Source organism: Tenrec ecaudatus, chromosome 3, assembly GCF_050624435.1.
Source record: "Tenrec ecaudatus isolate mTenEca1 chromosome 3, mTenEca1.hap1, whole genome shotgun sequence".
NCBI lineage: Eukaryota > Metazoa > Chordata > Mammalia > Afrosoricida > Tenrecidae > Tenrec > Tenrec ecaudatus.
Window position 1 is genome coordinate 87,527,682 of NC_134532.1, and position 72,089 is coordinate 87,599,770.

Genomic DNA, 72,089 nt, shown 5'->3' on the forward strand with positions numbered 1-72,089 from the left:
TCAAGAGATAAAAGGCAGTAATGAACTAGATAAAGCTACAGCACAAGATCTCTCTAAGATTACTGAAAAGCAAGGGTGTTACTGTGAGGACTAAGGTGTGCCTTACCCACATCATGGTATTTTCATTAGCCTCCTATGCATGTAAAAGTTGGACATTTATAAAGAACAAAGAAGAAACAATACATTGGAATTCTGATGATGCTTCTGTACCATGGATTGCTGAAAAGACAAACCTGTGTGTACTGGAAGAAGTAAGATAGAGTGCTCCTTAGGGGACAGGGTGGCAAGACTTTATCTTATGTTCTTTGGACATATTGTCAGAAAAGATCAGTCCCTGGAAAGGGACAGCATGAATGGTAAAGTGGAGGGGCAACAAAAAGAGGAGGGCTCTCAATGAGATGGATTGATACAATAGCTACGTCAATGGGCTCAGGCATAAGAACAATTGTGAGGATGGGGCAGGACTCTGATGTGCATCGGGCTGCAGTGGGTTGGCGCTAACTTGATGGCACCTAACACCTCCTCCTCCTCTTCCTCCTACTCCTACCTCTACTGACTCACAAAAACAAGCAAATGGATCTTGCATGAAGCAGATCTTGCATTAACAGCCAAGCTGTTCCTTAGAAGCCAGAATGACATGGCTTCTCTCAAGTACTTTAGACGTTACCAGGAGAGACCAGTCCCTAGAAAAGAACGTTTATAATGCAGAGGGCACTTTAAGATTAAATTTTAAGTTTCTACTTATAAAACTTCTGAAGTCATATTTAGAAAAAAATTAGAAAAAATGTAAACTTTAGTAAAACTTTCTCCATTGCCATTTTTTGTTAATTGCAAAGAGTGAAAAAGTATGAGATCCCAATGATACATGTTCTTTGATTTAACATTTACATTTTACTTACATTGATCATCTTTTAATTTTATACTTCACTTATATTAACTACTTTTACTTACTCCTTACAAATAAATGTCATTTACCATTCCAGTTAAAATCTATTTTGAGGGAAGATTTCATGTATATCTAGTACAGGCTTCACCAATTGCTTTTTACTGAAAGCCCTTTGATACAACTGTATGGCTTTCCTTCTGCAAGGTAACCATCAACTGATTACCTCAATATTGAAGAAATTATTCCAATTCAAAGCAAAACCCCTGAGTCACAGAGCATGAATTCCCCACTCACAGCAAAACCCCTGAGTTACAGAACATGAATTACCCACTCTAGAATTTTAAATGCCAGACAACACGCAGAAAATATACCCTGCTTTTCAAACATATGGTAAGAAACTATGCTTTCAGTACAAGACTAAACAAAGGAACGACAGAAATTTTCCACTCCCTATTCTATTCCAGATGGTCGTACAGGGACACACAGGTAAACCCAGTGTTTCAGGAAAGCTGAAGGAAAAATAAACATATTTGTGTTTCTCCTAAGTAATAAGAAACAAAGCAATCAATTTTGAGACATGATTGGAGTTATGACAATTTGTAGTTTCTATAAATAATTTATAAAAACATGATGCTTTGTATAAATAATCCTAAAGAATTCAAGTTTACATAAACAATACTGCAGCATAGTGAGATTATATTAAAGAGATCTGTTGTACTGGAAATGCAACTTGATAGAAAATTATACTAAGCTACAAGTCAAAAGATCTGGATTACTATATCAATAAATTACTCTGAACAAACAGGATATCCTTGAATATTATCTATTTTAAAAAGTTAAATTCCTTTCGGATGACTTCTAGTATGTTTTTGTCACATAAAATATATGATTGCGTAATGAGGCTTTTACACATGCATCTACAAAGCAGAGTACCATTATCAGTACCACTCTTGGTGATTGGGGGGAAAATGTAGGAGTATTCTCTAGAAGCTCAAAGTAAGGTATAAAAATCTTTACCAACTTTCGATTATCATAATGGGATGAATTTTTAAATATTTATTCTAAGACAGTCTATGGTGATAATATTTCTATTTGATGTATGTTCTGAGGAATCATGGGTAATCATGAATCAGGAAGATGGTATAAGACACACACTTGTATTTGAATATTTTATAATTTACATATGCTTTAATATTTAATATGAAACTAAAAGGGATACTAAACATTCGTTATGCTGATGTTTTTAACTTACACTTTTTAGAATTTAAGAGACACTTAATAGTCATTAAACCAATGTGTGTCTGTGCCTTTGAATGGCTGTTAGTAATAGCTGTTCCTTGATGATCATAATTCTGTTTACAAGACGTGTGTGCATCTGAGTTTTAAAATATTTGGACAAATTGACCATTAAATGTGCAGTTGATGAAATGTAATTATATGATACAATAAAGTCAAGATTAAAAGAATATGTCAGAGGTGACTCTATCTAGATATATTATAAATGTAGTGAACTTTAAAAAATAAGAGAAAAATAAGAAATTCCATAAAGGCAAATTATTTCACTATTTTAATCTTTCATGTTTATAGAACTAAGAATGATATCACCGTTGAACTTTTCAAAGCTATTACAAAGATTTAATTTATATTCTGAAAAATGCTGCCTTTCTGAACGTTCAATCCAAGTGTTATTTACTATATTAGACCATTCAAAATCAGCCAAGTACTGAACTTTCCTAAGAACTGAATGACATTTCATTTAACCTTCTTAACTAAAATAGCATATAGAGTTCATTTCTGTGAATCGATCACACCATGTGAAGCTAATCTTTACTTGATTCAACAACCCAGAGATAATAACATGACATATCATATCATTTATGAAAGAAAATATTGACATACTCCCATGAAAATATGAAGCTATCATACTCCTTCATGCGTAATAGCTCACATTTGATTAAAATTGTTAAAACCACATAACATGAATTTATTTCAATTTTAATTAACTATGAAAAGGAAAATATATAAAAATAGAAACCACTCAAGACTTTGGGTTTATTATAAAAAAGGAAATAAAATAACACTCAAATAGAATTCCTTAAATTATCAAGCTCAACTATAGGTCACTATTTAAAAAAAATATTTTAGACTTATTTTGTTGATTTTGACCAAATAACTTTCTGAAGACAAAATCACACCAGGTATTTTAATAGTGAACACTTTTTAATACTAGATAACTAATAATTCAAAATTATCAGTTTAGAGATATCAGATAACTAAGCTACCACTTCTTTGTCAGTCTATCAAATTGTGGTGGCTTGTATGTTGCTGAGATGCTGAAAGGTCGGCCATGGCCTTTTCCACACCATCAGGGTCACTGAAAGTGAACAGGTTTCGGTGGAGCTTCAGGACTAAGAACAAACTACAAAGGAGACATTGGCTACTGACTTCTATGGAAAGAGAAGCTGAAACCCTGAGGCAGACTGTCCGACTCTGAGAGCCAAATAAAGAAACAGAACCTTGTCAGAGTTTGTGCAAGAGGATGAGCCGCTCTGATCAGAAGGCACACAAATTATGACTATGGAAGAGCTGTCTTCTCAAAGTACAGTTGATCAGAATGGCATGATTGTAGGAAAGCCTATTGTATTAAAGGGCTCAGAGCTTTCACTTACAGATGGAGCACAACTCAAAATGAGAAGAAACAGGTGCAAAATCTATTAACAATCGGAACTTGGAACCTGCAAAGCATGAACCCAGGAAATTGGAAGTTGTCACAAAAAAAAAAAGAAAAGAAAAGAAAGAAAGAAAACAAATGGGACACATAAAGAATATTTTCCTACGCGTCATTGAGGTAACGTGCACTGGTATTGGGCATGTTCAGAAATGAAACAATATGGTTTTATCATGCTGGAAATGACACAATCAAGATCTCCCTGCATTCTTCACCCTAAACTACATTTCAAGACCTATCCTCAAGTACAATGCTGTCTTTGATCAGATCAGCTATCTGCATCTAGGAAAATCCAATTATTATAAATATTATTCAAATTTATACGCCAAACCCTAAATTCAGTGATGAAGAAATTGAAAATTTCTAGTAATGTCTTCAGCTATAAATGTATCAAATTGCAATCAAGATGCATTGATAATTATTGAACATTGGAATACAAAAGTTGGAAACAAATAGGGATGAACAATAATTGGAAAATATGGTCTTGTAGATAGAAATGAAGCAGGAGAACTCAAAATAGAATTTTGTAAGACCAATGACTCCTTCATAGCAAATACCCTTTTCCAATGATACAAATGGTAAATATACATGTGGTCTAAGGCAGATGGGATACATGGAAATCAAATTGACATCTGTGGGAAGAGGTGACAGAGAAATGTAGTCTTGATAGCTAAAATGAAGCTAAGTATTGACTGTGAAAAAGACCATCAATTTCACATATGTGAGTTCACAATGAAGCTGAAGAAAATTAACACAAATCCACTGGAGCTGAAATAACACTTTGAGTCTATTCTTCATGGATTTAAAAACATATCAAGAACAGATTTGGTGTATTGAACACTAATGTCAGAAGACTTGATAATCTATGTGTGGACATCAGGAACATTCATCAAGAAAAAAGGTCAACTATAGATAGAAAACAATATCAAGTGAATGTCAGAAAGACTCTGGAACATGCTCTTATCAGAGAGTCCCTGAGACAAATGGAAGAAATGATAAAGTCAAAGAACTGCCATAAAATTTCATAGAGAAGCCCAAGAAGACAAAGAAAAATAACTGCAAACATCTCGAGTGAGGAAAGCAAATGGAAGAATATACTCAGCATATCTCTATTTTATGATAGCATATCCCATTGTACTATAAAAAGAATTAGACTTTAGGTTCACAAAATATTCCAGAACTTGTGGGAATAGCATCTTGCTATGACAGCATCTTTGATGTGAACCTGACACTCTGGGTTTCTACTTCCCTTTTGGAACAGTTGACAATTTCTAAGTAGTAGTAAGTAAACAAAAAGCAACAGAAAATTGCTTAAAAAGAGAGTGAACATTTATTGTCCCACAATACGGGTCAGGAGCCATACTGAAGAATATACCCATATACTCCAAGTTTTTTAATGGGGCACTATAAAGATAAACCATAATCAGACCAAGTATCGCAAAGATTAAATTCAAATTGGCTCAATTCAATGTCTATTTAGATTAATGAGATACAGAAATTATCTGTTGTCCTGAAGTTAATCCTGATATTTCCCCTAATTGATCTGTTTACCAAAAGTTTCTTTTCTTTCTTTCTTTTAAATTTAAAGTCTTCTGACCTATGATGGATTGCTCTTGCAAAACCAATAGCCAACACCTCACTCAATGGATAAATCCTTAGAGCAGTTTCCCTTTGAGAACCAAACGGATGAAACTATTCCTATTTAATAACATGCTGGAAGTCTTACCCAGAGTTATAATACAGCTAAAATATATTAGACACATCCAAATTGTCAAAGAAGAAGCAACATGACCTTAAATATAGAAAACTTCAAAAACTCAATTAAAATTTGCTCAAAATAATTTTAAAATTTGGCAAAATGGCAGGATATATAATCAGCATAAAAGTCTATTGGATTCTTGTATACTAAAAGAGAGGACTGTGAAACTGAAATTGACAGAACAATACCACTTCAGAAGCCATCCTAAAAATAAATACCTAGGAAAAAAATAACCAGGTAACAAAAACACTTAACATTTCTACAAGAAACATTTTTTTGGAAAGGGAAAAAAACTAAAATAAAGACAAAATACTAAACTACAAAATAAAGCAGGAGGCCTCTCATGCTCTGATTTCAAACCTACTCTATAGTTATGGTAATCAGAATCATTTGCTATCAGAACAATAGATATGCAGACAATAGATCAGAACTCAGAACCCAGAAATATAATCAGCCATATACACACACTTTAATTTTGATAAAAGACTAAAACAAATTACATGTGAAAGACAGACTTTCCAACAAATGGTCCTTGAAATATTGTATCTCTACCTGCAAAAGAATAAAACAGGATCTTATACCTCACACCTCATACAAAAACAAATTCAAGATGAATTTATGATCTAAATATAAACCATAGAACTATAAATTTAAAGATCCCAATTTAAGACATAAATACCCTTCCACACATAATAAAAACACGTCAATGACAGAAACCAAAATAGAACCTCCTAAAATATGACATTTATGTACATTAAAAGATCTTATCAAAAGAATAAGAAAAGAACACAGGATTTTTGCCAAAGATTTTTGATAAAGGGCCAATCTCAAAAATCTATAGGAAACTGCAACACTTTTATAATAAAATCATAAACAATCCATTAAAATGGGCAGAAGATATGAATAAACTATTCATTAAAATTACACCCAAGTAGTCAACAATCATATGAAGAAATATTTGCTATCATTAACTACAAGAAAAATACAAATCAAAACAATGATATCATCTCACACCAACACTGATAGCAAAAACAAACACACACACACACACAAATAACAAATGCTAGAGAGGATGTGAGACATTGGAACACTGACATACGGCTAGAGGGGCTGTGGAATTGTACAGCCGCTATGGAAAATAGTGTGTAGCAACCTGAAAGAAAGGTGAATGGACTCTAAGACCCTGTAATGTAGCTTCTCAGTTTATACCCCAAAGTAATAAAGAACAAAATACAAACAGATATATGCACACTCATTTGATCACAGTACTTTGTATAGTAGCAAAAATTATGGAAATATCCAAAAATCCCATGTGTGGAGGAATGAATAAGTCATCGATACATACAATGGAATAGTATTCATCTCTTATAGAAACAATAATGAAATAAATAACTCAGGACATGAGAAAATTTCAAAGATATTATGGTCAGCAGTTAGTCAATCATTTTTAAGTCATTTTATTGAGTCTTCTTACAGCTCATCCATTGTGTCATTTGTACATGTTGCCATCATCATTTTCAAAACATTTTCTTTATATTTGACTGCTTTGTATCCACTCACTTCCCCCTCACCCATCCTCCCTCCCTCAAGAACCATTGGAAATTTATACATTTTTTCTCATGTCTTTCACCCACTGCTGTCTCTCCACCAACTTTTCTGTTATCTGATTCCTTGGCAGGGGGTTATATGTCTATAATTTCTCCCCCTACCTTCCTCTTCCCCTCCAGGTATCCCTACTCATTATTTCTTCTGAGGGGTCTATCAGTCCTGAATTCCCTGTGTTTCAAGCTCTTATCTGTACCCATGCACAGGTCTGGTCTAGCTGGATTTGTAAGGTAGAATTGGGGTCATTAGAGTGGGAGATTGTGGGCGGGGGTGGGCATTAAAGAACTAGAGGGAAGTTGTATGTTTCATCAGTGAGATACTGCACCCTGAGTGGCACCTCTCTTCCTTATGACCCTTTTATAAGGGGATGTCCAATTGTCTACAGATGGTTTTGGGTCTCCACTCCATTCCCCACCCCCCGCCATTCACATTGATATTATTTGTGTTCTTGGTCTTTGATATCTGAAACCTGATCCCATGGACACCTTATGATCACACAGGATGGTGTGTTTCTTCCATAAGTGTTGTGTTGCTTTCAGCTAGATGGCTACTTCTTTAGCTTCAAGTCTTTAATACCCCTGATACTTTTGATGGCCGGGCACCATCAGCTTTTGTCACCACATTTGCTTATGCACCATTTTGTCTTCAGTGATCCTGTCAGGAAGGTGAGCACCACAGAATGCCAGGTTATTAGAACAAAGTGTTCTTGTGCTGAGGGAGTACTTGAGTAGACACCCAATGTCCATGCAGTAGTCAATCTTATGAAAATAAATCTTTCAAGACAGTTTTATTAATTTTTAAAAAATGAGCTAAGAAAAATAGTCTTCACACCCAAAGAAGCAGACCATTAAGACTGGTCAGGCCATGAGGGTTATGTGAGGGGCAGAGGAAAAGGACAGGGGGAAGGACTGAGTTTGGGAGGCAGACAGAGATGAAAGGGTTACTTATACAGGCGAGGGGTTATTTACTGGGATTCTGTCACTGTCCTGATGTGATGGACCATGCAATTCTTTTCTATGTTTTCTTCTTTGTAGTGACTGTGCTCCACAAACAATGGGAGAGTGTTGGGAGAGAAGGAAAAAGAGCAGTCTTGAAAACACTCCAGCTTCCTTACCTGTTAAGTCTACACACTGGTCTGAATGGTCAGAAAAGGAAGGAGAGTGAACCCGGCCCCCATGCTTTTGTGGCACATGGGCTAATTTCAAACACACAATACAGAAGATGAATTGTTCTCATAGGACGATTCTTGTCATGATCTTCTAAAAACCCATCAAATGATTGGGTAGGACTATGCAGAACAGGTGCGTGTAGAACACAATAAAGATGAATAGCTTAACTTAGTGCAATTAAGGTGCATAGCACTTTAGGTGGGAGGAAGGTGGAGGAGTCAGTCAGACCACACAAATAAGTTTTATAAAATGCCCCAACATGAACTGATCAGTTTTGTCACTGCACTAAGCTTAAAATTAGAAATCCCCAAAGTGGAAGTGGGCAACTTGCTAATACCAAGAAGAAGAAATGGGAAGAGCGCCTACTATGTACTCATGATCCCATACGAGGAACATCATCTAAAACTGGAAGACTGAGCTGTGTCGCCAGCGACAATGTACGACAGTTCCAAACAATGCAGCAGAGCCTGGAGACCGGCGTGAAAGGGCAATGAGGTCCCACATCACAAGGTGGTTCTCTGCTTTGGCAGACTCAGGGAGTGAAAGCAGAACATCATTGCCAGGAAGCATGCTGGCTCTGTGGAGTACTTTCAAGCACTTGGAGAAGTGGGATTGCTGAGCCACTGAACATCAGCTTAAAGGCACAGTTGTGGGGCAACTGCCTTATAAATGGAATTCTGACTTGTACCTGTTAAATCTCTGATAAATCCCCAAAGTGTATATGGTCTATGGCTTCCATGTAGCCATTATAACAAATAAACAAAGGAGCTGAGGATGCTGAGATGGACAACTACTCTCGAAACTGTTAACATAGTTGGAGATAAAGGGCATGGCTGCTTCCCACTTGCTAAGAATTCATCTGATGGTGAGTCTCTCTCCCCCTTGTGGAAAGACAATGTCACTGAAAACCTTTGCAATGTTTACCCCACATTGTCCAGGAATTGTTATTTTATTGTCTGGTTTTCATTCCATTTTAAGTAAGATATAGGGTAATGCGTGGCTTATTCTGTGTTTCCCAAAGGAACAAAATCAGTAAAGTTGTTATTACAGGGGCCATTCAATTGCTTCTGACTCACAGTGCTTACACGTGTACAAAAGAATTCAACATTGCCTAGTCTTAGGCTAGGATCACAATTTTTATGCATTGTCCATTGCTACAGTCACTGTGTAAATCCACCTCATTGAGTATCTGCCTCTCTGTCACATAATCTTTAACATGGTTATTTTTCAGGACTCTGAGGGAAATATAGCTAAAGTATGTGCGATGAAGCCTTGCCATCTGCCTTTCTGAATAGCATTCTGTCTTCTTGTAAGACAGAATTGTTTGTTCTTCTGCAAGTCTGTGATACTTTAACATTCTTGGTCAACACCATTACTCAAATGCATCCATCCGTACGCTATGTTCCTTCTTCATTTTCCATCTTTCACAAGCTTATCTGGCAATCGACAGACCATGGCTTAGGTAAGGTACACTTTAATCCTCAAAGTGACGGTCTTGTTCTTTAACACTTCAAATAGGTCATGTATAGAAGATGAGTTACTCAGGGTTCAGTGTAGCAACAATGAAACTCAAAACCTTCCTCTAGTTCCTGAACGCCTCCTCCCCTCCCAATTATCATGACCCCAATTCTACCTTGCGGACCTGGTTAGACCAGAGGATGTACAGCGGTGCAGTAGGGATCTGGAAACACAGGGAATCTAGGACAGACGAACCCCTCAACACCAGCGGTGGGAGTGGCGACACCAGGAGAGAAGGGGGTGTAGAAAGGGAGAACCGATCTCAGAGATCTATGTGTAACCTCCTCTCTGGGAGATGGGCAATGGGGAGGCGGGTGAGGGGAGATGCCGGGGAGTGTAAGATAAGATATAATAATTATTTATAAACTATCAAGGGACCATGGGGGGAAGGGAGGGGGAGGGGGAAAAAGGGAAACCGAGCTGATTCCAGGAACCCAAGTGGAAGGTGAATTATGAGAATGACGAGTGCAACGAATGTATAAGGGTGCTTTGCTCAATTGATGTATGTACGGATTGTGATAAGAGCTTTATGAGCCCCAATAAAAAGATTTATTAATTAAAAAAAAGATTTGCCTATATTTCCTGACTACTGCTTCCATGAACCTTGATCATGTATCCAAACAACATGAAATCCTTGCCAATGTCAAACTTTTCTACATTTATCAAAATGATATTTATTATTTTGGGGGATTTTGACTTTCTTTATATCAAGTTTTAATCTATACTGTAAGCTGTTTTCTTTTAGCTTCATCAGCAAGTGCTTGAGAGTCTTCTTCACTTTCAAAAAGATTGTGCCATGTACAAGCTAACTGTTGTTAAAGAATCTTCCTCCAATCTTGATATTGGGACCTTTTTAAATTTTAGTCCAGCTTTTCAGAAGTGTATGAAAATTTATTTTAAAAATTAAAATAAATGTTTAATTATTTTATAGATTGAATTAATATAATAAAAGGCCTTTTGCTTTCTCATGACCACAATGAAAGTTTTTGGAATTCATATTTTTCACAAAATTAGTCATAGTTTATATGATCCATAGAGCCAAATAACTTCTGTAATGAATAAAAGACAAGTAAACAGTTTTCTGATGTTCCTTTTTGCCAAAAGCCATCTTACATCCATTGCACATCCTTTGTGCCAAGTAGTCTTCGGAATCCAGCTGGAATTTCTGGCAGCTCTCCGTGGTACTGCTGTGGCCATTTAAAATTTATCTTCAACACAATGTTACTTCAATGCGAGGTTGATGATATTATTTGATCATCTCTGTAGTCTCTTGAGTCCCACTTCCTGGGAATGGGAACAAATGTGGATCTCTTCTGGGTACTTGGCCAGGCACTGTCTTCTAATTTTCTTGGCATAGATGAGGATATGCTGTCAGTGCTGTATCAGTTTGCTGACATGTTCCAGCTAGTATCCCTTCAATTTTTGGAGGCTTGTTTTTGATAATGACTTCAGTGCAGCTTGGCTTTCTTTCTTTGTTACTGCGAGTTCTTGATTGTATGATACCTCTTGAAATACTTGAATATATACCAATTCACTATATTAATTCTTTTTGGTATAGTGACACTGTGTATTCCTTCCATCTTCTTTTGATGATTTCTACTGTTTTGCCTTGTGGAATCTTTCATTGTTAGAGATTACTTTTTGCTTTATTTCTATTACCTTGAGATAGTCTGATTTAAAAACTTCTCTTTTGATTTTACAACTCCAAGTCTTCACAAATTTCATTATAATTTGTTTGTTATTGCTAACTTCATTGTGTTATCTATTATACCATCATTACTTTTACCATTGCCTTAGCTACTTTACATTTGAGAGCAAGTTTGAGTTTCTTCTCACATACAATTTGTTCATTTTAATTTTTCTCTAATTTTAAAATATTTTGTTTTTATTTTTCCCACAGTTTTATTGGCATCTAATTACATCCATATAATCCAATAGTTCAATCACATCAAGAAGAGTGGTACAATTATCACCACAATCAATTTTAGAATTATTTATTTATTCTTGTACTAATTTTTATTAGCTCCCCATTTTCTCTTCAAACTTCCCTGCTATACCAATAAGTTACCGTTAATGTAATTACTGCTTCTACAGATTTACATTATTCTGGATTTCCTACACACACAAAAAAATTTTAAAAACAAAAGGAAGAAACAAAAATAATAAAGCAAAACAGATACAAACCTCAATTCAAAAGAAATCAGAAAATATTAAAACCTAGAAAAATTAAATGTATCATAAGGAGATCAAATGACAGGGCACTAAATTTTGACTTAACTTCATGTGCAATAATCCACTTTCCAGTACATTCTGTGTGATAGCCAGGCTACTGACACCTCTGGTCCATGGTCAGAGGAGATTCACCAGAAGCTCAATCCATGTGCGTCTCTCCTTTTCTATTCTTTAATAAGGGAAACATTTAAAATAGGTCTAAAGGGAGTTCAAGTGATAAAATATTACATTTTGACCTAATACATCTGCCATAATCAACTTTACAATGCTCCCTGATACAGGGCAGTTCACATCCCTCAACTATGATCAGAAGAGATTCATTCACCAGCGGCTTACTCCATGTGCAGATCCTACAAATGGATGTTGGGCTTCCACTGCCATCCATAAACTTCTGCCAACCAGGTGTTTACAATTTAAACTCGTGCCACTTGGCATGAGTTTAGATTTACATTATAGTGCTTGCAAACCTTGGATCACACAGGATGGTGGGCCATTCCATGTGGAGTTAGTTAATGGCTCACTTTGATGGCTGTTGGTTTGAAACAAGCCTTTAAGAACACACTTTTCTATAGCACCCATAGCTTCAGTGTTCTCTTCATGAGCCTGAGCATCAAGTAAGGCCATGTAATAACAAATAATTTTTCTTAAATTGAAACCTGAAATAAGTGAAAGCCCAAGATCTATTTATACATGTATGATTTATATATGTCTCTATCTAGTTAATCTGAGAGATATCATTGTCATTTTGTATTAGAGAATGAGATAATTAGTTTATTGTGACAGCCTGGCCAATAAACACAAGTGGGATTAATTGAAGGGCAGAGAGATAAATGACTCGATGAGCCTCGCCTTTCTTGTCTCTCACCCTTTGATCATTGGACCAGTTTGCGGAGGCCTTGCTTGTTCTGTGCCTCAATTTACAGGCTACACTACCTGTGGGACCCCTAGCCTGTTGACTGTGTCACTGTAAGTTGAGGTCCCTTTAAGACCACATGATTGAAATTTATATCTCTTGAGCTGGGGACTGACTGTTGGTGACCTGGCTGACAGTTGGTGACCTGCCTGCTGTTTTGCTGCCTGTGCTGGGATAGCCTAGCTCTCTCTACAGAGGACAACCTGGTGGCTCTCAAGACTTGAAGGACTGCCAGTGTCTCACAACTCTCATGGGAGTGCGTCGTACTGAGCCATTTGTACTGCTTTTTAATTTAGCTGTTCATTTCTTGTGTTATATATCTATCTTCATATATCTATATCTATCTCTCGATCTATATATATATATATATATAATTATCAGTAATCTGGTTTTATCTGTTTAGAGAATCCTGTCTGACACAGAGAGCATTATCAATCATCCACCTAAAGCCTTACTTCCTCCATCTTCAAGTCACAGCTGACTCATACTGACCCTAAAGGACAGGGTGAATCTGTCTCTGTGGATCTCTGAGCCTGAAAATCGATCTTCTTAGGAGATAAAATCCTCTTAGTTCCCTTTTGGAGCTGGCTGGTGGTTTTGAACTGGTAACCTTGCTGTTGGCAGCCCAATGTGTAACCATTACACATTGATGTTGTCATTAGTTTAGCCAATGATAGAGAATTTAAAACATTGTTGTGAAAAGGAAATTATGTGACTATAAGTCAGCCATGAACCACAATACATGAATGGTTTGCTTATACAGATTAAACCCTTAACTAACTGGACACTATTTACAAAAACAATGGGGGCTTGTGAAAATAATCTTCCAATAATATTCATTCCACCAGCAGAGTCACACCTACCAGATCAATATATGTCATAATGAAACTAGCAGGGCATTAAAATAGTAACTACATGATACCATTTGGGCTACTATTCTTTGGGCACCCTTAAGTCAAGAGATTCAATATGAAGTGCAATGTCTGCCAATGTCTGTGGGTCATCTACTTCTCATTAGGGAGTTTCAGCCTTAAGTCCAATGGCTACAGTTGAGTTTGAGGTATAGCCAAGTTCACTTAGTGAGGTTTCCATATCTAGTCCTTCTGGTGTGACCTATGAAAGATATTGCGGACCTTGAAAGAATACAATTTGAGGTTCCAATAATCTATCATGAATGGACAAAATGTTAACAAGTGCTCCATAGAATCTAAGTCAAAAGTGTCCAATTAGGAACCTAGTAATAGATATATTCTCCCCTTGAGTTCTCTGTAAGTATTGTTACACGCCTTTCCTGTTGGGGAAGTTGCTTCTCTTCCTTTTCCTACCAACAGGAATGGAATTGCTTTCTCTGAGACATACTGTGCACCCCCCACCCTCAATCTTGACTTGAATTTCTAGTGAGCTTTCCTTGTCATTCAGGTGAGAGTGTGTCTTTGAGTGGGGTGACCTTAACATGATGTTGTATGGCACCAACTGTATAAGATTCTCTCTCTCTCAGCACCTTGAAAACCTGATACCAGCTAAGGTGAGTTCTTCTCTGTTGAAATGGTTTTAAAATGTACATTTATAGGCTGCTAGGAAGGCTCTCTTTTATCCTGTTTAATGGTCTGTGACATTTTTTTCTGAACAGTTAAATATAAAGTTTGATTAACAGTCTGACCTGGTGGAATGAACTCCAAATGCACTATCCCCCTCACAACACTCCCCTTCCCCTCAAAAAAAGAGCCTTGCCTGGATCTTTGATTTCACTTGATGAGCTTTTTTTTTTGGAGAGGGGGGCGGGGGCTGAAGTGAAGATGGTATCTTCCACTGGCTTGATTGATGTTTGCTTTCAGGGTCATAAGAATAGCACTAGTGTCATCGCCAGTAATGGCCTTGGAGAAAATGGCTCAGTTGCTTCAGAGCTGTTCTTTCAAAGCACGGCATATGTCAACATGAAGCTCTTTTGCCTGTTTGGTCAGATTCAGAAGCACAAATTTAGCAGTGGCTCTCCTCATTTCCATATTTTCCATTAAAATTTGCTGAACTGTACTCCAAGATAGTCCAGATAACTTCCCCATCTCTTCAATGTCCCGTCTTCGGTCTTTGAGCACAGTGCATACACGTTTTCAACATTTTCATCCATTCGGGAAGTTGATAGACATCCAGATTAAGGTTTGTCATCAATAGACATTTCACCTTTTTTGAAATGAGAAAACCACTGGTACCACTTGAGTTTTTCCCACAACGTTATCCTTGTAAGCTTTATTCAGCATCACAACAGTTTCTGCACCATATTTGTGGAACAGGAAATAAAGTTTAACAGCTTCACACTGTTCTGTTAAATAGACCATAATCACCCCCGCACACACCCCCAAAAAGAAAGAAAAGTAAAAGACGTTCAGATGAAACTGCTTTTACAAAAACATTCACTGTGACCAGAGAACCTTCCCAGGCTACGCCACTGGGTGCGCTAACTCAGGGAGAGTTGCTTGATGATTGCCTAGTAGGGGGAAATGTGTACTATGAAAGCTCCGTCCATTTGAGCTCTGTTCCATGTTTTGGTTTATTATCACAGACAACACTACTTTAAGACAGGTCTTGAAATGCCCGTTTTGACAATGAATATAGCACTGTTTGTCTTGAATTTTTTATTCCTGCCATAGTAAACCATATTATATAGCCAATTTTAGTTCTTTTCATGGCACTAATGCTTAGAATACCATTCTTTATGAATTCCATTTCATTTTAACAACTTACAGTTTTCCTAGAGTCTCATTTCTTGCATTTTACCTTCTGATTGTAATTAAAGCTTACAAGTGTTTCTTCTTATTTTGAGTTCTGTTCTTTCAGTTAGCAAAAGTCCCTAATAAAGCAAAGGTTTGCTTTATTCATGTCATTAAGATAAAACATTGTAGTTCGATGAAGCAGTTCTTTCTCAGACATATTTTGAGTGACTTTCAACCTGAGGGACTTGTCTTCTTGTACAGCCTCAGACAATGGTCTGTTGCTTCCAAAGCCAGATTATTCCTGAAACAGCACAGGGCCTGGCAGTATTTTGTTCTGTTGCACACAGGGTAACTGTGAGTTGTAAACCACTAGATGGGATCCAACAAATAGCATTGTTGAAATGTCAGTATATTTGTTCTTTGAAAAAATAAAAACTTGACACCTATAGTGTTGACCAGGATTTATAACACATGGAATTTTCATACGCTATTTTTTGGGTGTGTATTGAGTTAACCAGTTGGCAAAATGTTTGTCATTTATGTGTATTATAACATCCATCAATTTCATGCATAAGTTCATAACCAGCAGAAATAAATGTACCCATGGAAAGAAGACATTTACAAAATAATTTACAATAGGCTTATTCATAGTAACCTGAAAGTATAAACAATCAACACATCCATCAATAAAATAATAGATAAATGAATTACAGTAATTTTGTATAATGGAGTAGTGTGTAGCATTATATCACCTGCCTATCAAGGACTTGTACTGTGGTTACTGACATGTTTCTCTAATGCTGGAAATTTTGCTCATGGTACTTCAAATCCCAGCAGGGTCACCCATGGTGGATAAGTTTATGAAGAATTTCTATATTCAGACAGACAATGAAGGAAGGCCTACAAATCTATTTCTACAAATTAGTAAATGAAATGTTATGGATCACAGCATACCATTGTTTGACTACCTTGCTTTGTAACAAGTCACCAGGGGAAATGACAGTATAGGCAGAGAGACCCAAGAGAGATGGAGTGGCCTAATAGTTACAACAGTGGATTTAAACTTGCAAGAAATTATAAGGTTAACAGAGAATGATGCTAAATTTCATTTTATTATGCATAAGTTTTCCATGGGTCAGAGTTGACTCAATGTAGCCATCTATCTATCAATATATATACTTTTTAAATAAATGACTGAACTAAGGTTATACACATTAATATAAATAGATCTAATTCATGTGTTGTTGTACTAAAGAAGCTTTCCATAAAATCATCTTGATAATATTATTTTATTTATATCAATTTTAAAGACAAGTTAAACTAAAGTAATAGCAGTCATAATAATAGTGATTTTGGAGATAGGTAATATTAATTAACAGAGGACATGAAAGAAATGTTAAGTTTAGGCAATGTTCCATATCTGCATGTTAATGGTAACTGGTTGGGATATTAATTGTGAACTATCTATAAAAACATAAAATAAAGTGAAAATCCTTAAAAGGAATCATCTGCTACCTGTATGACTATCACTTACCATAGGCTTTTTATTCACTGTGTTCCATTCACACTGGCTTTCTTGCTGGGTTGAAGCACAAATATTTTCCTACTTGACAAAGTTCAAACTGTCTCCACTATATCCAGAAAATTTCCCAAACAGTCACGTGATTAAATATTTCTTGCAATATATGCTCAAATGGCATCTTGTTTGCTAATCTTATATAAAATAGCATGAACACACACACATACACTCCTTCTGTCTTGCTGTCTTTGTTCAGTGCTGTGGAGTCAGGTACAATTCATAATGCCCACATGTACTATAAAAGGAAATGCTGTCCAGTCTGGCACCATCTTTGCATGCTATGTTTTAGCTAATTGCTGCTGCAACTGTGGGAACCCATCTCATTGATCACCTTCTGTGTATGATGTATTTCTTCAGGGAATGGTGTCTTCTGATAACATGTCTAAAGTGTTGAAGTGAAATCTCATCATTGTCACTTTGGTGGAGCATTTTGGTTGTACTTATTTGTTTGTTTGTTTTGTGAATTCATGGCAGTTACAATATTCTTTGCCAACACCATAATTCAACACATCCTCTCTATTCAGTTTGCTGTATTCATTGTCCAACTCTTCCCCCTTACCTTGGTTATTTTTCATCAACTTACTAAAATGTTAATTTACAAATGTATTTGTTTTATTTAAACATAGTTCATAAGAGTAAAATCAACTTTTTTGTGTATTTACAAATTTTTATGAACTCTGGGAGAACTGAAAATGTAGCTGCTCTAATCACTGCTCTCTGTCCAGAATTACAAAGAACAAAAGGTGTTCAATAAACAATGAATATATATCCTAGTCTAAAATGAAAGTGAACCTAAGGAAATGACATAGTGTTTTGATTAGTAAAAAGCTGTCCTTTCCAGAACATTTAAGACAGTAAAGCCTCCTGGATTGATGGCAGGCCTGACCCCGTGGACCCTCAGAGTGCCCTGTGCCAGAGTGAACTGCAACCCGAACCAATGCCCGCCCTTGTCCCATGGGCATCGGGCATGGAGGTGGGTTGCACAGTGAAAAGAGAAGAAGGACACTAACGCCTGTTTTCATCTTTGTTAAGTCAGTGTTTATTTATAATAGGTTTTATAATATCTGATTGAAAATAAGAATAACCTAAAGAAGGGCATGTCCAAAGACACCAGCAGGACTGGTCAGAGTCACTTCTGTGACAACGGGAAAAGTGATCACTTTTCTAAACTTCCCCCGCTCTCCAAAAGAATAGCCTACATTCTGCCTTAGTTTCCACTTTCATGACAGGTGCATTCGATATGCTGTTGTCCACTCTATATTTTTAGTTCTTACAAATGCAGAATAGTATTAAATTTTTCTAAGTTGCAATTGTTTCTTTTTTTGAAACCATATATGAAACATTCTTATTCAACAATATAGTTAGATTATGTTTATTGATACTTCAGGTTTCCTCAATCTTGAATTTGGCACCACAATATATATTGTCATTATTTTTTTCATGCTTACTGAGGTTAACTATTCCTCTGACTTTTCACTCTTCCATTAGGATGTATCAAGAGAATTTACATTAAATTCAGAAGCATATAATTTACATTAAATTTAGAATGTTATTGACTCAAAGAGAAATAAATCATACTCCTTCTGGCTCTCTCTCTTTCAGAAAAAGAGGTAACATAACTTTAGGAAAATCTTCTCAGGTACAAGAACCTTGACACCTGATCCAGCATCCTAGATATGAAGTATTCCCCAAAAAAGAAGTGGTCCTAATTATAGAAGATATTATGGCTAGATCATTCATATGAATAAATTTCACTTTATGAAAATATGGAAGTTGTCAAAAATTTTTATTTAACTTGGATCCATAATCAACACTAATGGAAGCAGCATTTAATAAATCAAATTATGCATTTTTTGGGCAACTTTGTTTCAGTAGACCTCCTGAAAGTTTTAAAAGCCAAAGATGTGACTTTGAGGAGTAAGCTGCACCTAATTCACATCATGATATTTTGTCTACTCAGGCACATGTGAATTCTTGACAATAATTAAGAAGGACTTAAAAAGAAGTGATACCATATGGTGAGGGCAAATAATATGGAGTATACCATGCACTCTCTGAAAAAATAATTGTCTTATAAGAAGTTCAATTAGAATACTCCATAGAAGCTAGATTGTCAAGCTTAGCTTGAAACACTTTGGGCATTTTATCAATGACTAGACAGGAAGAAAACCATGTTCAGTAGAGTAGAAAGTTAACTAAAAAGAGGATGACTCTCCCTGGGTTTTTAGTTATGATGTAAGACTGGGCAGAAGATAGCTATTCCTGTATTTACTATCACTTCCGCCCCTCCCTGCCCCCGAATTCTGTGCTCTCAGGCATATGGATTATCCTATTTATAAAAAGTCCTAAAATGTGATAGGTGTAGGAAGTGACAGCAGATAAAACTTAATAAATAGTAAATGAACAAAACAGGTGAGGAAGCTATAAGCTCCTGTTCATATTCAAATTCCAAGCAAAGAGCATGGCTAGACACATAAGTGCTCTGACTGACTGCTTATTTAAGACACACTTTAAAGCTAGTTCAGGTAGGCAGGTTTTGGAAAGTGATAAATGAATTAAACTGTGTCGGTTTCAAACTGTCACCGTTAGAATCTAATTCAAATTTAAACAGCAATTTAAACAGTATAAAAGATTGTCTTCATCGGTCCTCCATAATCTTAACCTTTGGAGCTTTTCACAGAATAGATAGTAAATTGAATTAATTATTAGCCTTTCACCTTGGGGACCTAGGTAAAATTCAGCAGCTCAGAAGACAGCTAATGAGATTGGTAGCTTCATTTCAGTCCCCAGTGTACTTTAATCCCCAACACATATCCACCTGTCCTATTTTCCCTCAGCTGCATTTTAGTGAATAAAATTCTCAGAAGTCATAGTTGGCTGACATTTACAATTCTCTTTGTAAAATGACATAACTATGTATACCAGTAAGGTCAAAACAAAGTCAAGTGTAGAAGCTACAGGGAGCATGGGAAATAAAGACTTTAATTAAAAGTAGTCCCCAACAACAAATCTGTGCATAATCAGTTCCCATCAGCCCTATATTACATGTCTATCCCTAAAATCACTCATCAAAGTAAGTATCCCATATTCATTTATTCATTTATATAGCTGATAAACATTTATTGAGTAACTATCATATGCCTATATTTGTAAGTCTAGAGTGATTAACATCCTAAAACTTTGCTTGTTAGAATATAAAAACAGTAGTAATTTTTATTACACTGTGAACAAATATTAAAGCATAGAATAGAAGTGCATACCAAGTCATGGGGAGAATCATCAAAGTTTGTTGGAGGAAATTAAATGCGTATTGAAGATTTACAATGAGTAGATTAATCAAGCCTAAGAAAAGGAATTCGAGTATACGGCATTATATCTCAGAACGAAAAAAAATGTGTTATGTGGATGTCAAAAGGTCTGACATAACCTTTGAACTCTAATAATTTATTGAGGCTGCAGCATACAAAGAAAGAGGTGCCGAGGCAAAAAGTTTTGGAAAGGAAATTAGGGTCAGTCCACTGAACAGTGTGAATGAATTTATTTTCTGAAATTAGGGAACCTTATAAAGTCCTTTGTGCAAGAAAGTAGCCTTAGAGTATTTGTATTTTAGGTAGATTATTCTGGTTATATTGGTAGAAAAAAAAGGAAACCTGCGTCTGGCAAACCTATAGGAAGACTATTGCAAGAAAACAGATTAGAGCTCGTGGTGGACAAAATTGGGCAAAGACAATAAGAGTAGAGAACAATGAATGAATCCAAAATATATTTAATAGGATAAATCAGAGGGCTAATTAAATATTTGGAGGTCAAATAAGAGAGGTGAAAGACACGGTAAAGAACTGGACTTTTTGTGTGACCACGAGGTGTTGAAGGGATCAGGTATCACGCATCAAAGAACCAAAAACCGTATCATTATAAATGAGGGTGAGTGCATCGAGAAGACTCAAAACCCATGTGTAGACAACTGGACATCCCCTTACTGAACGGTCGCAGGGAGGAGACGAGCCAGTCAGGTTGCAACTCTCCTCTAGTTCTTAAATGTTCCCCACCCCACTATCATGATCCTAATTCTACCTTACAAATGTGGCTAGACTAGAAAATGTACACTGGTACAGATAGGAACTGGAAACACAGGGAATCCAGGACAGATGATCCTTCCAAAACCAGTGGTGATACCTGGAGAGTGGAGGGAAGGTGGTGTAGAGAGGGGGAACTGATTACAAGGATCTACATATAACCTCTTCCCTAGGGGATGGAAAACAGAAAATGGGGTGAAAGGAGATGTCTGACAGTGTAAGACATGACAAAACAATAATAATTTATAAAATATCAAGGGTTCATTAGGGAGGGGGGACCGGGGAGGGAAGGGGGAAAATGAGCTGATATCAAGGGCTCAATTAGAAAGCAAAGGTTTTGGCAGTGATGATGGCAACAAATGTACAAATGTGCTTGTCACAATGGATGCATATATGGACTGTGATAAGAATTGAACAGTCCCCCAATAAAATGATTTAAAGAAAAGAACCAGACCTTTGGTCAGATCCATTAAATAATTAAAAGGTAAAAAATTCAAGAGATGTTTTAGATGTTAAATTTTTTTTTTTAAATCCTAGCTCTCTATGGCTAGTACCCTTTCGGGAGATAGTTTTCCAATGAGCTCCTGCTGTTCATTTCTTGATCAAGACTATCTGGGATGTTTGTGTCGTATAGAACCTAAGAAGTTAGAAGACCTGCCTTCAGTACAGAGTGCAGATTTCTTTGTTCTTCAGTTTAATAAATTTAATATTCCCTGAGCAAGGTGGGTTATGCTGGTAGTTGTCATATTTTACAGATTGGGGCTTTCTTACCCTGGAGTTCCTAAATTGTGGAATGAATCATTATGTGTGCAGCACCCAAAAGGGACCTACTCTACATTGGCTCAAAGGAAGTCAGGCAAGAGACACTGAGGAAAGTATGTGATTTTAGTGATAATATTCTTTGTCCCTCATCAAAGAGCCTCTTATCCTGGCCTCTATTAACACAGCATACTAACCTCTTACTGTAAAGATGACCTCTACACACTTTAATTCCTTGGCGATGCCTCCAAATTACTCAAATAAGAAACATAAGGTTAGGGATTGCAGTTTTTTGATGTGGTGAATCAAAAACTGCAGAATTATTTGTGTAAGGGTTAAAAATATGGAAACAGTGTCTACATATATATAAACCCGGATGGAGTAAAAGTAAGAGATTCCCATTTTTACATTTTTATTTAATAAAGGTTTCTATGTGGTGATATCAATCCTTAATTACCCCCAGGTAAGTAAAATATTATTGAAGAAATATTAGTGAAATATAAATCTTATATTGCTGTTTTATACATATACATTTGAAAATTTATCCATCATGCCACAATAGTTGTTGCTACATAATTTATACAAGATTATCATTCAATGTCGTCATCCCTTGATTGTCTAAGGAACACACTGTCTTTGAAATAAACTGAATAATCATTATTACTGTCTTGGGTTTGTTCTTTATATGATGATAGCACAATTAAGTGGGGAAGAGTTTTGATTAACATTGAAATAAAAGTCATTATGTTTTTCCATAAATTTGAAGTTCTGATTAATTTGATGGAATTAAAAATTTGATGAAATTAAAAATCTTATCATTTTCTCATCCAAACCTTGTAATATTTGGTTCTGAGTATGAGAGATCAAAAGAGTGATTTATCATGATTAATAATGATTAATAATTAATAGTGTTCCTCCAAAATGTACCTTCTAACTTTTATCTTTCTTACATTATTGTCTTTATTCCCCACATATAACCTGTAAAGACCATCTGACTTGACCTGAAAATTTACCACATTTTTACTAAAATAACACCCTCTGACTACATGTGTTTCCCAACCACTGACTCCAACTCTGAGGTATTTTTATTAACATGCTAGCTAATTATTTTGATAATCAACATTTTTAAAAGGCATACGAATTCCTACAGAAATATATTTGGGTGAGGGAACATTTTGGAAACAAACATGAATAATGTATGTTATTTTTTAAAAGACATTCTTATTTTTATTAAAAAACAGAAAAAATGCTTAAAATAAAGCACTACAGTCTGCTACATATATATTTAAACAAAAACAAAAAAGTGTTGTTATCTAACCAAATTAACTGGGTTTAGGAGTTGACTGACAAGTCTTTTTTTTTCATCATTGTGTAAGTTAGAATTGCCAGTCTTTCCAGTAATACATGAGCACAACTGCTTGCTCCTCTCAGGATGTTATATGGACCAGTAAAACCCCAGCATCTTTACTAAGCTCTCCAACTCTTTTTCTAACACAAGGGCATGCTTAGCTGTGGGAATCTAGAAGAGTGCCATGTATTTAAAATATCAAGACTGGCCTCGCTCAGAGACGCTCTACTGACAAGACGCATGGATAGAAGCTGACGGAACCAGACCTCTGGAACCAGCACTGAGATGCAGACACCACCACTGGATCCAAAGACTTGCTACCCACTGGCCTGTGATCATCCTGAACTCGGCGTTATTGCGTTGTTTCGTGAGTCTGAAGAGGACTTTATATATTGGTATCAAACATATGGGCTAATATTGGACTTACGGGCTTGATCTGGACCTCAGGGTGCAATGTAGCATTGATGAAATGCACAAATTTCCTCTAGTTCTTAAATGCTTCCTTCTCCTTCTCCCCCTCTTTGCCCCCCCAACTATCATGATCTCAATTCTACCTTACAAACCTGGTTTGACCAGAGGATGTACACTAGTACAGATAGGAACTGGAAACACAGGGAATCCAAGACAAATGATCCTCTTAGGACCAGTGGTCAGAGTGGTGAAACCAGGAGGGAGGAGGGGGGGGAAGGGAGGGTAGAAAGGGGGAACCGATTACAAGGATCTACATATAAACTCCTCCCTGGGGAATGGACAACAGAAAGGGGGGTGAAGGGAGACCTCTGGCAGTGTAAGATATGAGAAAATAATAATTTATTAATTATCAAGCGTTCATGAGGGAGGGGCAAAGGGAGGAGGGGAAAGAAAAATGAGGAGCTGATTCCAAGGGCCCAAGCAGAAGGCAAGTGTTTTGAGAATAATGCAGGCAACGAATGTATAAGTGTGCTTTACACAATTGATGTGTTTGTGGGTTGTGATGAGTTGTATGAGCCCCAATAAAATGATCAAAAGAAAACAAAACTCTCTCTGGTCTGCAGAGAAGGCTATTAATGATCCCCTGATGAGGGCAAAATTAAACTCATCATTTCCCCATAAATCCAAAGATCTACTCAACTATTTTCTTTAAAATTAGTTTATGAAATTCATATGATCATGGTATTTGATCAAACGTGTATCATTTTGTTTTATTCACCTATGCATACTTGCTTTACCAAATCACACCAGAGTGTATTCTGACCGACATGCTTTCCAAGGCTTTACAGAAGTAGAAAACCATGTCGTTCTCCAATGGAAGAGCTAGTGAGTTTGAACTGTTGATCTGTCTAGCATCCAAGCACTTTAACCACTGAAACAACCTTAACATATATCATGCATGCTCATTATTTTATCCTAGAAAATTGCTTCATGGATTTAATTTTGAAAGCATGTTGATGCCAACTGATTTAATTCACTCTGAAAATTTTGTTTTTGTTTTCAACAAGATTTTTTTTAACATTATCCTTTCTCTTTTTTCATTGCCAAAGTATTTTTCCATTTCACAGTTTTTACATGAATCCCAAATTTGCCTTCATATTAAGATTAAAGGATCTCATTTGGCTTTCTATATCTAATAAAAATAACCTGATATTTTCTTTTATAGATTTTTTTTCCTATAGAAATGTGATAGTATCCTGAAAATGGCAAGGACTTTTTAGTTTCAACAAACTTGGAATTAAATTCAAGTTCTGATATTTGGTCTTAAAATGTGGTCTATCTTAGTATCATTTTTATTTATTTGTTTATTCCATTTAATTTTTGAAAGGGTTGTTTTGAATAGTAAGTATAAAAAAATGCCAAGCCTTTTTATATCAGAAAGACAGATGTATAAAATTCCTTTATTATTGTATTTTCATTTTGGTGACTCAACATCTTCTTTAGTCTAGTTTCAAACACTTTCCAAGTTATAAATAATGTTACTAAAATGTTGAACTCAAAAATTAAGTGTATTTTAATGAGTATTTTCTATGATCTATAAAAAAGTTTAAAGCACTCATACTTTCACCAATTCAAGGAAAAGTTCAAGTAGAGATTTTTGTCCTAGTTATGCTCAAGCTGTTCTAATCCTCAGTTTTTGGTTATCTTTGAAGAAAGAATTCAACCAAGAGACACAACATGCACCACAGCATGTTGTTGACAGGTGCAATGGGGTCAGTTGTGACTCATAGCTTCCCTGTGTACAACAAACAGAGCAAACATCACCCAGGCCTGCACCATCTTCACAATCATTCGTATGTTTAGGCCCATTTTTGCAGCCACTGTGTCAAACCAGTTTGTTAAAGGACTTCTTCTTTATTATTGTCCCTCCATTTTATCAAGCATGACATCTTTTTCTAGGCCCTGGTCTCTCCTGATGACGTGTCCAAAATACATGACATGAAGTTTCCCCGTCTATGCCTTTAAGAAGGACTCTAGTCACCCTTTTTTCCAAAACAAATGTATTTGCTCTTTTGTCAGTCCATGTTGTTGATTGTTGTTGTTACTGTTGTGAGCCATCAAATGAGCCTCAACCCAGAGGGAAATTATCCACAACAGAACAGACTATGCCCATCTTGTGTCATCCTCACAATTGTTCGTATATTTGAGCCCATGCTTTGAAGCTATGCATAAACTTTTCAGCAGTTACTTCTGTTGAAGGGTGGAGCCAATTCCTTCTTTGTTATTTGTTATTGGTCCGGGCGCTCTGCTGAAACTTGTTCGTCGTGAGTGGCCCTGTTGGCATTGAAAATACCAGTGATATAACTTCCAGCATCAGAACAACACACAAGTCACCACAGTTGGACAAACTGACAGCCTGGTGGTGGCAGTCCAGGGCACTGTCACGATGCCTTGTCAACGCCGTAGTTTAAATGCATCCATTCTTCCTCCAGCCTTCCTTATGGCCAACTTGTACCTGAATATGAGGGGATATAAAATACCATGGCTTGGTCCAGGAGCATCTCAGTCTTCAAAGTCCTTTCCAACAATTTTCAGAGGTCTTATGCTTTAGATTTACTCAGTTAAATAAAGCTTTTGATCCCTTACAATTGCTTCCTCGAGCATTAATTGTGGATCCAAACAAGATGAAATCCTTCAAATCTTCAATCTTTTCTTCAGTTCCAATGATGTTGCCAGTTGTGAGGATTTTTATCTTCTTTACCTTGAGTTGTCATCCGTCCTGAAAGCTTCCATCCTTGTTCATTCTCAAGTGCTTCACTTCCTCCTCACTTTCAGCAAACAAGGTTATATCATCTATTTATTGCAGGCTGTTAATAAGCCTTCTTCCAATACTGATACATAGTCTCTTTCATAAAATCTACCTTTCTAATTTTTGGCCAGGATACACATTGAATGATTGTGATGAGAAGTTACAACCCTGATGTACATCTTTCCTCATTTTAAACCATTCAGTGTGTCACACAACTCCCTATTGATCCATTTACAGATTCCACATGAGCACCATTGGGTGTGTGGATGTCCTCTTCTTCTCCAGGCTATCCATAATTTTAATGGTCCACATAGGCTACTGTCTCTATGCAATCAATGAAACACAAGGAAATACCATGGGTGTTCTCTGCTTTTAGCCAAGACACAGCTGATGTCAACAACAATATACCTTGTTCCATGACTTTTCTCAATCTGGCCTTAATCTCTCGTAGTTCCCTGTCCATGTGCTGCTGCAACCATTGTTGGGTGATATTCAGCAAATTTTCACCTTCATATGATATTAATGATGTGCTGAAATTGGAGCATTTGGTTGGAGCACTTTTCTTTGGAAAAAGTACAAAAGTAGATCCCTTCTACTTATCTTCTAGTCAATTGGTCAAATAACTGAATTCCAAATTTCCTAGACTAGATGTGTGAGTGCCTTTAGTGTTTCATCAGTTTGTAGAAACATGGCAATTGGTATGTGATCAATTCCTAAGCATTGTTTTTAATTAATTTTTCTCAGCACAGATTAAATCTCTTTCTTCACTATGATTGGCTCTTGCTCACATACTAGCTCTCAGAATGTTTGAATGTCTAATAGTCCTTTTTGATACAGTAACTGTGTACTTTTTTCCATCTTCAATATTTCATCCATAGAACCTTTCAATATTGCTATATGAGACTTGAATTATTCATTGTATTCTTTGAGTTTCAGATATGCTGAGCAGTTCTTCCTTTTGTGTTTTCTAACTCTAAGTCTGGGAACATTTCATTATATTTTATATTCTAGAGTTGCCATTTGAAATTTTCTGTTCAACCCTTTAACATCAAATTTTTTTCATTTACCTTAGCTAATCTATGAGTAAAGCAAGTTTCAGAGTCTCTTGTGATATCCTCTTTAATCTTGTCTTTCTTTCTTGACTTTATAAAGAGACAGCTTTGTTCATGTAGGATCTACTTTATGTTACCCCAAAGCTTATTAGGTCTTCTGTCAATAGTGTTAATGAAGCAAATCTATTCTTGAGATTTTCTAGAAACTCACATGGGATAGACTCTAAGTAACTTTTTGACTCTTGTGGACTTAATATCATTTTCTTCAGCTTCAACCTGAACTTTCATATGGACAGTTGACAATCTGTTCTATACTTGGTCCCTAGCCTGGTTCTGGCTTCTGTATTGAGCTTCTCTTCCCACAGATAGAGTCAATTTGATATCTGTGTATTACATGTGGAGAATCCACATATATGGTTCCATTTGCAATATATTTTAAAAGGTATTTGCTATGAACCAAGATATTGATTATGGAAAAATTCGATAATGCAATTTCCAGATTTATTTCTGTCACCAAGACCATAAATTCCATCCACTATTCCTTTTTCTCTATTTCTAACTTTTGTATTCCAATCACCAGTAATTATCAATGCATCTTGCTTGCATGTTTGATCAATATCAGACTGTACACACTGGTGAAAACCTTTAATTTCTTCACAATTGCCTTAATGTTTGGTGGGTAAATTTGAATAATTATTTTATTTATTGGATTTCTTTGTAACTTGATAGACATTATCCTATCACAAACAGCATTGTACTTTAAGATAGATCTTGAGATTTCTTTTCGGTGATGAAAGCAAGCCATTCCTTTGACACAGTCATTCCTAGAAATTAAGATCATGTGACTTTCTGATTCAAAATGGCCAAATACCAGTCTATTTCAGCTTAGTAACTCTTAGAATATTGATATTTAGGTGTTTCATTTAATATTTAATGTCTTTCAATTTTCCTCGATGCATACTTCCATGTTTTTTTAGTATTATATTTTTGCAGCTGTTTCTTGTTATTTTGCATTGCGCTCCAGCATCAGTTAGAGACTTGTGATTGATTTGCTTGTCACTTTCTAGATTAGTATTTGCCAAGCTCCCTTGGGGTTATTTTGCTGGTCAATTTCTAGACATTATTGGCCTGTTTCTTTGAGGTTAGCCATTATCAGTTTCAGGTTTGCTTTCCCACCCTCTTCCTGACTGTAAACTATCTAACTTTGTCCCACTCAAGAGACTAGGACTAAAGTTCAATTTTGGAACTGGACTGGTGCATTTTCTTCTGGAACTGCTCCCTGATAAGCTCAGGCACCAGGTACTTTTGTCCCACTCTCTTTCCATCTGTTCAAGGGAGGGGTCGACCGCCATTGGGGTCATAATTGCCTTCTAGTGGGATCAAAGGAGTTTACATTACTTGACAGTTCTTTGAGAACCAAGGCAGCTCTCAAAGGAATGATGCAATACCCAATTTTTATAACCACTTGAACCTTAACACCAGTTAGACAAGAGGAAATAACCTTAGTTATATACAGTCCAAAGCTCACAATCCTATTATCGGGGGGGGGGAAGAATGTTCTTTTTACAAGGGAGGACCTTCCAGATCAGAAAGGGTGAGACAGAGTGATGTTCTATGTAGCTGTGAAAGTATGGTAATTAGTAGAAAGTATTTGACCTATTTCTATACTCACAGCCACAGATGCAGAAAACTAGCCTGATTTTGAGAAAGCTTTCCAGTGGTCTGAGATAGAAATGCTTTTAAATACATGTTCCCCAGGCTGAATATTGCCCCCCCCTCTCTCTCTCTCTCACACACACACACACACACACACACACACACACTAGCTCTCCATCAAGGAGCAGTGACAAAGCAGCTACTATAATAGACGAATCATCCTTGTGTCTGGATATTTCACTATGTCTAAAGATTATCTATAGAGAAGAACAGACAGATTCTATAGCCAACCCACCATAAAATGTAGCAAACTCTGTTTTGACATCTCTTGCTGATACTAATCAGAGATTACTTCCCTATGGAAAGGCTCAACTATCCCACTGGGATATTTCAAGATCAACTATCACTAGGTAGAGATGGTGACTCACCTCATTGCTTGTTTATTATGTTGCCCACTTATGATATTACCCATTGATTATGTAATCTGTTGGCTGAATGACGTGTATGCCTTTTGATAGATCTCTAAGCCCCATTATCTATACCCACTGCAAAATACGTTCATTTTCACAGTCCTGATAGGGGCAAGGATCCCCTGTGCCCCACTGTCCTTCTCTCTTATTTCACAAGCCTAAATTTACTCCCAAGGACCTCTTTGAGTGTTGGGAACCCCCTCACCCCCACATGAAAGTAATGTTTTTTGTTAAGTACTTTAGCCCCTCAAATAGTTCACTGGTCTAGATCAAGGTGCATTTTGATTCAGCGCAATCTGCTGACATGATCTTTTCCTCTGGACTGCTTGTGTCTGTGTAAATGTATGGGTTGATGTGGGCATGACCAATCCAGGTAGGCATTCCAAGAGCTTTCTTTGCTGTTTGGGTAGCAAGTAAAACAGTAAAGGGGCCTTCTACTTTGGGATCTGGGTGACTTATCCTTCCATATATTTATGGGGAATTGGGTTCCAAGTTCACACAAAGGAGAGGCAGGGGCTGAAGGGGACTGTGTCCCAGCTTCCTGGGGCACTCTTTGATGCTTAGCTAAGGAAGTGAAATCCTCACCATTCGGTGAGTTTCTTCAAACCCCTGAGTGGAGGGCAGGAAGGGGTTACCTTACAAGATTTCAAAGAGAGTTAGACTGAGACAGTTAGGAATCAGCCTCATCCTCATCCTCAATAAGGCTACAAGAAAGGCTTTTATCCAAGATAAATATGTCTCTGGGCACAATAGTAAATTTATGGTTAGGTTAGCTCGTTCAAACTTGGCATAGGATTGTGGTCTCCAAGCTGTGTGGAGGTGCCCTGTAATACCTAAGGCTTGACTGACTTTCTAGCTAACCTGGGCGAGAAATACATGGCCATTATCATCCTGGAGTGAGCTGAGCAGGACAAATATGGGAACAAACTCTTGCAATAAAAGCTTACTTGCCTCCAAGGACTTTTCTGTCCCTGTAGGAAATGCCTCAAAGGACATTCGCAAAGATTTACCATGGAGTACTACACATCCGTGAACTGAAAAGCAGTTCTGAACACATGAAGCACTTCCTCACATGGGAAGAGTTGGAGGAAATTATGCTAAGAAAAGTAAGATCAGTACAACATGAGTGAATTGAGATAAACTTAAAACGCAAAGGACCCAGGGTAAAAACCACTAAATGTGTGAATTCCTGTGAGGCCCAGAAACTCTGGCAGGGCTCAGACCCAATCCAGGGATGCATACGGCAACCAATCAAAAAGCAGCGGGAAAGGGCTGGGGGAGGATGTGCAGAGGAAAGCAATGAAGAAACAACTCAGGGACAGGGGTGGGTCTTCCTAGACCACAAGGGGGCAAACTAAGGAGTGGGGAGAGATAGAGAGAGAGAGAGAGAGAGAGAGAGAGACAGAGAGACAGAGAGACAGAGAGACAGAGACCACATCCTGGCCCACTAAGCCTGCAGGACGACACTCCGGCTCCGGTTCAGGGCAGCCAAGCCACAGAGAAGATAATAGGGCTGTCCCTACCATGAGACATCACATCCCACAGCACTGCAAGGGACAGCACTGGAGACAAGGTGCGGGGATTCTGCCCGGTCTGACTCTTTCCCCTTCCCACCCACATTAGAGAGAAACATGAAGGGAGCAACAGTGTAGAAAAGGGAGCAAAGTGATAGAGTCACTCAGGAATCCTGAAAATTGGCTTTAGACTGAGAGGGCAGGGCTTGACCCATCATCAGACTCAATCAGAATACATGCATAAGGGTCAGCAGACCAACCTGAAACTATTTATAGGCCCTTTTAAAACAATTTCTTTTTCTTTTCCTTCTTTGCTTTCTCATTTTTATCAATATAAGCTAGGCAAGATAAACAATTCCAAGGAGAAAATAACAGGACTGATGGTTCCGGAAGGACAGGGAAGAGGAGGATGTGGGAGAAAGGGGATCAGGGAGCCAACAAACCAGGGAGAAGGAAACAACAGGAGGGTGTAGAATGCCTGGTGGGGTTTGATCAAGTGGAATGTAGCCAAGTGGAATTACTGAGAGCCAAATGAATATTGAGCATGATACTGGGATGGTAGGAAATAAAAGAAAATAGAGGAAAGAAGTAGGAGGCGAAAGACATTTATAGTTATAAATATAGGCATATATGTAAATGTATTAATATATAATGAACCTGGTATTTGGTGATGTTCACTTTCCTGACATGATCACTGAAATCAAAATGGGTGCTTAAGCAAATATTGTGAAGGAAGCTGATGGGGCCTAGCAATTAGAAGATATAGAGTCTCAGTTCTTAAAAACTTGCAATTGAACAAGTGGCCATCTAGCAGGGAAGCAATAAAGCCCACATAAAAGAAGAACACCAGCCTGTGCGATCATGAGGTATAGGTATCCGGCATCATAATATCCAAAACAATCATATCAATGCAAATGAGGGGGGTCAGAGTGGAGACCTAAAGTCCATCTGTAGACAATTAGACATTCCCTCATTGAAAGGGTCACAAGAAAGGGATGAGCCAGCCAGGGTGCAGTATAGCACCAATGAAACATACAAGATCCCTCCAGTTCTTTAATGCTTTATCCACCGCCTACATTATCATGACCCCAGTTCTACCATACAAATGTGGCTAAATTGGAGCATGTACATGGGTATAGATAAGAGCTCTCTACACATGGAATCCAGGACAGATAAACCCCTCAGGAACCGTGATGGGGGTAGCCATACCATGAAGGTAGGGGGAAAGTGTGGGGCAGAGGGGTGGGCAAGGGTGAGAACATGAGAACCAATCTCAATGATCAATGTATAACTGCCCACCCACCCCAGGGAACAAACAACAGAAACATGGGTGAAGAGAGCCTGAAGATAGTGTAAGATATGACAATAATAATAATTTATAATTTATCAAGGGGTCATGAAGGTGGGAAGGTCGGGGAGGGAGAGGGAAAAGTGGAGCTTATACCAAAGACTCTAGTAGAAGGAAAACATTTTGAAAATGATGATAGCAAAATATGTATACATGTGCTTGTTACAATTGATGTATGGATTGTTCTAAGAGACATAAGGGCCCCCAATAAAATTATACATATCTAAAATAATATATTTCTGCAAGTGGAAAAGGCAAAATGTGGGTAAAATCTACTTGCTTACCTTTACTAGGATAACATCCTAGTAAAGGACCAGCTAGAATGAAATAGTTAAGATATATTGTGCCAACCTGGCCAATACACACATGTGGGATTAATTGTAGGTCAGAGAAATAAATGGCTCGGTGAGCCTCGCCTTTCTAGTTCTCGGGTCTCTTGCTTTCTGATGGTCAGCCTAGTGTGTAGCTGCCTTAGCCCATTCCCTGCTTCAGCTGTAAAGGCTCACTTCCTGCAAGACATCCCTGAGGAGAAGCCACATGGACCTACCCTGATGTAGCCCTGGGTGCTGGAGCAGTACTGAAATGCTTACATGCTCACTGACTTGGCTTTCCTCCTGCAGTTGGCATCACTGCATGTGTTTTGTGAGATGAAGGAGGACTTTGTAGATTGGTGTCAGACATATGGGCTAATGTTGGATTTATGGGATTAGACAGCACTGTGTTGGGAAGCTTTCTTAATGTACACTTAACCTTTATATAAAACTCTCTCTTATACATCTGAGTATCTGTGGGTTTGTTTCCCTAGTTTACCCAGACTAACACATGGAATAAAGCAGGACATCTTCTGGCTCCATGTGAGTGGGTGGTAGCACAAAGGGAGCAATTCCAAAAGACATCACATGCTCTTGCTCAGTTATTTTCCTGAAAATAGATCCCTGAATATTTGTAATACGTTATTTTTCCTCCAGTAGTATGAGTCATTTAGAGCCTTAAGAATTCTCTAGGATGCTATGGCAGGCGAGAGATCTCATTTAATTGGTGCAATGTCTTTTATTCCTCAAACCATCTCCGCTGTTCTGCTCATTCACCGCTCCCCAGGGTGTTAAATGGCTTAATGTGTCCAGTCACTAAGGAGGGGACCAGTGGGCCCTCAAACTCCAAGGGCTCCATTTCCCCGGCAGCATTTTCAACTATCCCCTTAACAAACGGGACCTTGTCTTTCCTACGATGACCTTTGCAGTTCACTACTACTATTTGGGGACGTGTGCAAATCCTGTGGATTTGTGGCCCATACTTTACAGGTTTGTCTTGGATGGCATATAGTGACAGTCACAGCACTAAGAAAGAATTGTGAATCAGTATATATCATAAGGAAGAGTCCTTGTCTTCTTTGGAAGGCTCTGGTTAGGGCTATGAGTCCTGAGTAAAGATTCTGGTGTGGAGGGCACTAGACTTGAAGACTTGAGACAGTGAAAGTAATATGTACTTAGCTCAGAAACCTTTAGATCTCCCCTACTGACATACATTCCCTCCATGATTTTTCATCATGTATGTCTGTTTCTAGGGGAACAGACAATAAATAGGGTGGTAGGTTGACAGTGTGGCATTTTTTGACAAACACCTGTCACTTTTCTATCACAGTCACTTGTTATCTTTGGTCTCTGTGAACCAGTAAGTCCCTTTCATTTCTAATAAAGAGGCAACTTGGTGAAAATAATAGGGGCAAGGATTGGCGCCGAGATAATTTGAGAACTTCTTCTCTCAGGTGTGTTGTAGCTACTGTCATCATCCAGTGTGGCCAACCTTTGCCCCAGTACCTAGGGTGTTGGGAAAGTATCCTGTGGGACACTTTGTTGACCTCCTTTCTTATACCACAGATCGGGTTTGACGCCCTGTTTTTCAATAACAATCAGCTGCAATGATTTATCTGGGGCAAGTAATTTGAGACCTGGTGCTCTGGTGAGGACTTCCTTGAGCTCTGAAAATCCTCTGTTGCTTTTGTTCCCTATTGAAGAGTTCTTTATCTGTCCTGCCCATCAGAACTTGATATAAAGACTTTGATATTTCCACCTATCTTAGAATACACAACAGGCAGTAGGCTGCTGCAAGTTAGAGGGGCAGATTCAATGAACTGTAGCTTCTATTCTGCTAAAATTAGGCCTAAGTACTTCATCCCTTTGGAGAGTAGTTGAGCCTTGTCTCTGGAAACTGTCCTCATTTAGTCAGGAAACTTAAGTGTGGTGGTTATGTGGAGGAGGGCTGTTTCCTTTGTGGGTGAGCAAATCATTAACTATCTGTGTATTGAAGGATCTGGTCCACCTCTCCAAGGACTAGGTATTGGAGGTCCTTGGCCAATGCTTGCAAAGAAAAAAAAAAAAAAAGAACAATCCCTAAAGTTTGAGGTAAAACAGTAACACAGTCCAGGTGAGCTCTGCCATGAACTATCAGGTGTATGAGAACAATTACATAATTTAAGATACTTATTTCTTAGCCTAGCCTGTTTTCCTGGCTTCTTTTAATGATGAGAGTGGGGTATTGGTAGGTGAGTCATATGGGACTCATATCCCATGATGGAGAAATTTAGATATTAAAGACTAAAGGCCTGCTCATCCTTCTGTGCATAAAGTGTAATGGGTTTTACCAATTTTATCTCAAACAGTTATGCTGTCCATGCTTTGCCAGGCAACCTAGCAGACTAAACTTCATCGTTGATTGACAGAAGATAGCTCAAGGTCTGGAAATACTGGAATGCAATGTGAGCTGAATGGGCCACCAGAAGGCGGATGAGAAGCTTGGGTTCCAATTGAAAAATGATCCTCACTTTAGAATTCTGCAGAGCACATTGCCCTAATAAGGGGTTGGGGTATACTCGCGTTACCAAGAATTGGTGCGAGAATACATGAGGACTCATAAGCAGTTGGGTAAAGCAATGAGTCACTGAATACAATCTACATGAGCGGCAATTATGGACTGTGAAAAAGAGATCTAGCAAAATAGTTCAATAAAGAGTAGACAGACCTCTTTTCCAGAAGGAAATTAGTAATCCTACCTGTCAAATGCAGGATTGCCCTCGGCTCCAGTCGTTCAGCAATGGCGCTTCTTTGGCAGTCATCTGGATATTAAGGTCCTTTCTCTCAAGGCTACCCAGTCCTGAGCCCTGGCACAGGATGGGCTCTCCCTCAAGGCAGTCCTTCTGCCAGTGACCCAGGCTCTTGTAAGTGGGGCATGCAGTGGTAGGTGCTCTTTCCTTAGTGGGGCACTTCCAGTGTCCAGGCTTGGGGCAAGCAAAGCATTCTGTGGGTATTATCATTTGAAGCCACCATTTGCCCGTTCTCCTCTGTTTCTTGTGTTTATCCTCTTCCTGTCCTCTATTATAATAGACGGAGGAGGTAAAATTTTAAATATCACTGACGGCATTCTGGGCTTAGCCCCTGACCTTTGTAGTTCCCTCAGGAGCTGCCTGAGTCAGGAGCTGGTGCTCTAGCACTAATTCCCCCTCAGGTGAGGTAAGGGCTAGGTTGATACATTTTTCAAAGGTCTCTTAATTGTTCTAAAAGGGCAGGTGAATTCTCTTCCCTTCCTTGGTCAATGGTTGTCAGTTTTGTATAATTGGCTGGTTTAATTCTATCGACCTGTAGTCCTTCTATTTAGCATAGAAGCATGTGATCTCTGAAACACTTCCTTTCAGAGATATTTGGAGTTCCAGTTGGGATCTAGTCCTGTAGCAGCTGTGAGTCCTCACTGGTATGCCCTCTGCTTCAACATCTGCAGTCCACTGTTGGACTGCCGGGCTGGTTCTGTAATGCTAGTCTTTCCCCGTGTGAGAGGTCTAGTACAAATAAAGTCACAAATAATAGTAATATGCCACCAGTTTAATTTAATAGCCAAGGTCAATTTCCTGAAGGCCTCAATATACTTGTTTGAATTGGCTAAGAAGTTCTCCTCCTCCATAGAGGAGTCAGGCTCTCATTGAAACATGAGCTAGGTTGATATGTGGGTCCCAGTGGACTGTGCATTGTATGGCAGGTTGAGCTGCTGCCCAGTGTCGGCTGAGTCACTCCCTAGAGGTTCCCCTTAGCTTAGCATCATCATCTTTGCCTCCTCTGGGCACCTCCAGCACCAAGAATTGGTAGCTGCCAGCTCCGGGCCTTCCTCTAGGTTCAGGCATCAGCTACTCAGCCCCATGAGGTCACCAGTGAGGATCTCAGCTCTAGAAGCACTATGACGTCCCACAAGCAGTCTGGGTACTAGAATCTGCTTTCTGCTGGTGGTGCAGGGTACTAGTGGTAGGTTAGTGAGTTCTAAAAAGTTGGGCATCCAGCCACACAGTTTCTGAGGCCACACAGGACAAGTAAAATCATATAGACCCTGCCGACCAGCTTACAGATTCACTACCTTGTGATAGGCAGATAGTCACATGCCCAGAAAACTTCCTGGTTGCACCACGCCAGGCTTAGCATCCTGGAGAGTGCACCATCAGTAGCCTCATACTTGGGGCCAAGCTCCAAGATGCCGACTGTAATTAGGGAGGGTTCCCTGCTGGAACCTGCAAAAAGGTCAAAAGAGAGTGTGCAACCAATTAAGGCGACCTTGCAGGTCAGAGGGAATGCAGATATAGCAAAGAAAGGGCCATGGTGTGTGTCCTCTCTCCTACAGTGAGAAGGTTAGCGGTCCATAAGACAGGTATCCCAGTAAAGCAACACAGTAAGGAGAAAGTCTTGGAGAGCGCTATTGAAGATGAAAGGATCCAAGTGCAACGAAGCACAGGAACGTCTGAGAACAATTGGACAGAGAGTGAAGGGAGCGGCTCTGGAGAGGGATCTGAGTACCTGACTGCCTGAGCGTTCCCGTTGGAGAGTCCTCCCAGTCCTCCTGACACATACACTCACACATACACTCTGCCCATGAGACAGCTTTGAGATTTTGAGGGTTTTTTTTATCCATCTCTAGATATTATTGAACCAGCATCTTTGGGGATATGTTGCTGGTCAATTTCTTATTGCAGTGATCAGGTTCCCTTTCTGTCTCTCCACCTTCCCTGACTTTTAACTATGTCCCAACCTAATATCTTCATCCTCAACGTTTTATAATTGAATTAAATAGAAGCCTATAATGAGACAGATAATATGATCGGGCTTTATCTTCCCTGGTTGTGTCAGCTGTAAGATTTCTAATTGTAGTTATATAACCCAAATGTATAATATGTCTTAAGGAAGACAAACTTGTTTTAATAAGTGTAGAAATATATTCTTACATCTGTGGTGAAATTGGAGACAGATTATAGAAAGCAGAGAAAAAGCAATGCTAGAGGGAAGGAGAAACACCAGTGAAGAATTGAACACTTGTCTTTCCATCAGTCACTTCAGAACTACTGCAATAATAAGGAGAAATTGAAACAAACTACTTTATACTTCCCACAGTTCCCTGGAGGAGTTAATACTCAGCATGCATTTGTTTGTACTGCAGGGCTTGAGTACAATTTATGTGAGTCTCTGTAATGTTTGGGGGCATTAGTTACTTATAGGAATGTAGAGCCATTTCATAATTCATGTAAATCTTTTAAAAAAGAAATAGCTGAGAGAATGGAAGAATTTCACTTAGTGAAAGGATATGAAGACATAAAAGGAAAATATGAAAACCCCGGAAAATTGTTTAGAAATGGAATCTAGATATTTAGAAACATCTGACTGACTGATGAAAACACTAACATAAATCATTTTCAGAGAGAGAATAGCTTGAAAGTAGTTAAATTATCATGGCTTGTCAGTGGATAGATTTGCGTAAAAAATGAAACAAAACCAGCAACAAAAACAACAAGGTGTATACCATCTGTTCAGGATTCCTGAGGGCAACATGCAGCTTTTCTTTGAGGTCTAAAGCCTGATATATCCTTACTGACGAAGATTTTAAGTTTGTGAATCCATATAGCTAAGCCATTTCAATGAAACAGTACTTGTTAATGTATTCTTAAATGAATCCCCCAATTCAGAGACTTATCCACATATCCATCTTCTTCAGAAAACTGGAAGCTTACGACAAAAAGTGAGGCATTCGATAGACAATTAACTTCGGTGTGGCTTCAGTGTGCACAAATGAGGACATGCTTCTGAGACACAGGCTGCCAGTCTTGGTGCAGGGGGCTATTTTGGCATGAGCAGGCCCATTAACTCAATAATTAAAAGAATACTTGGCCCTAGTACCCGGAAAAACATCCAGCTTGGCTAATTATGTGCACTTATTGCCATTTTAATCCTCCCTGAAATTTCAACTGGACTCAAAGTTTTCCTGCATCCTCTGTCTTTAAAAAAGTATTATGCTGTATGTGGGGTGTTTTTCTTCTATTCCTGTTTGACTTTATTCCCACGAAATTCAGTTTGAAGTTTCCAATGAGAACACAAACACAGAATTTAATCTGAGGAAAAATATGTTGGCAAAATGTGTTCAATTTCAACGACTCCCAAAGGGTTTATGGAGGAGAAAAAAATTAATATTGTAAAGCACAGTTGACAAGATAGATTAAGTATGGAAGTGGATAGCCAAAGTAAGGCTTAAAAGTATACTAGATGCTTGTATGATTTCATCAATATGTGCCAGGACAAAAGAGAGACTAACGCTGAATAATTGTCATGGGACATTTCACAGAAATTGATCTTTTGCTTGTTGTTTGTTTGTTTGTTTGTTTTCTTCCAGGTGAGAATGCCTGCACTCTCAAATTACAAGTCTTTTTCTCAATTCTTAGAGAGTGGAACTGTGAAATCCAGTGTACATGCATCTATAATTATATATCAGGAACCTTAAAAGAGTGTGTGTTTCAAAAATATCAATAACATGTTTGCATTTTCTAATTTGTACAAATTGTCAACTGCCAGAAAAGTAGCAACATTAGCTTTGAGGCCTCTATACATTGAAAACACAAAATCAAGCTGAAATGGTATCAATGAACTAGGAATAATTGCTTTATTTGCATTTTGACCTTGTATTAACATCTTATTTTACCAATACTCTATGTCATGGGATAGGAAGCTGGGTAGTGAACCTCCTATTTCTAGGCAACTCCTACTTGCTCTTTAATGTAATGTAAAATTGTTCTCACTTTCAAAAGATTGAAGCCACTCCGACTCAGGCCAATTCTTCATCACAATCACTGACTGCTTGCTGTAGCATGGGCAGCATTTAAATCATGGGGAAAGTGTTCAGCCTTTTGTTTACAAGAAAATAAGGCCAAATAGGAACCAAATTCATCTGTTTAAATGCACTACAACTTCAACAGAAAACACACTTAAGGAATTTATCTGGTTCAAAAACCCAGGGGCAGCCCACCACCTATTTTAAAATATGAATTGGTTATAAAAAAAGATATATTTCATTTGTTTGTTTTTTCCAATATTGAAATTAAATTTTGAATACATTTTAGATAAAACTATTTATTTTTAGCTAAATCATTTATTTTTAACAATATCACTTAAAAGGTCTAGAGCTATATATACCCACTACCTATATAGGATTAGAGTAAATTCTGGCTTATAGTAAGTATACAGAGCTTATGAATCTATACATCTTTATGGGAAGACACAGCTCTTCTTTTTTCTAAGGAGTGGTCAGAAGGGCTGAGCCATTTAGTACGTAACCAAATAGATCACCAATGTTCCCTCCACTTTTAAATGAACTTAACAAATTAACCAATAAATACAGCTATATCTAGCATTTATTATTCATAACATTACATGAACTGATAGTGTAAAATGAAATATCAAATATGAGAATACATTTTATTAAAATTTTATCCAAAAGTTAGAAGAGATATTGGAATTAGCATATTGGTTCATAATAATACATGAAGAGTTGAATCACTTTTCTGAATGTCCATCACTATTTTCACCACAAGATATGTAAATTTGGAGAATATGTTTGGAATCATCAGCCAAAAATATAGGCCAACTACAACATAAAATTCACTTGGTGCTCTTAGGACTGGGAAAATCTCAAAGGCATTCAATTATACCTTGATTTTATGTAAGAACCATGGCCACCTTCACGTACGACTTTATAATGAGTGGGCAGGGTGGGTACAAGAGGGAGTGGTGTATTTAATTATCCTCTCACAAATACACTGGAGACCTACTAGTCAGTGCTAATTTTTTCTCAAACATGAGTGTACTGTTTGGCAGGATCCTAAAATGTTTTGATTGCCTTCCCCATTGATCCAATGAGAACCGTGTACGTCAGATTGATAGTGGCCCAGAGCTTGCACTGTTGGTGCTCAATATATTGGATAATAGAATACAACCATTGTTAAATACTTTTCCAGAGTAAACTTCTAATTTGGGCATAAAAGTTGCAGGGAATCTATTCTTCTTTTAGGTTCTCGTCATCTTATATTCAAAAGACACCAAGAATTATAAATCTGAATTGTGAGCCTGATCTTTTTTTTTTTAATCTGATAATGACCTTTGGATGGAATCTTAGAGACAATTGAAAGCACCATCATCTCTGAAGAGAACAAACAAATCTGCTTTGGAAGAAATGCAACCAGAAGGTTCCTTAAATGTCAGGAAGGGGAGGAGGCTTGATCTCACTAACTGTAGACCTGTTATCAAGAAAGACCGGCTGCTGACGAAGGATACCATGCTTGGTAGAAGAGCAGGAAATCTTAGGAAGACCTCTAACAAGATGGATTCGCCGACTGGCTGCAGCATTAGCCTCAAATATCACAAGGATGAGGTGAGCCCAGGACATGGCTGTGGTGTTTTCCGTTTTTGGTTTTGGTTGTTGTTTCTGTTGTATAAAAGTAGCTTTGGGCCCAAACTAAATTGAGGACACCAAGGCACCTAACAACAATAGGGTCATAACATACGTGAGTGTGAACAAAAGCCATTTCAATCAGTGGGGTCACCACATCAGTTCTGTCTGGTGTGGCCCATGGTGACGCCATGTTCTTCAAAAGAAGAGATACCAAAGTCCTAGTGGTCGACAGCTATGGCCTGGGTCACCAAGGGATGTAGAGAAGCTAGTTAGACACTAGTTCAAAGGTGTTCATTCAGGAACCTACTACCATGTATAGTCTCCTCTCGGATTCCACTCAAACACTGTCAAGCACTTCCTCCTCTTGGGAGATTGCCCACCCACTTACCCCCCTGCCTGTTTTGCTCCCAACAGAAATGTATTTGCCCTCTCTGGGACACACAGGTCACGCTCCCCAATCTTGACTTGAACTTGCAGTAAGTTTTCCACATCACCGCAGCTGAAGCAAGCCCCCTCTGTACCCATTCGACTTCAGGTTGAATTTCCCTGGTGTGAGAAAAAGCAGATGACTACTAGCCCAAGAGCAAAAACTAGAAAACCTTACACTGTGGTTAGAATTTCTTTCCTCAAAGGTGCCCAGTGAATAGTGGTCCAGAGCTACCATGTACTTGCTATTTTAATGCCCTCTGATTTTTTATGACACATACTACTCTGATAGGCATATGTGGGAATGCATATTATTAGAAGTTTTGCCCCATCACCAACCCCCATTATTCATGTTGATAGTGCCGTCACTTCAGAGTTTAATCCTTGAAAGTCAACAATTCATATATTGCGGTTTATAGCTAACTTATACTCGTGATTTTTTTCCTCAGAAATCTTTTAAATTCCACGGCTTTGGCTAAATTAATGACACTATGAAAGCATAGTAGTGACATATTGAGCAAGATCAACAGTCAGGTCTTCAAGGGAAGGATGCGGCTTTCTACTCCTGTGAAGATTTGCAGATCCAGAGACTCACAGAGACAGTTTTAACCTGCCCTATAGGGTCACTAAATCAGCATTGACTTGATGGCAGTGGAAGTGATGTTCAAGGGCAATGATTGATATTTTCCTCTAATATAAAATGATGTCTCTAAAATAAACCAGAGACATATATAATCCATAGCTTCATGGATTGATTGTGGGCTTTCATTTACTTCTAGCCCCATATAAGAACAATTAGTTTTTATGGCACGGCCCTACTTGATCCTCATACTCATGAAAAGATCACTAAATTCCTGGGTGCTATAGCAAAATGTGGTGAAGAAACTAGACATTTCCCAGCTATTATAAAAAAAGCAAAAACAAACAACAACAACAAAACAGTTTCAGGGGTGCTAAAGGCTTCTCTCCAAACAGGCAGCTTTCAAGTGAGCATCAACTAAATCCACATTGAAGAAGCACACTAACCTGTTTGATCCAAGGGTTGTAAATAATATAATCTAAATCTAAAGCTGACATTAGAGCTTAGATAGCAAGCACCCTTTTTTGCACAAGGCAATGAATAACAGTGGAAGCTCATAACCCATTGCAGGGGACACATATGGATTAAGCTTCCCATGAATTCCCTCTGATTATAGATGAGGAATGTAAATAGTCTTGTTCTCAGACAGATACCATCATAAAATTGATTATGGAAGATGTAGTTAAATCAAAATGTAATTTCTTTTCATTTGATTTCCCTAAACCATTGAAAAAGTTTCTGTTTTTGAAAATTTGAAAGGAAAACATTAAGTTCTTGGGGAATCCCCTCTTATTATGGACCAGGAATATGAAAAGCCTTGTTAACATGCAGAGCACATTGGAAATAAGATTGTTTCAGATGCAGTTACTTTAAAATTTAATACCTTATCACTTGATCTGTCTTATAAGCATTTAAATTTGTTCTACTTTTTAATATTTTTCCTTTATTTTTACTTGGGTTTCTATTTGTTTTCCTTTCTTATTCTTGTTTCTTTTGTTTGTTTGTTTTCTAATATTTTTCTGTATTTGAAATCCAAGATAGATAAATCCATAGAAATAGTAACTGGATTAATGTTTCCTCATGGGTATGGTAGGGGTGGTTGGGGAAAATGAGAAACAAATAGAAATGAGTACAAGAAAATGAGTACACAAATGAAGAATATGTTCTAAAACTTACTGTGGTGATGATTGTATTACTCTTCTTGATGTAATTGAACTATTGAATTGTAAGAATTATATGCCAATCAAACTTTTGGAAATATTATTGAAAAATGCATTTAGTCAATGAAACACAATGTTCACATTATTCTTTGGTGTTCTATCTTAGATATTGTTATGGATTGGCAAGGAGCATTTTTCCAAATTTACAACCAAAGTTCTTGTCATAACTGAGACGTCTGTATAGATTAACTTCATTGTGTCTATTGGATAATTTCTCAACTGTTTTATATTTCTCAAAAAGTTTTCTAATGAGGTCAAGGCTTTCTAATTAGATCAAGACCTCAATAAAAATTTAGAGTGTGTGTGTGAGAGAGAGCGAGCAATTTTTGTGCATATTTTAAGGAACACCTGACTACACTTTGATCTGCCAGTTTCAAAAGACAAACATAGCTAAAATCCAACCAATAAGAATTACTTATCAACGATATTTTTAAATGTCAGTCAATCAAATGTTCTGCACAGCAGACTCTGACACTGTGATTTGTCCCTATAAATAACGTCTTTGTAACTGTGTGCTTTGCAGGGATCAGTTTCATTCGGTAGACTGCTCCTCCTCAATCTAAACTTTTGTATTTCTTCAATAAAACTACTTTAAATCTCACAGAACCTCCAGTTTTACACGTTGAAAGGATTGATTGTATCCTTCAAAAATGTATGTTGGAAATACCAAACTCTATGACTGTATTTCAATGAGCTAACAGTACTGTCCGGTAAGCTTTGGGCTGCTGATTTCAAGGTTAGTAGTTCAAACCCACCAAGTGATCTTCAGGAGATAGATGAAGCTATCTAGTCCTGTGAAGACTGAAGATTTGGAAATCTTATATATGTAACTTGTCACTATAGTCACTAAGGTGGTCCTGATGCAATCCATCGTATTCTCATCACCTCAAATGCGTGTGAAAATTGGACATTGAATAAGGAAGACCTAAAAGTGATTCATCTTAATTGTGGTGCTGGAAAAGAATATTTAAAGTACCATGGACTGCCAAAAGAAAAAGTCTGTCTTGGAAACAGTATAGCCAGATTGCTCCTTAGTGGCAAGAATATCTAGACTTCACTTTACATGCTTTAGGCATGTTATCAGGGAAGACCAGTCTCTATAGAACATCAGGCTTGGTAAAGTAGAGGAGAAGGAAAAAAGAGAGAGTGGCCCTCAATTAGATGGATGCTCATGGCGGGGACAACTGGACAAGAACTGACAAGATGAACCTAACATGAGTATGCCTGTATTTCTCTTCCTAGTTAGAAATGGGTGGTCTTTGTCATGTTTAGTGTGGGGGATCGTTTTAATCAGCATAGAGTCGGTATAAGTTGGTTTCATGGCAGTAAGTCGGGTTTGTTTTGTATGAGCTATAAGAGAGACTAAGTAAGCAAGTAAGTTAGATAGGGGAAGATAGATAGCAAACCACATCTTTGACAAAGCAGAAAGCAGAAAAAAGGACAATCACCACAGAGCTAACAAAGGAAAACCTCCCCTAGAATCAGTCCCCTGATTTCAAACTTCCAGCTTTGTAACCATTTCTGTTTGTTAAGCCCCCTTAGATACCCAAAATGCAAAGGATGCTAAAAAAGTTTAAATTTTCTTTTTATAATTATAGTCCATGCCTTTAATATTTTTTTCATAATTACTGTTATTAATTTCTAAATGTTGCATATTATTTTACATGTCAAAATTTTTACTCAGAATGTAGTAGACCCAGAAGTCACTGAGGAAACAATTTAATTATAGCACAGGTTCCAGAAAAATTGCCAACAATAAAAATTCAAATCAAAATCATTGAAAGTATAAACATATCTGTGAATATTTAAGATAAATAATAAGCTATGTGTGTATACGTGATGGTATATTGTTTTTATTATACTTAAATAGAAAATATACTATTTTAATTTTCTGTGTACTAACTTTTCTTTTTTTTCCTACAAAGAACAAGACTTAATTATTTCAAAACTAGAAAATAATTCTAGGAAGAAATGTCTATACACTATGTTGTTGGTAATGTTCAGTGCCATCCAATTGGATCTAACTAATATCAACCCTATGCATAACAGAATGAAAAATGCACAGTATTGATCAACCTTGCAATGGTTCCTGTGTATGAACTCACTGATGCAGCCACTATGTCCATTCATCTCATCAGGGGCCTTCTTTTTCACTTTAGCAAACAAGATGTCCTTCCTCAGGAACTGGTCTCTCCTGACAATATGTCCAAACCATGTAACACACAGTATTACCATCCTTGCCGCTAAGGAGCACTCTATCCTTACTTTCAACTTCTCTCTTTATCAGTCCAACATGCTTTCAACATTCTTCTTGGGCACCACAATTTGAATGCCTCTATTCTTCAGTGGCATTCCTTATCCAATGTCCAGCTGTCACATGCATATGACGCAATGGAGACTAGCAAGCCTTAGTTCAGGCACACCTTCATCCTCCAAGTAATACCCTTGTTCTTCAATACTCCAAACAGGTCTTCAGCAGCAGATTTGCCTAATGTAATTCATCTTTTGATCTCTTGACTGCAGTTTTCTTGAATATTGATTGTGGATCTAAGTAAAACAAAATTGTTGACAACTTCAACCTTTCCTTTCTCTTAACACGGTGTTACCTATTGGTCCAGCTGTGAGGAATTTGTCTATTTTTACATTGAGTAGCAATCCATACTGAAGGCTCCAATCCTTGACCTTCACCAGCAAATGCATCGAGTCCTCACTTTCAGCAGCTAGGTTGTGTCATCGGTTCATCACCTGCATACAGCAGGTTGCTAGTAAACCTTCCTCAATCTTGATGCCACCCCTTTCTTCATAGAATCCAGACTCTCTGATGATTTGTTCAGAACATATGCTTGAACAAATATACATATAGATGAACAATATAAGAACAATATAACACATAGGTTATTTTACATGTCAATATTTTGACTCAGAATGTAGTATATAGTTTGAACAAATAAGGAGAGAGGATGCAACCCTGACTGACACACACCTTTCTGATTTTGAAAGAGTATAGAGCCAAAATATTGAATGAAACAGGTATATTGAATATTAAATGATACAGGAATCATCAAGAGGTGGTAGAAAGAATACACAGAGTCACTCTACCAGAAAGAAATAGTTGACAATCCACCATTTCAGGAGGTAGCATGTGAGAAAGAACCAATGGTGCTGAAGGAAGAAATTTAAACTGCTCTGAAATTAGCCAAAATCTGGGCTCCAAGAATTCATTGAATACCCAGTAAAATGTTTCAGAAAGCTGAAGAAGCACTGGAAGCATTCATTTGTTTATACCAGGAAATTGGAAAACAGTCACCAGGCCAACTGACTGGAAGAGATCCATATCTGTGTCCATTCCAAAAAGAAAAAAAAAGGGAACCAACTGAGTGCTTAAACTATAGAATGATATCATTGATATTGCACACAAATAAAATTTTGCTTAAGTTCACCCAACAATGGTTGCAGTAGTTCGTTGGTGGGGAGTTGCAAGACGTTCAGGGCTGGATTCAGAAGACATGGAGCAAGGTATATCATTGCTGATGTCAGATGGAACTTGACTAAAAGCAGAGAATACCAGAAAGATGTTTACTTGTGTTTCATTTACAATGCAAAAGCAGTCTACTCTGTGGACTGTCCTACACTACTGATAACTTTGAGAAGAATGGGAATTCCAGAACACTTCACTGTGCTCATTTGGAATTTTTACATGGATCAAGAGGCAGTAGTACAAGCAGAACAAAGGTATATGCATGTCTTAAAATCAGAACAGGTGTGCTTTAGGGTTGTACCTTATAAGCTATAGGGTAACCAAAAAATGTAAATCAAATATAAATTTGACAATGATTTTATGTTATTTTAAGTTGTTATTCTAAATAAATTTGTAAGATGAAGAAATTAATGTTTATATTATGTTCAATAGCTAGCAAATAGTAGAAAACTGATATTAACTATGAAATGGAAACTTGTTTCTCTAAGGATATAAACTATCAATAGAGTCAAAGCAGTAATTAATAAAAATAATATTTTTGGATTCCCTTCCAGATTTTGATCAATTTCTCACATAAATTGTACCTGTTTCCACAGAACACATATTCTCTTGTTCTCTTGTTTCCCCTCTGGGGAAAAAAGGCCAAGAATGAAAGAATGCATTCAATGCAGTAATGTGTCCTCTCGGTATCTGTGGATGAAATGGACAGCCTTACAGCTGTACCCACTATGGTGTTAGTTGAAATCAAGTCCACTTCCCTCGTACCTTGTGTATGAGAAAGTAAAGTGTTTCTCCATCCTTCTCTGTTTTGATGACAGTTGGTATGCTGATGTTAATTGTTTTGACTGTTGTATCAACCCTAATGGAAGATTTGTTTTCATAGACCCTCTACTTTACCAAACATACGATGTCCTTTGCTAGGATTAATCTTTTCTGATGACTTATCCAAAGGGCAGGTGTCTCTCTATAGGAGAATAAAAAAAATGAAAGAAAAAAGCAGCAAACTGGGAAAAAAATCTCTCTCTGTGTGTATGTGCAATCGAAATCCTTCTTTATTGTACTACTTTTCCATCATTTCCAAACTTTTTTTCTTAATCCTGAGTTTTATGTACTGAAAAACTAGAAAGCATGTAACAGAAATTCAAGAGGGTCACCCACCATAACAAAACACATCTGAAATAAACACCAACATAAGCAAAAATGATACAGAAAATGTTGAAAATCAGATTAGGCCTCACATGCATCACAGGGTGGATCAACTGACACGGTTTTAACTGTTGAAGTCAGTTTTGATCTTCTATATCATTTTGACCTTCTATAGGCATCTCTCCAATGCACCCTGTTTGGTTACCAGTTTCTTCTCATCCCTCTACTACAGATCCATAGAAATCACCTGAGTTATTTCCTATGTGGATCCTACAAATGTATCTCGGGCTCCCACTTTCACCCACAGTCTTTTGCAAAGCAGATTCTCACCCTTCAGTTTCTGATACCAATCCCTCCTTCAACTTTAAATTATATAATTTACAATTATTTGGTCACTGAGGTTGATAAACTTCTTCCATGTGGGCTCAATTGACTTTTCACTAGATGCCTCCTTGTTTGGAAACAAGCCTTGAAGACCCCAGCTGCTATTTTATCAGCGAGCCGGCCACCCTCTAATTTCTTCACCACACTTGTCTATAGCACCCATATCATCTGTGTTTGCTTCCTGAGGGCCAGTAGTGAGCAGGACCATGATGTAAGAACTAATTGTTTTTAAATTAGGGCTAGGCTTTAGTGGAAGCCCCAACCTATTTCTGGATGCTTTTTTTTTATTTGCCTTGGACTTCTGTTCAAAACTTCCTTGTCAATTTATACTGCAGAGTCGTATTGATCATCTCCCTGGGCCATAAAGCTCTTCCATTGACATTGTCTTTGATTAGCTCCAGGTACTAATTTTTTAATGTACCCCTGAGAGACGGATACTGTGTTATTGTGGGGAAACTCTATATCATAGTGCCTGACTGTGAGTCAAAATGACTCCATGGCAGTGGGTTTGAGATGTAAGAGTATGGCGCCCTGTGGTACACACAGTGAACAGCTGTCCGTAATGGAAAGATTGGTTGTTTCAGCCTACTCAGTGACTCCACAAGAAGGAGCATTGAGTGCACTGATTCCGCCCTATCTTTAATATCATCTCCTACTATAAAGAGTACAACCAAGAAAACCCTAGAGGTCATTGCTACTATAATTTCACGGAGTTGCTATGAATGAAATCTAAATCTACCAACTCCCATGGTTACGGTCCCTGTGTGTGACAAATGGTGTGTGCTCCAATGCCAAGGTAAAGACTGGTTTTTCCATTTCTAATGTTCTTTCAAATAAAATCCTGTTAATCTCCTTCTGTAAGAATCCCCTGAAGAAAACTCCCATACACCCTTCTACTCTGTATCAGATGGGGTTGTCAGAAGTCAGAACTGAGGGGACAAGGCATTTAATTATGTTGATATCATACAATTACTTTGTTTGCTAATTAACCTTACAAGGTAATAAAAGTTTTAATCTCCTCTACAAATATATGATAGACATTTTTACCAATACCATAAATATATAAAATAAAACATTCATGGTCATCAATTACTGGTCATTTGCATTTATTTAATAAAAAATAAAATTTTTTCACAGCAAAAGGTGGTGTTATTTTTCAGGCATATTTCACGGGTTTTATTTTGAAAGAATTCTGAGTCTATGCCCACCAAGGAAGGTCTATTTACAGGAAGCTCGCCTCTGGAGCTGCCTGCACATATAAAATCTAGAAAAAATATCTATGGAAGGCAGCTCATTCGGCTCTAATAAAAGTTACCCTTGGGAAGGTCATTCAGGCGTGATCTTTCATTGCCACTGCCTACTTCAGAAAGAAGAAAATAAGAACATCAAAATCTTACTACTTTATATATCACTCTTTGTAAGTGACTGGTTTAAGACCTTTTTGAAGATGCACAGTCAGCAATATCATAGCAAACGGTAAGAGGGAGCTGAAGTCAACCTCTCCCCGACTGTGCATTCTACCCTCCTGCTGACTGTGTGGTCAGAAGAGGAAAGCTGGAGACTAGGAGCGAAGAGAGCAATGGAAAGTATGCACACCTCATTGATGGGTTTATTTGCTTTCCCAAAGAGAAGGAGGAAGAGTGTTTGCTAAGTTGCTCAGGATGTATTTGACATTAATGTGAGTAATAATGCAAGTATATGTGCCCACTGACCCTTGAAAAATGCGATTCAAAGAACTCTATTCATATGTAATTTCTTGGCTAGACTTTAATCCCTTTGTTTTGTTTAAAATTATTAACATGCACTTATTTGTATAGTACCATTTAAAACGAACAGAATAAACAGTACTCAGTTAAAGAAATACAGTGTCATAAACATATTTCTCATTCATTTATAAAATCTCTTTTTCTCTTTTTCACCTTACACAATGTCTAGGAAAATGTGCATGAACTAAATTTTTTTATATATTGTTTTCTTAGGTATCCATGAGGAAGAATCCACTCAACTGCCACTGATATAATCAGTCTGTGAGGCAGTCATGGTTTAGTGATATAATTAAAAAGTCACAGAAGGTTTATTTTAGATCATCTGAAGGTGTTTATTTCAGAGGCACACAGTATTCCACACATACGTCTTTATACAGAATCTCTTACGTATACACGCATCCATTTTTCTTATATGTCACACATATTGGGTGCTTCATATAATCCTGGTGTTCAACTAGATAACTTTAAATGGAAAGATTTCTAGGTATAAACTTTGCCCCAGGAGATAAAAATTATGTAGGGTTCATATATATGCAAAATAATTTATTCTTCAGGGCCTCAGTCATCTCACAGAGTTAGCGATTATGAATGCAACAGAGTATGTGAAAACAGTGAAAACAATTGTCACTGCTGACAATTTAAACTTGATCAGTGTATGCACGCGAGCTCTCTATAGGCTTTGACATGGATCCCACTTGCCCATACTTTAGATATAATACCAATAGCTTTAATCATCTTTTCTCACTGAATACATAATAAGCATTCAACAATGGTTACAGCCGTGTTTTGACAAGGAGCTGCCAGAGGTTCAGGCTGGATTTAGCACAGGACGTGAAACAAGGGGTATCATTACTAGCATCACCACAAAAATGTTTACTTATGTTTCATTGGCACTGAAAAGGGTTCAAATGTGGGCCCTAATAAACTGTGGATAATCCTGAGAAGAATAGGAACTCCAGAACACTGCATTGTGCTCAAGTGGAACTTTCACATGGTTCAAGAGGCAATTAAGGGACCAGAACAAGGGAATAGTGCATGGTTTAAAATCAAGAAAGACAACTGTGATTTAGGGTTGTAACCTCTTACCACACTCATTGGGTCTTTATCCTGAGCAAATAATCAGAGAAGCTGGAGTCTATGAAGAATATATATATATATCCATGTTAAATATATAGAGTCTCTGGACTCTAATTAGAAAAGATGTGATCAAACAAAATATGCTGGGACTCATGGATTAAACTGATCATGCCTAAATACAATCACAAATAGGACTGAAGCAGAGAGGTTGTATGTTTTTTTTGTTTTTTCTTAAGCGAGATGCACAGAAGAAAAGGCAATGTAAAATCTGAGGTAGAGCAATGTGGTTATCAAGGCAAGGAGCATCTGCAGACATCGAAAGCTGGAAGCTGCAAGAGATGGAATCTATGGTGGAACGTGGCCATACTGAAACCTTATTTTCAGAATTCTGGTCTCCCTGCTTGTGAGTGAATGAGATTATATTGTTTTATTCCTCCACATTGATGATACTATGTTAGTTTCAGGAAACTAATAGCCTCTTTTCTATTTTAGGGATGTTGGCTTCCTTTGAAAACTTTTGGCACATTCCAGGTTAAAGGAAGTTGTCTCTCCAGTAGTTTTAGATTGAAATATTCTTCTTCCACATACTTTAATGACATTTCCAGTGAGTTCCTGACGTGCTACATATCCAGTGAGAACCCTCTGACGATTCTCTTTTAAAATACACATTTCCTGTGCACCCTTTCCTCTGCTAGATCTCTTGCCAGCTCGCTTACCTAAAAGACTTTATTTTACCAAAAATTTTGTTTTGTGAGTTTGTTTGTTTTTTGTCGCCCTTAACTATAACACAAGCTCACTGATGATATGGTATTTAAACCCTGCAATCCTCCCCCCCTGTTCTCTTTAAATGCCCAGTGCCTTTACTATTAATCATAGAACATGGAGAGCATGCCAGATGTACCAGAATGCACGAATGGTTGCCTGAAAGAAGTGGGAAGATAATTGGAATTTATCATAAAGCAATCTTTTTTAATTCTAATTTGATCAATGTGTTAAGGCTTACATTTTATGCTGATAGTTACTTTTCTAAACTTTTATTAATGCTATCTCTATAATTGCATGATTTTGCTCCTTTTTTCCCTATAAACACTGTATTATTCTCTCTCCATAGTGCATTTCTTTTTGTGACCTCATTTTAATTATTTTATTATGAGTTGCCAGATGTATATTTTTTAATTTGTTTTAATTTTTCCATGTTTTAATTTAGTTTTCATTTATTAGTGCACACCTAATTTTTCATTTTTATTGCCAGCTTTTGTTATTTTTATCAATAATTTTATTTTTATACTTCGTTTATATTTAACCCAAATTAGCCATGATACACCGGCTGAGAGTATGACCTCTGGGACCGCACTACCTAGCTTTGAATGCTCCCTTTGATATTCACTAGCTATGAGCCTTGTGTAAAGTTGCTTAATCTTACTTGATTATTAATAATAACTTCTTATTTTCCCCTGTACATTTTTAAAAATAAAAACACAACACTATGTACAGATTGATATGCTCCTTTGTAAGAATGATGCCTGACAGAAATAAGATACAGATGAAAATGTTTGGGGACATGTGCCTTGAGATGGGAGAACCAAATCAATCCTGTACAGTTTGCCATCATGAACCAGACCGGTGGTTAGAAGTTGAAAGTCATGCAGGCTTGAGCTTGAGCTGACTTTGGAAGCAGAGGCTAGTAACAGACATAATCTCGCTCTTGATTTTGGGGATACCTTCTGCAAACATATTCTCTAGGGCAGTCTTTCCAGTGGCATCTTTGCTTGACACACCTGCTGAAGAAGCACTTCCAAGCAGCTCATACGTGGATCAAGACATCTTTGAAGACATCTATCATTTTGAAGATAGGGGACTGTAGCCCAGCTGCCTAGCTATGTATGACATCCATTAAGCGAGGCTTGAATGAGCTTAGCTAAGTTGTCCCTCATCAATTTTTATTTTCGATTGTGCTGAAATTTTTGCAATTCTTTTTGCACATGTTTGCATTTGATAAAGTGGTCCTACTACTACTACTACTATCTTCTTCCAGATAGAGTTCTGCTAAAAGACGGATGGATAGCATTTCTTAAATTGCCTAATACCATTGGGGTTAGTCACACCTTGGGAGTCAGAGGGAAAAAATAATTTTCAAAGTGTTTTTATTTGGTAATTATATATTTGATTTGTTCTTATTTCATCAAGGCAATCAAGTAGCATTGGCATCAATTAAATATAGGTGTCATCAAATTTTAAAAGGTCAATTTGTTTTGAATTGAATATTTTTATGTAAATTACTAGACAGCAGCATGTTTCCCATATTCAACTTCATTACTATAATATGGTTTAGATCTCAGATGCATGTGCTAGGATTAGCACATGGATAGGAAAAAAATATTAATATGAGGTTTTCAAAACAATAACATCTGTATTGTGCATTATGCAATAAAGAAAAGTGGGTGGAGAAAGCAGCTTTTTACATATGAAATAAAATACCCTAAAAGCTAACATTGGGGCCAATTTAATAAGCCCATTATGAATACTTGGTCTATTTATGGAATGTGAAATTTAGAATACCTATGAAATATTGGCAAAATCTGAAGTAAAATCCTGTGGTAAATTATATATATCCTATAAGGATCTCTCTTTATCTTGGTTTCTTTCCTATGATCAAATATTCAAGATGTCATAATAAAGATTTGATATGCTTGAAGTTATTATACACGTCTCTCTACCACTACAAACTAATCTTACATTTTACGCAAGTGCTAAAATTCTCCTAGAAATGTCATATTCTTTCCCTTGATGATCATCACTCAAAACAACAGCTTTTTAAAAACCCATTGTTCTGACAACTACTGTGCGGAATCCTCTTAAGATGACTTAAATCCATCAACATAATGCAGACTCCACTGGTTAACATCTGTGTAAATACTTCTATATAGGACAAAGCAAAGAATCTGAGCAAACAAATTTCCTTTATTTGCTTATTTTTTTGGAAGAGACACTGGACTGGATTTTTAATGTCTTCATTTATTATAGATTAAGATACAACAGGAAAGATCCTTACTAAAGTTTTTCAGATACTAACTCTGATTGCCTAAATTATTCTACAGGTTTTCACAAGTTAAATTCAAGTTAAAATTTTTCCAAGTTTTCAATTAAAAAAAAAATCTAAAATCTAAACCAAGAGTAACTAAATCAAGCATAATAAATTTTCTTTTTAAGTTGGAAGAAGTAAGGAATTAATCTTAATTTTCTCCTTTTTTCAGATGAACTTTCTTGAACTTATTATCAATTTTTAACATTTAAATAAACAATAATCAAAATAAAAGTAATACATATATATTATAATCAAGAATATATATGCATAGAATATATGCATGCACATATGTTATGAAAATATATTCTTCACTTATGGATGAAGTCCACTGTCATTAATATATTAATATTAAAATTCCCATTGGGTACGTGATATAAATATCTAAAATATAACCAGACATTTTAAGTATGTTTCTTCAAATTAGAAAGAGTAACACTCACCCCCAGCCTTATCTTATCAATAGTTTTTCATATGTTAAATTTTCTTATGAGATATGACTAGAGGCACAGCTTAATAGACCTCGTTTCTGCAAAATGGGCAATATATGGTATCATATTACTACTGAAATTGCTGCACAAGTCCTCTTTTCAGTTAGCCAATAAAGGGACCTGCAAAAATGGAACCTGATTTACTATAGGTGAAGCATTGTGTGTTATTGGATTAACAAATAAATTTGTATTCTTGCATTAAGTACAGGAAACTGAATTAAAAAGATGAACTAAAAATATTATATGGTTAGCAAGTGGGAAAGTGAGGACGATAGGGAAAATGCTTAGAAATGATATGATACTCATTTTGGGAAGCTTTGCACTGAAGTGATAGTGTGTAGGACATTTGGCAGTATTCAGAATATGGTAATAAGCACAGGCTCTGAATTATAAACTATAATACTGTTTGCTTTTTGGTAGCAGATAGAATTTTCTTACAGATTTTATCCATTCATTCATCTGTGCATTCATTTATTCATCCACCCATTCAAAAGTACTTACTAAGCTTCAGTACTTTTAAGGGGAACAGAGGGCAAATCTCATCAGCACATTAAGGATCAGTATGAATCTAATTCCATAAGATCATGGATCCAGCTCTCTTTTTTCAGGTCTCTATGCTTGTTATAAGCAGCTTTAAGTGCATTATCTCTCTGACTTCCACCCACAAAAAGCTGAATTAAGTTCTTGAGTTAGGACTCTGTCCCACAGATCAGCAAATGTACGAACACCAGTCCCTGCTAGTTTTCACTAGTTCTTGGGGTTCATTACTTCCGAAATAGCTAGCCTAATTCTTAAATTAATACTTCATCTAAAAGAATACTTCAAGCTCTACAATGCTATCTGTGATAGGAAAATACCAGTATGGCTACAAGGCATACACGCTAATACATTAATTATTAAAATTTACACAACCACTAATGCTTAGTCTACTGAATTCTAGTCTGAAATTGATCAAACATTCCATTAGGATCCATTGACAATTATTGGTTATTGGAATATGAGCGTTATAAACAAAAAGGAAGGTTTAGTAGTGGAAAATATAGCCTTGATTATAGATACAACATTAAAGATCACACGGTAGAATTTCGTGAGACCAAAGTTTCCTTCATTGCAAATACCCCTTTCCAAAATTTAACAGTGACTATCTAAGCAGACCTCACCAGGTAGAATACACAGGAATCAAATTGACTACTGATAATGGAAAAGCTCGTTACCATCAGAAAAAGAAACATAAGTTCAATGTGAAACATGCCATCAACTGCTCACATGTAATTTCAGTTTAACAATAATATTCAAACAAGTTCATGACAACCAAAATATGATCTTAGGTAAACACCACTGAGGAGGGATTAGACCAGCTACCCTGCATCAAGCTGGGTTCCAACTGAGGCTGCAGATGAAAGGAAAGAAAGAGCTATGTACAAAGCATGGGATCAGAGGACTCCAATCTGATGGAAAGAAAGAGCTATGTACAAAGCATGGGATCAGAGGACTCCAATCTGATGGATTGAAGTCTCAAGTGTATTTGAAGCTTGGTATATATACTCTTCTTATACAAGGGAATTGGTTACAAAACAAACATCAAAGAACTTAAACATTCCTAATGTCTTATCTATGCAAATGTTACTTAACTAGTCACAGTTTCTTAACTTAAGAATAATAAAAGCACTAGGTTCAAAGACAATCACAGGGATATGCAGGATTCAAGAAAGCCTCAAAGAGATCCTAAATAACTGAGTTATCCCTCAATGCTTTTAGCAGCAAAGTCACAAACAACAGTCATTTTGCAATGCTTTTGTCTGCAGAGACAGAGGTGCAGGGGACTAAATAGTCACCCATTAGTGAACACCTTGATCAGCTGGATGCTTCCTACACACCACCTGAATTTAGAGACCATCTCAAGAACAGATATTATGCACTGAAGACTAATTATGTAAGAAAAGATAGCACTAATTACTGATCACGGGGTGTTCTCAAGAAAATAACACAGGCAGAAAACTAAAGATTATTAAAGTTACAGGGGAAAAAAAGAACAGACCAAAATGGATGTCAAAAGAGACTCTGAAACATGTCCTTCAAATTTGAAAAATAAAACAATAGAAAATAATGATGAAGTAAAATAACTGAATAAAAAATTTCAAAGGGCACCTCAAGAAAAAGAAGTATTATAATAAAATTCTGAAGACCTGAAGTTAAAAAACAAAAGGAAATAATATTATCAGCATCTCCCAAGCTGAAAGAACTATGGAAAAATCAAAGCTTTGTGTTCCTATGTTGAGGACTCTGTGGGCAAAATAATGATGTCAGAAACATAAAAAATATATAGAAGGAATACACAATCACGACACCTAAAAAGAATTAGTGAGTGTGCAACCATTTCAAAAGGTAGTATAGTCTCAACAATTGATGATAATCTTGGAAAAAATCCAAGATACACTGAAGACCTAGGAAAAAAACAAGGGTTTCAAATTTTTGTATAATATCAATGGAAATATTCCAACAAACTGATACAACACTGGAAGACATCTACCTGAACAATGGACCAGAGGAAAACAATATACATGATCATTCCAAAGAAAGGTGACCCAATAAAATTCACAAATTATTAAAGAATATCACAAATATATTTATGTATATATGAAATAAAATGGATCTTGGCTGAAAGCATAGAATATCAGACATTTACCTGTGTTTCATTGATTACACAAATTTATTCAACTCTGTGGGTCATAGCAAACAATGGATAACTTTGTGAGAAATGGGAATTCCAGACAACTTCATTATGCTCACACAGAACCTTGCATAGTCCATAAGGTTGTCATTGGAACAGAAAAAGTGTTAGATAATCGGCATTTTAATTAAGGAAAGGTGTGGTTTAGAGTTGCATCCTGTCACGGAACTCCTTCAACCTGTATGCTGAGCAAACATTGTGAGCAGTTGGACTGTATGAAGCAGAGTACCACATTAGGATTGGACAAAGGCACGTTGAGGGCCTGCTATGTGCATGTTACACAAGCATGCTTGCTGAAAGCAAAGAGAAGCTGAAGCCTTGCTGATGAAGATCAATGATTAAAACCTTCAGTACAGGCTACGCTTCAATGTAAACAAAACTAAGTCCACACAGCTGGACCCACAGACCCATAACGATAAAATGGACAAACATTGAATTTACCAACCAGTGTACTGCACTGAGCAAATCTTCTAGAGAGGAACTCTTTGAAGTGTTGAAGTGCAAGAGTGTTTCTGGAAGGCCAAAGGTGTGCCCGAAGCATGCAGAAGAAAGATAAGACTGCTGTTTCTGTAGGGGTTGCAGTCTCTGTAACCTAAGGAGCATTTCTATTCTGCTATATTCAGTCATTATGAGTTGGAATGGGCTTGATTATAGTGAGTGTGGCTTTTAAAAAATTTTTTTCCATTTTTTATTTTACCCTAACCCTAACCCTAACATGAGTCTTTCTTTTTTTTTTATTGTTACTAAAGACTATTTATTTTTTTTATTTTAACAATTTATTGGGGCTCATACAATTCTTTTCACAGTTCATACATATACATACATCAATTGTATAAAGCACATCTGTACAGTCTTTGCCCTAATCATTTTTTTCTCTTTTCTTCTTTTACATTTTATTAGGGACTCATACAACTCTTACCACAATCCATACATATACATACATCAATTGTATAAAGCACATCCATACATTCCCTGCCCCAATCATTCTCAAGGCATTTGCTCTCCACTTAAGCCCCTTGCATCAGGTCCTCTTTTTTTTTCCCCCTCCCTCCCCAGTCCCCCCTCCCTCATATGCCCTTGGTAATTTATACATCGTTATTTTGTCATATCTTGCCCTATCCGGAGTCTCCCTTCCCCCCTTCTCTGCTGTCCCTCTCCCAGGGAAGAGGTCACATGTGGATCCTTGTAATCAGTTCCCCCTTTCCAACCCACTCACCCTCCACTCTCCCAGCATCGTCCCTCACACCCTTGGTCCTGAAGGTATCATCCACCCTGGATTCCCTGTACCTCCAACCCTCATATGCACCAGTGTACAGCCTCTGTCCTATCCAGCCCTGCAAGGTAGAATTCGGATCATGGTAGTTGGGTGGAGGAAGCATCCAGGATCTGGGGGAAAGCTGTGTTCTTCGAGTCTTTCTTTTTATGATTAATTTTATGCATAGGAAAAATCTTAAACACAGGCAAGATGTTTTCTGATAATGTTCCTCTTCAACAATGCAAAAGAGATTATCTTGGAAAATCTGAGTAGTCATGATATCATCAGTTGAACAATAAAGTCTTAAAAGAGTGAATTTTCCAAGATTTTCATACTTCCCATCTTGTCTGCCTACTCTTTGGACTTCATTGCATTATCACACAAACATATATTTGCAATAAATCTCACTCGCAATCTACCCATCTCAATCTTATATATTCCCACATATATACTATTGATCCTCTGGAGCAACCCTACTGAATATAATCCATCGTGAGAAATATTTTAATTCTCCTGGAATTCAGATTTTTGGCATTCATTGATGTTAGAGTAACCTACACAGCCATGGCCCTTAGATGCCCTTTTGAATAATGAATCTTGAAGAAAATGGTCTCCTAAGAATCCATTTTAAATTCCAACTATTTTATCAGTAAAGTAGTTAAAACTATTTATCTTACACAATGGAATCAAATAGTTATCTATGTGCCATTAATTTCATGGAATAGAAAGTTATACTCTAACAAGAAACTTGGTTTAATGGTAAATTGTTATTATGAAAACACTGGTCATGGCAATGCTGATGAGATGAGGTATAGGGTACTTGGCCCTCCACTCAAAATATTACCCTGATGCAGATTGTTTATTAAAAAACTTAAGTTATGTGATCAAGGTCAAGGCAACTGAGAGGAATTACTTAAACCAGAATGAGGCTGAACATGGTTGTGGGACAGGAGGAAAGCGTAAGGAAATAGAGGAAAGGAGTAGGAGGCAAAGGGCATACATAGAAGCCTAAATACAAACATGTATGTGTGTGTGTGTGTGTGTGTATATATATATATATATATATATATATATATATATATATATATATATATATATATATATATATATATATATGATTATGGGGAAAGAGACCTATGTGCATATATTTATAGGTTTGTATGGTAGCAGGTGGACATTGGGTCTCCTCACGCTCATTCCCTTAATACAAGAGAACCTTGCTCAGCTAAATGGTCATTTCATGATACCCACCTTTCCGCATGATCACTAAAAACAGATATGTGCATAAGCAAACGTGGTGAAGAAAGCTGATGGTGCCCGGCTATCAAAAGATATAGCATCTGGGGTCTTAGTGTAATTATCATTATTTTAAACTGTGGCAAAAAATAAATACAACAAAATTTCTCTAATTTGACACCTCCTCCATGTATAATTCAGTGATATTGATTATACTTTGTTGTTCAACCATTATTGATATTCTTTTCCAAATTATTCCCCTATCATTAACATAACCTCCATGTCCCCTAAGCAAAAATCTTCCTCCTTCACTCATGGTGACCACTGGTCAACTTATCATTTATTTTCCCTGTAGCTTTCTTTATATAAAATTCGCATATCATATACTTTTTGGTTAAGTAACATTTTGAAAAGAGCGCATATACATCATTGCAGTCAGTTTATGTGCTCCTTCCATCCTCCTGCATTCATTATTTGCTTTCCACTTCCCCTCACCTTTACCATCACCCATCCGTAATAAACTTTTGCATCAAATGGGTGTGTGGGATCTTCCGGAGGTATACTACATATGAAATTTGGGCTCCCACTGTCCTCTTTAGCCTTTTACAAATCGGGTGTTCATAATTTAAACTCTGATACAATTCCCTTTGTCATATTTGGATTTTGTTATTGTCATCTTTGGATCACACAGACAGGTGTGCTTCTTCCATGTGGACATATTTGACACTTCACTTAGATGGCTGCTTCTTCGAATACAAGATCCCAGAAACTGTTTCAATTGATAGCCAAGCACCATTTGCTTTCTTCACAATACTTTGCTATAGAACCCTTATATGCAGTGATGTCTTCTTGAAGGCTAGTTTTGAATGAGACTATCTAACTGTTCTTGGATTGGCATTATAATTAAGTAGGAGCCTCAAATCCATCTGCTTGTCCATGGGATATGGACAGCTCTGGTTTACTTGGTGGTCATATTGAGACAAACAGAAAATAAAAATACTAATAATTAAATAACCAACGAAGATAAAAAGAAACAAGCCAGAAATAAAAAGCAGAGAAAAAGACACCCCCCCCCCCACACACAAAACAAAACAAGAAAAACTTTGTCAATCATCCCCTTGGGGTATAAGGTAATTGCATTTATAACACCAATAATTTATCCAATAGTACATTATTTAAGGTATTGTTGATATGATGCATTTATGTGTCTATAATCTAACTTCAAGCTGCAGTCCAGGAGATGTTGCTTCATACAGATTGATTTCCTAATTGATTGATCACTGCATTGAGCTTGGGAGTTTGTACTAGGGCAATATTTACGGTAATACTTCTTACAAGGCCAAATCCTTGTCTATCAGAGTAAAACCCATCATATTCTTGGTAATGCAAGGGGAGCACTGAGGGACTAATTGCAGAGTTGTTCTGGGTCAGCCTTCATTGGACACCCTCTGAGCCCAGGGTTCTACCCAAGGTCCGATGACTGCCAGCTCCACAGTCACCTTTTGGCTCCTCCCTCATAGGGTTTCAGTTCAGTCCCAAATCCAAGGTCAGCTCAGTAATTTTGAATGTCACCTGGTTTGAAAATAAAGTTACTTTCAAGAAGCTATCAGTTAGGTTGATATGAAGTTATATAAGAGTGGTGGGATTAAAATAATTTAATAACTGCTTTGTGGCAAAATAGCCATTTCAGTATAAAAAATGATATACCAAAAGGTAATTTATCTTTTCATAATTTTAATATTTAAATAAGAACAATAAAAGAGGTGCGCAAAATGAGATTATGAGTTTTTAAATACTAATGGAAAAATATTAAATAATAACCGATAAAAAACAATAAAACTGTTGTTTAAGATTTCTATACTTCTTACCTGGCATCCTTACTTGTAATGTTCTTTTCTTTTATCTGATTATTATCAGCTGTCTGATTTATCCTTAACATGTGGTAGTTAGAGAATTTTATGTCAACTTGAAGACCTATAGATGTGTTGGGATAGACTTTAAACTGTCAATCAGGTGACAGCCTGATGATGCTTGTTTAGGGTGTGGCCTTCTCAGGAGGGCCCTGGAAACTTCCCCTTCTCAGCACTCTGCCTTCCTGCCTCTGGGCTCTATGGCACTGAACCTGAAGCTGCCAATGCGCTGTCATATTTCCACGGACCTTGGATCCAAGTGACTCCAAGTGACTCTACACCCACTGACCTGTGATCTTCCTGGAGTCGGTGTCATTTCACGTGGCTAGGTGAGTCTGAGGAGGGATTAATGGACTTGGTTTAACTGGGCTGAGATGCTTTCTTGATATATAATTGTTTCTTGATGTAAAGCTCTCTTTTTCACCTATATGAATGTCACTGAGTTTGTTTTTCTAGTCAACCCTGCCTAAAACAACCATCTTTTTACTGTAGGAGTAGGATCTATCCATTTAGAATAGACACATTTAGAGGTAGGCCAATTAGATTCTAACTTTGTTAGAAATGCAAATTCTCTTCTCTGAACATATTGTTTATACTTGAAAACTCCTTTCTGCTTCTGCTAAACTTACATTGATTGTTCTGACAAACTTTTTAGCTCTTTTAACACTTTTAGAAATTGCATAATTCCTTCATAATATCTTGTAGGAATTTGTGATGTAATATGAAAATGATACAAATGACAAGGTGTCACCCTCTGGTTATTCGATACTTTTTCTTCTTACATTATATGTTTGTTTACTGAAGTAGCAAATTCAAGGGACTAAAAATGCAGGATTTCATCAAACATATAACAAGTTTATATAAAATGAATAAAATACAAGCATAGTTCCATCTGATGTTTTATACCTATGAATAGAATGAACATCACTATGAGTGCTCAGGACAGGCTGCTGCACATATGAATGCTAAAAAGAATGAGAAATGTACATTTTGGACTTCCACATGTGCGACTATCCAGCTACCCACCTTAAAAGACCCCTGGGTACAAGTGCCATTTTAACAACCAGTTCACCAAACTCAACCAAAAGGTAGTTATTGGTTCTGTTGGTGTAAACAGGCTAAATCCCACCACTGATTATAATCCCTTTGGTATGGCGTCTTATAAAAGTTGAGAATAGTCAAAGAGAAACATGCAGAAACACGACAAGGGAAGATATATTAAATCAAAGGACAGTAAGGAGTGTGAGAGGCATGTTGTGGTGTGCATCACATCCACATCACTGCTGCCTCATAGTGACTGTGAGTCTGAGCAGAGCTGTCTTTGCATTTCCTAGACTATAATCTTCAGTGGAGCAAGTTGCCAAGTCATTTCTTCAGCAGAGCCAGGGGATAAACTGTAACATCTACTCTTCAGCTAACAGCAAAATATTTAACCATGGAGCTATCTGTGTGCCTTGCTGCCTGCCCTAGGAAAATAAAATAGGGATATAAAATTTTATGAATTATATCCCACGTGAAAGCCATGAGATAAGACCTTGTTCCCCAACCTGACCCTCATTCAGCATATAACTAAAATTGTGAGTTCTTGACCTTGGAGAGCTGTAATCCTTTAGCAGCTGAAACCAATGAAGGATTTTGCAATTGAAAATGACAGAGATGTCAAACTAAATTGTACTTTGTGAAAAGAAAAATTCACATTTTTCTACTAATTAAAATTTCACAAATTATAATATAGCATGTGAGCATAGCCAGATCAAGAATTATTCATAAAGTTGGGTTGGGCAAATGACATCTAGTAGGTACAGCAAATCTGTTTTGTCATTCTATTCAAAAAGTTATCCTTTGCATATTTGCAAGAGGACCAGAAGAATTTAGGTGTCTGTTCTTTATAATGCCAAACCCACTAGGGGGAAGAAGTAACAAATAATATTTTTTTCCAACATTAGGGACAACAATCACTAAAATAACAGAAATCTATTTCCTCAGGATTCAGGTAGCTAGAAGTCCAAAAAGCATTTCTTGAATCTCTCTCTCCTAGCCAAGGTTCTGGTGATCGCAGGCAATCTTTGACTTTTCCTACCTTAGAACCAAATTATTCCAATCTCTGCCATTATCTTCACATAGTGCTCTTCTCTGTGTTTCTCCATGTGCACTTAGATGGACACACACCATTGATCACACAGATTCCACTTAACCCAATAGAATCTCCTTGAATCATGTCTGGAAAAATACTATTTCCAAGTAAAATCTCATTCTGATTTTTTTGGTGAACATGGCTTTTGGGAGAAGACCATTCCATCCTATATGTTTTCCTCAAGGAAGTGGCTTAAAGTCATTATGATTATTTTCTGAAGGTAGGAAGAGTGAACTTTGTCAGTTTCAACCACATTGTTAGCATGGGCAAATTTTACATGTATATATATACATGTAATATATATAATATATATATATAGAGAGAGACTTTTAACCTCCCTGGTGGGCTAATTATGTCAGTGATTTTGTACCTAAAGCGGTACATTGTTTTGCATAAAATGTCTTGTTTTATATTGAGGTCTGTGATTCTTAATTACTTATTTCTATCTCTCTAGTAGACATTCCAGGTATGATAAACTTTAATACATAGTTAACATTCACCCTGAACCACACTCAAGATTACCACCAGGGAGATTAATGAAAAGAAACCGCATAGCTATGTAGTCGATTCCAATTCATAAGGACAATATAGGGCAGAGTACAAGTGTCCCTTGGCCTTCCAAGGATGGAAGCCTTTAGGTTCCATAACGCCGTGTCTTTCTTCTACAGAGTGGCTGATGGTTCCAAACTAGCAGCCTAGTGTGTATGCCACTACATGAATGGGGCACTTTTAATGGAACGAGGTAAATGCAAAGTTATTGTATCTAAATGCTATTTGGTAATAAATCTATTTGTTTTTAAAAAAAACTCACTGCTTTTGGTTGCTGTTGCTATTGTTGTTCTGCGCCATCTGGTTGGTTCTTCCTCCTCCTCATAGCTACATTATGTACAATAGAACAAAAGATTGCCAAGTCCCGAACCGTTCTTATGATTGGTATCCTTGAGCCCATTCTGTAGGCCTTGTGTGAATTCATCTCATTCAGATCTTCCTTATTTCACTGACCCTCTACTTGATCAAGGATGACGCCCTCTCTCAAGGGCAGGTGGTTCACCCTGATAACCTGTCCTAGGGCTGCAGACAACACTTGCCATAGTCATTTCCAAAGAGGAATCTAGTTAGATTTCTTCTAAAGTAGCTTTGTTAGTTCTTCTGACAGTCATGGTATATTCTATATATTAATATTCAAACACAGTAGGTCTTTAAGGTCTCATCCATTGTTCAGCTTTAACAGGCTTCTGAGGCAGATGAAAATATTGTGATTTAGGGCAACTGCACCTTAGTCCTCAAAGTGACATCTTTGCTCAGCCCTTTAAAGGGGTCTTCCCAACAGATTTGTTCAATACAACATGCCCTTCTTGGTTTGTTTGTTTGTTTAACTGCTGCTTCCATGAGCATTGATTATGGAGTTCATAAAGTGAAGTTATTTATTGGTCTTGTTCTGAGGGTTTTTGTTCATATTGAGGTGCATTTCATACTGAAGGCTATAGTCTTCATTGGCTGCTTCATCAACTAACATAAAACAAGGTTATGAGGTTATGTTACCTGCATATTGCAGGCTGCTAATGATTCTTCCTCTAATCCTAATGGTTCTTTCTTTTTCATATGCTTCAGGATTGTAGATTATTTGCTCAAGCGACACTGTTGGTGAGGAGTTGGGCTGCTATCTACTAGGTCAATTGTGCTGCTCAGCAGGAAAAAATGCGGCTGGCTGTTGCTGTGAAGATTTATAGTCCTGAAAACATCGTATAGGATCACTGTGAGCAGGGAAGAGAATGGCCTTTTAGGCTTCTACAAATAGACTAGGTAAGGCGAAATGCTACCACCCTGAAGTTAAAGTCATTCAGGATCTTTTCAAATGTCGGACATTTGGTTTATGCACAGATTCTGCATGAAAAATTAAGGGTTCTGAAATTTCTCTTCTTTGAAATTCTATCTATAGTTTGGCTATGACCCACACAATGCCTTTGCAATTCAATCAATTAAATGGCAGGATGTATCTGTCTACTATTGTCGTAGAAGTACCTCTCTGTCTAGTACTCTCTGCTTTCAGACATGACACCTTTTAATTCAGAAAGGTGATCCTTTTCTTCAAGCTCTCTTTTGAGCCCAGCTTGAATTCACGGCTGTTCTCTGTCAATGTCCTACTATTAGTTGCAATCAAATCCATTCTGATTCACCATTCTATGGGGGACTCGTGTGTACAAAATGCATTTCTTATCCATGAAGCAGCAGGTTTTATGTAGGTGTGCTTCAGATAGACATTGGATTTGATTCTAAACCACCACAACACAGTGAATATTAAACAGGTCCAGTAAGACGTAATTCTTTGGCTTCCCAGTTCATGTAGTATACTAAATATGCAATAACATTATTAAATAGTTTGAAATATTGTGAAAGTAATCAAAAAGTGACCGAGTCACAAAGTGAATACATGCTGTCGGAAATATGATTCTTGATAGGCTATCTTGACACATGGTTGCCACAAACAATTCATTTATAAAGAAAACGCAATATCTTCACAGCACAATGAAGTAAAGAGCAATGAAACAAGGTAGGTCTGTAGCAGCTGATTTCAAATGTCCCTATTAATCTTGTCTTTTGTTTTTAGCAAGGCTTAAATCATTCCATAGAGGCATGGCAAGCCTCTGATCATCAACACAGATAATACTCCAGGAGCTCCAAGAACATTTTGAACCTGGCAACATTATGCACAAAATCAACACATTCTGATACAATATACACAGTATTCTTAATTTGTTTTCACTTACAAAGTAAGTGGCCATTTAAAAATTTTGGGATCAATACCTGTGTCTTTATTTTAATTACTGTTTAATGAATTTACTACAACTAATGGCTGATTTCAATTATTTCCTGCACAAAATTTTTGCTGTACAGAATTTTTAAAATAATTATATATTAAAGATACTTTAAAGTTTTTTGATAAATACATATGGTAGTTATAATAAAACATTACCTTTAATTCATCATTTATACCTTTAGTTTTACTAGTTATTGTTTTTCATTTGAAATCTATGTTTACATCTCTTTAGTTCACCTTTTAAAATGTTATCATAAAATGTTCTTATTTAGATGTAAAATGATTTATTATTTTGCTGAGTCAGCATGCTTATTTGCCAGCAACTGACGATAATCTCCATTCCATTCTGCTTTTGGTAGTGAATAATTATATATAATTATCACATTCAAAATAAGGATCCATTTTGACTTATATATTACAAATATGACCGGAATTATTTCTGTTCAGTGCAGCTTAAAATAATATAGTGTTTAAATTTATAAATTACATTTTAAAATAATTTTTATATTTAAAACTCAAAATGGCATTTCAATGGCTAGTAGAAGACAGGTCTGCACTTTTCAAGTAATGGATATTGATATAAAGCAAAAGGTGAGTTTATGGTGATTTTGATCTTCTAAACATAAATTTCCTCATTCCTTATCTATTAAATTGTTCATCAATTTGACCCTAAACCTTATTCTCATCATGGATATTTGCTATTAGCTACCTCAAGAGTCTTGTTTTTGTCAAAAAGGAAACTATTTTGAAAGTGTATAATTTGTTGTAAATTCCATACAAACTAGGCGATTAGTGTTCTTTCATGAGTCTCCAAGCAACAAAATGGTTAAACTCCTCTATTATCTGGAAGGAAGCAGTCGGAGCTCATGTAGGCAGACCTGGAAATTTATTACCAACAGTTACCTTGAAACCCTATGGAGCAATTCTGCTTTGTTCATGTGGGGTCAGCAGAAGTTAATTCTGACAACTAACACCAAAAGTACTTATTAATAAAATTTGACTAGATGCTGTCTAGTTAATTACAATTAAAGACAACCTCAAGTGTCAGGGTATGACTGCATTTCATAGGATTTAAAAAAAATAAACCTCTATTTCTCAGTAAGCTTTTCTTGTAGCCCATTTCTGGGTGGTCTCCAATGGTTTGTTTGTAGCCAAGTGATCACGGGTTCAAAGGGTGAGCAGGGTGTTGCTGAAAGGATATTATACTTAACCATTCATACATTTTTCCCTCTCCAGATATATTCTTATCTTTCTCATTCCTATTATCCATTTTTCCCACTACCAAAAAATCAGTTTTATCTCTGGCTCAGGCTATATGATTATAGATGAGTCATTCATTATCTAAAGCTAAGTAAAGAAGGAGAGGGTAAGTATCATTAGGGGACATAAGATATATTTTTAAATCATTTTATGTGGGGCTCATGCACCTCTTCTCACAATCCATACATGCCTCCATTATGTCAAGCACATTTGTACATTTGTTGCCATCATCTTCCTCAAAACATTTGCTTTCTGCTTAAGCCCTTGGTATCAGCTCCTCATTTTCCCCCTTGCTCTCCACTGGCCCCTCCCACATGAACCCTTGATAATTTATAAATTATTAGTATTTTGTAACATCTTACACTGTGTCACATCTCCCTTCACCCACTTTTCTGTTGTCCATCCCCCAGGGAGGAGGTTATACGTAGATTCTTGTAATTGGATCCCTCTTTCTACCCCAGCCTCCTCCATCCTCCCAGTATTGCCACTCTCAGCACTGGTCCTGAAGGGATCATCTGTCAAGGATTCCCTCTGTTTCCAGATCTTATCTGTACCAGTGTACATCCTCTGGTCTAGCCAGAGCACATAATACTTTATGACAGATGATGAGCAGAATAAATGACATACATTTTAGTGCAGCTAAAGGCATAAGTCCTGTAGTAGTCCAATTAAATTGAAAACAGTGTAGATAGATATAAATGAAATTGCTGTCAACAGCATAGTTTCCCATAAATATACCCACTTTGCTATCAAATAAATATGAAAACATCTAATGAACACAGGAAGGAGTCCTGGTGAAAGAGTGGGTAAGCAGTAGGTTGCTAATTGAAAGGTTGGTAGTTCCAATCCACTACCTGTTCTGCAGGAGAAATATGTGGCAGTCTGCTTTTATAAAGATTAAACTCAAATCAAACCAAATTTATCGACATCAAGTAGATCTAACTGATGCCATGGCAGCCTACTAGGCTAGAGTGGAACTGCCCTGTGAGTTTCAGTCACTGTAACTCTGTATGAGTAGCTTTCTCCCCAGGAGAGGCTGATAGTTTCAAAGTGCAGAGCTTGAGGTCACTTGAAACCACTATCCCCAAGGACTCCTCTAAAAATCATAGTTCTGGAAATCTATGGAAGCAGTCCCATTCTGTTCTGTAAGGTCGCTATGAGTAATAATTGATTCAAGAACAATGTTCCTTTTGTTTGCTTGTTTTTGTTTTGGGTACTGTATGCAAGTGAAAAGAGCTTTGTATGTTAGCAGAATCCTTTAATATAAAAAGAGGCTGTTCGGTGGTTAGGCATGTCACTCATCATTTACTATAAATAAATGAAGCATTTTTATTTGGTTATAAAACAAAAACAAGGCTTTGATGGGTTGGTATCTCATGACCCTTGCAGAGAAGACTGCCAAATTTATTTCTATTATAACGAGTTATTCTAATATGATAGATATGCACAATTTTATGAGGATAATTAAACTATTGAAATTAAATGAGAAGATAATGTATGTATAGTCCTGTCTGTGTTTTCCAAAAGGATATGTCATCACTTAGCACTTGAAAGGTTGCTGTTCAAAAATTAAGATGGGTGTTACATGAAAAGTATGAAATACATACACATTTTTGAAGTTTAAATAAATGTAAAGTGTCAATAATAGTCTTTATATTGATCATAAGTTGAAAAGATAACATTTTACATATGAAGGGGTTACACGACCCCCCCCAAAAAAAGGGGGAAATGACTCCACTGGCTGGAGCTTTCTTAGTACGCATTTTTTCCTATAGGTGAGCATCAATCAAGCAACTTGCTCTCATTGAGTGCACCCAATGGCGTTGCCTGGGAAGGTTTTCTCTGGTCACAGTGAATTTTTTGTAAATGCAGTTTCACTCAAACTGCAAATTATGAGAACAGCATACAACTGTGAAATTATGTTTTCCTGCTTGAGAAAAATGCCGCAGAAACTGTTATGATCTAGAACACAGTTTACAAGAACAGCTCTATGAGAAAAACTCAAGTGTAAGAGTGACTTTCCCGTTTCAAAAGAGGTAAAATGTCGATTGATGGCAAGCCTCATTCTGGAAGTCGGTCAACTTCTTAAAAGGACAAAAATGTCGATTCGTACTACATTTGGAGTTTATTCCACCAGGTCAGACTATTAACCAAGCTTCCTATTAACCAAGCTTTCTGAAAAGATAATGTAACAATGTAAAATAAAAAAGGCCAAATTTGTGGCAGACAGGAGTCTGGATTTGCCACCACAACAATGCACCTGCTCACATAGTATGTCAGTCTGGGAAGACTAGGGGGAGAAAAGCTCTAGAGACACCTATGTGTGTAAGAGTCATTGCATATTAAGAAAACATCCCAGCCTGGTCCAAAGCAAGTGCATAAGCCTGATATCAGTCCATATGTCTCATACTAGTTTATCAATTCCTCTTCCAACGCAGGCAACTAATGCAATAATGCTGAATTCAGGAAGGTCACAGCCATGTGGGTGAAAGTCTTGTGGATCCAGTGGTGGTGGCAGCCTCTCGGGGGCTCTGGCTGCCATCAGTGTAGCTCCATGTGGCTTGTCATCCGAAATTTGAAACAGAGAGAGAGGTCCCAGAATCCTCGTGAGAAAGTCACACTCACAAAGAGGATCAGGCTGGGACCTGTTTGACTGGCTAGACTCCCCCCTTCATTCTGATTTATCACGTTGACATGAAGGTGTGTAACTAATACACACCAGTTTGGGGCAAAAACACCGTGCCTCTTTTGCCCCACATGCCTTACTCACTTGACCTTGCTCTACATGACTTTTTGTTCTGAGAATGAGGATGGACTGAAAAGGACAGTGATTTGACGATTTACAAGAGGTGAAGAAAAAAAACTAAGGGAGGTGCTGTCAGCTATCCAAACAGAGGAGTTTGAAAAAGGTTTCCAAGAATGGAATTTCAAATTTGACAAAGGTATTAAATGTAATGGAGAGTACTTTGAAGGTGATAAGGTTGCTTTGTAAAAATAAATAAATACATAGATATGAAAAAAATATTATTTGGGGGGATACCCCTCATATGCTGCTTAAATAGAGTATTGTAATTAATTTTAACTGCTTTTATTTATTTCTTCAAGATGTGGCTTCCTGGAAATCTTAAATCATTTGAGTGTTTAAATTATATTTCTAATGGAATGCTCTGTTTATAGCAATACAGTAGGGTATTAGCATACTGATAATTACATTTTTTCCATTCAAATCTCATGCATGGATATATAATTCATGGCCTTTGAATTAAAATGCTCTCACAAACCTGGGACCATTAAAATCTGCTATCATGAGCGAATAGAGGCATTAATTTTTTCCTATTGTACAATTTCATAATTGATACTGAAGTCCTTTTTATATAACTATGCTATGCATTAGGAATGTCTGGTGCAAAGCATAAATCTATACAGTTGTACATTTTGTTATGATTGGTTTTGACATTCCCAATTACATTTTGGAAGTCTTAGCTGCAATTACTCCAGCATTTTTTTTCAACCAACTGAATAAATTTTGTTAAACTCAACCAAGGTATGGAACGTGATTTATTTATCTGTAAACTCTAGTTTCATTGGCATGTCAAACATTGAACTCATAGTGAAGTCTGTTTGCTATCTTATTAGTCAAGAGTATAGAGCTGTTAGACCCCACTTTTGGAGAGAGGGAGCCCCTGTGGTTTCCTCCTGGATAAATAGAGTTGTGAAATTATTAATTTTTGTTCAGCAAGTATTGGTGTGAAAACTTATCTTTTTATAAGCATGAGTGAAATGAAGACGGTAACCTCTTGCCATTTCTGTTAT